The following is a 72,089-nucleotide window of genomic DNA, read 5'->3' on the forward strand; positions in this document are numbered from 1 at the left end:
AACAGCTTCCAAGAACACTGTTCTGGTGGCTCCGTCCCACTGAGGATGAAATCTAAACGGTTCGGCCTTTGCCCACTGCTCTGACTTTATCCTTTGTCACTGTTCTCCTGCCCTATTGCCTTCTTGCTGTTATTCCAATAACACGAGCACTTTCTGCCCTCAGGGCCTTTGCACCTGCTGTTCCTTCTGCTCTTTTATCAGATTTCTCCATGTCCAGCTTGGACACTTGACTTAGGTCTCTGGAAAGATGTCACCTCCACACAGATGCTTCCCTGGTCACTCAATCTGAAATGTACCCCACCCCATCACTCTCAATTTCTCCATTCACTAGTGTTTTTATCCATTGTATTTATAGTGAACTGAGGTCATATTATTTATTATAGGCTTGTTGTTTATTTTAAACTGTAATCTTCCAGAGAACAGCATTTTTTTAAGTTTGTTTATTTATTTTGAGTGAGAGCGAGAGATCAGGGGAAGGACAGAGAGAGAGGGAGAGAGAATCCTAAGCAGGCTCCATGCTATTGCCCAACACTGGGCTCTATCACAAACCACGAGATCATGACCTGAGCTGAAATCAGGATTGGAAACTTAACTGACTGAGCCACCCAGGTGCCCCAAGAACAGGAATTCTTGTGTTTTGTTCACTGCTGTATTCCCCGTGCCTGGAACAGTGCTCAAATATTTGTTGAGTGAGTAAGTTATGCATTCTATCTCCTTTTATCTTCATCTAAAGGGCCTAATTTATTCATTTATTTATTTAACAAAACCTACAATAAGCCAGGCACTGTGCCAACTGCTGGTTCTTATATGGATATGTTCATATATACATATGTGATACATATGAAATTCTAATCCACTATCAAAATTTAAGATGCAACTTAGCAACAGTGTCTGTACTGTTAATGGAGTGTGTGTGTGTGTGTGTGTGTGTGTGTGTGTGTGTGTGTGTGTTTCTCTTCTAGAGTAAACTGGGAGATTATTATGTTGTGACTGGTTTCTAGCCAGTGGGATGTGCACTTAAGTGATGCATACATTTTCCAAGAGTCTAGACCAGTGCTGTCTGGCAAAAATATAGTGGGAGCCACATCTAGGATTTTGAATTTTCTAGTAAGCATATTTTTTAAAAGTAAAAAGAAACAGTTTATGTTAACTTTAAGGATATATTTGATTTAACCTAACATATCCCAAATGTTATCACTTCAACATGTAATCATTATTTTTAAATTATCAATGAGATATTTTACATTCTTTCTTCCCCACTGAGTCTTCAAACTCTAATGGCTCTTTTGCACCCACAGCACATCTCAGTAAAGACACTAAATTTTCATCAGAAGCAGATGATCTGTATTTAGATTTCATAAATTCAGGTGAAAAAAGTATATTCAGATAGCCCAGTAGTTCCAAACTTACCTAAAAGTTTTCCAATAACTGAACAAAGTATCAATTTTTTTAAGTTTTTATTTATTTTGAGAGAGAGAGAGAGAGAGAGAGAGAGAGAGAGAGAGAGAGAGAGAGAGAGAGAGAGACATTAAGAAAGCAGGGGAGGGACAGAGAGAGAAACAGAATTCCTAGCAGGCTTCGCACTGTGGGTGCAGAGCCCCATGCAAGGCTTGAACTCACGAACCTCGAGATCATGACCCAAGCTGAAGTCAGATGCTTAACCAACTGAGTCACTCAGGCGCCCCATCAATTTTTAGTTTACATTTAGACGAATTAAAATTAAATATAAAATTCACTTCCTCAGTATCACTAGCCACCTTTCAGGTGCTCAATAGCCATGGTAGTGGCTACTGTGATGGATCCTAAAAAGGTTGGGCATACACTGCCCGTGCTTTCCCTCTTCCCACTGACTGGGAGGCCGTAACAACCAGAAGTTCGACTTGGACCCAGAGATGGAAGCCATGTGGTTGGTGTTGACAAAACCAACCTCCCCACCTGTAGACAGTTATGTGAAAAAGAAAGAAACTTCCATTCTATTGAAGGCTCCGTATTTTTAGGTCCCTTTGTTATGACAGCTGAGCCTATATCCTAACTGATAATACATCTACTGGAGGTTTCCCATACCTCCTGGTCCTAGCTTTACTTCTAAAAACATTAACTATTATTTTTTTTAATGTTTGTTTATTTTGAGAGAGAGAGAGAGAGAGAGAGATTGACAGAACATGAGCAGGGGAAGGACACAGAGAGAGGGAGACACAGAATCTGAAGCAGGCTCCAGGCTCAGAGCTGTCAGCATAGAGCCTGACACGGGGCTCGAACTCACAAACCCTGAGATCATGACCTGAGCCGAAGTCGGATGTTTAACCGAGTGAGCCACCCAGGGGCCCCAATAAACATTAATTATTATTAACAATACCATCAGTATTAGTATGTCTCAGTTATATTTTCCTTGGGGCATTACATCAAGCACTCCTCAATATCTCAGCCTGTTATGTCAGCAAATTTCCAACTTTGGGCTCCAGGGGGAGCTCAGGGTGGGCAGAGATTACCTAGCTCAGGCTCCACCACTGTGATGGTTAAGTTTAAGCATCAACTTGACCGGGCCTCAAGATGCCCCGACGTTTGATCAAGTGTTATTCTGAGTGTGATATTTTGCACAGGTGTTTCTGGATGAGATTAACATTTGAATCCGCAGAATGAGAAAAGTAGATTCTCCTCCCTAATGTTGGTGGGCCTCGTCCAATCAGTTGAAGGTCTGAATAGAACAAAAGGGCTGACCAGTTAAGAGGGAACTCCTCTTGCCTGCCTGACCACTGACCTGGGATCTTGGTTCTTTCCTGTCTTCAGACTGAAACATTGGCTCTTTCTGGATCTCAACCCTGCCAGCATTTGGATGATTGTTGCAGCCTGAGCTTTACTGGCTAAAGCCTCCAGCTGGCTGATTACAGAGACTCATCAGCCTCTGTAATCATGTGAGTCAATTATTCGTTATAATAAATCAATCTCTCTGACTCTCTCTGTCTCTCTGAGAGAGGGTTCTATTCCTTCCTGCTTCATCTGGAAGATGTGTCTCTTCATTATTTTCCACCTCTACTTCTTCCCTGAACTTTTCCCTTTGGGGGAGGGGTGGGGAGACAGACAGAGAAAGAGGAAGGGAAGGTGGGAGGGAGGGAGAGAGGGAGGGAGAGAGGGAAAGAGAAAGAGAAGGAGATAAGGAGAGCGGGGTAGACAAAGGGAAGGAGGGAGGGAGAGAAGAAGAGAGGGAGGGAAGGAGAAAGAGGGAGAGAGGAGGAGAAGGAAAGAGAGAAGTTTCAAGAAAAAGAGATCTTATTGGTTCTGTTTCTCAGGAGAACCCTGACCAATGTAACCACTAACTGGCTGTGCCTCAGTTTCCTCGTCTGAAAAATGGGAGATATGACCATCCTCTACTGTCAGTTATTCTTGTTATTTTATTATCACAACACAAGGACTGCCGGGAGGGGGGGGGGTGGGGAATAAGTTGCACAAGCATGTACGGGGGCATTTCAAATTTAAGGTCTCCGGCTGTGTTTGGCCCTCAGCACGCAGAGCAAGGCTTTTACACCTCCCTCTCCTGCTGCCCTCAGCAGCTGGGGTGCTTCACACTCACATTACCACCTCCTCTTGCCCCTTAAATTAGCCCAATCCTCTTGGATTGGACCCTGCCTTCCATTTCAGAGAGAAAATGATGGCTTCCAGGCATGAACTTGTTAATTAATTTTGTTTCATCTGTTCCTGCTTTTGATCTTGTGCTCTCTCTGTCTCTCTCTCTCTCTCCTCAGGGACATCCACTCCACATTAACTTTTCTCTCTTTCCTAGACTCCTAGCCTCAGAAGTCATGCCTGGGGCCATCTTAGTCTTAAAAGCTTCCCACCATCCAGCGTCCAGCATCTTCCTAGCACCCTGTTGTCCTCCCTCGGTCCCTGCCAGACTTCCTGCCCCTGCCTTTCACGTACTTACTAGCACTCCCTCAGGAGGAGCTAAGGAAAGGGAAGAAGCCAGGCAGATTGCTGGGGAAGATTCCAGACAGAGGATCAAAGTGCACGGGCTCCAAGGCAAGAGTATGCTTGGAATGGTCGAGGAACATCAAAGCCAGTGTGGAGAGTGAGCAAAGGGGCGAGTGATGGGGGTGGGGGGTGAAATCAGGGCACAAGGTGCGCCTACACAGGGTGGAGGGTTGGCTGTGGCTCTGAAAAAAGTGGAGAGCTGTTGACGGCTGTTGAGCAGAGAAGTCACGTACTCCCAGCTACATCTGAAAAGGCTCCTTTTGCAGAGAAGCAAGAGCAGAGACAGGAGACCCATCACAAGGCAAGTACAATAAGCCAAGCAAGACAAGAGGCAGCTCAACCAGAAAGGAAGCGTCAGAGGCAGTGGGAGACGCTGTCCCACTCTGGCTGTGTTGTGAAGGCAGGGCCCGGGGAATCTGCCGCATCTGCTGGTGTTTCTTCGGGTGAGGATTACAGGAGAGAGAGAGGCATGCAGGATGCCCCCAAGCTTTGTCCTTTCTCACCTGCCCCGGCCACCTGCCCTCCCTTCCAGGGCTGTCACAGGGCCTCACATTTACAAGGGCCTCACATTTAGAATTCTGGCCTAAACCCATTCCCCAAATTGCAAAGGTAAGTACGTAAAATAATGATGGCAGGAAGATGCGAGAGAGATGTAGTGAAAAGCAAGTCAAAGTCCTGTCCGTCACCGCTGGCAGTCGGTAGATCCTGGATAGCGTCCGCGTTAATAAACTAAGAAACGGCAGTTTTTGCATATTATTTAGAGATATGGAGGTGACCACCAGAAGAAATAGTTTAAAAGGGTTAAAACCGGTTGCTTCTGAGAAACAGGATTTCGGGCGGGAAGCAGGAGGACAAAGACTAGTGTTTTTCATTAAAATCTATTTTGTACTGTTTCTTGGTTTCTTTCTCTTTTTTTTAAACAATGAACATGCACTCTTCCATGCTAGTATTCTTTAGCACAAGACTTATTACATCCTCTTGTGTTCAACCGGTGGTTACATTTCTTTATTTGTTTGGGTTTAAAAAAATTCCCTGTATTGGCATTATAATGTTGATCTTGCTATAAATTTTTTAAAGAGCTTCAGCAAAACAGAAATGCTTTAGCTCCCCAATGACACTGCCTGTAAACACCGTTTATAAGCTTGTTTCCCACAACATTTTGAATGAAATAGCTTAGTATTTCAGATCAAATGAGCTGTTTGCATGTTTGGGGTTTTCTTTGACATAGATCATGGCACATCTGTGTGTGTTTTATTTACAGCTACAACTTGGAAGCTATCGCAGAGAGCTAACTGGCATTGTTTCCAATTATTAAGCTGCTGGTTAAATATCCATGCAAAACAAAGCCAATCTTGGCTGCTTCCATGTTGCCTAAGTCCGAGGTGAGGACTAGATGGCTTTTGCAGTCTGGACCGAAACTCTCTTTCCTACATCAACCGACAACCCCGATTCCCCCTTTGCACCCTCCTCCTCCCCACCTTCCTTCTAGATATTCGCCACCCCGGACAGCAAGCACCTGCCAGCCTATGTGCTAATGCCTGTGCGGGTTTGCTCTGCCAGGTGATCTCTTCTTTCAAGGACTAACTCGAACATGACCTAGTCAGGCACCTGTCTTTCTACTGCTAGGCCTATTGCCATGGCCCCCAGAGCAGACTGGTTTCCTAAGCTTGTCTTCTTATCAGGCTTTAGACCCTTGGAAATTTTGGTGACCGTCACCTACCTACGCCCTCTCTGCAGGCTGCCTGCTGAGCGGGAAGCTCTGAGCTCCGCTGTCTGCGCCGCCCCTGCAGGTGAACATTCATGCTTTCACGCATTCACACATTCTACAAACCTTCATGGGACACCTCTGGTTCTGTAGGCACTGTGCTAAGCATTAGGAGCACCATAGCGGGCATGGGGCCCAAGACACCATCTAATGGGAAAAAGGGGGCAGTGAAACAAGAAATGACAAGTGTCATGGGTGCTTGAAAAGAAGATGTTCAGCATGCTGGGAGAATATATATAAATAAGGATGACTAAATGGGGGAGCAGAGAGAGTTGAAAGGGAAGTGACGTTTGAGCTGGTACCTCAACTCTGTGCAGCAGTTTGTCAGGCAAGGTGGGCAGGGGGGATGGAGGAAGAAGTGTGTCCCAGCAAAGAGGACAGCAAGTGCAGGAGTCCTGGAGGGCTGGGGACAGAGTGAGTGGACTTGAGTGGCACAAGCACAAGGGGGCGGAGGCAGCAGAAGACAGAGAGGTACACAAAGCCAGCTCATCAGAGGCCTTGCAAGTCAGTTCCCTTGCAAGGAGGTTGGACTTTCTTTCTTTCTTTCTTTCTTTCTTTCTTTCTTTCTTTCTTTCTTTCTTTCTTTCTTTCTTTCTTTCTTTCTTTCTTTCTTTCTTTCTTTCTTCTTTCTTTCTTTCTTTCTTTCTTTCTTTCTTTCTTTCTTTCTTTCTTTCTTTCTTTCTTTCTTTCTTTCTTTCTTTCTTTCTTTAAATTCAAGTTAGTTAACGTACAGTGTAGTCTTGGCTTCAGGAGTAGAGCCTAATGATTCATCTCTTACATACAACACCCAGTGCTTATCCCAAAAAGTGCCCTCCTTAATGTGCATCACCCATTTAACCCATCCCCCAACCCACCTCCCCTCCAGCAACCCTCAGCTTGTTCTCTGTATTTGTCTCTTACGGTTTGCCTGTTTTTCTTATTTTTCCTTCCCTACCCCTATCTGTTGTGTTTCTCAAATTCCACATATGAGTGAATTCATATGATACGTGTTTTTCTCTGACTTATTTCCCTTAGCAGAATACACTCTAGTTACATCCACATAAGTTGCAAATGGCAAGATATCATTGTTTTTTTCATTGCCAAGTAGTATTCCATTGTGTGTGTGTGTGTGTGTGTGTGTGTGTGTGTGTGTGTGTGTGTATACCACATCTTTATCCATTCATCAGTCAATGGATATTTGTGCTGTTTCCATAGTTTGGTTATTATTGATAGTGCTGTGATAAACATTGGGGTGCATGTGCCCCTTCGAATCAGCATTTTTGTATCCTCTGGATAAATTCCTAGTAGTGCAATTGCTGGGTTGTAGGATAGTTCTATTTTTAATTTTTTGAGGAAACTCCAGAGTGGCTGCACAAATTTGCATTCCCACCAGCAGTGCAAAAGTGTTCGTTCCCCTTTCTCTGCATCCTCGCCAACATCTGTTGTTGTCTGAGTTAATGTTAGCCACTCTGACAGGTGTGAGGTGGTGTCTCATTGTGGTTTTGATTTGTATTTCCCTGATGATGAGTGATGTTGAGCATCTTTTCATGTGCCTGTTAGCCATCTGGATGTCTTCTTTGGAAAAGTGTCTCTTCATGTCTTCTGCCTGTTTCTTCACTGGATTATTTGTTTTTTGGACACTGAGTTTGGTAAGTTCCTTATTCTAAAGCAACAGGGAGTCGTGGAAGGGTTGCAAGCAATTGCAGGGAGAGGGGGCCTACATGATCCAAGCAATGTTTTCTTATTACTTTTTGATTTTCAAGTTGTCAAATCTTACCGAATGTTTACAGAACTGTTTCCTGACATGGATGCTTTTTCTGATGTCCTTGTGGATATTCGTGTTTATTAATAATTTTAATTACAAAGTAACCTGTAAATATTATAACGGAAATTGTTATAAATTTTAATTTAGTTTATTTTAAGTAGGCTCCACACCCATTGTGGGGCTTAAACTCATGACCCTGAGATCAAGAGTCATATGCTCTATCGACTAAGCCAGCCAGGTACCCCTCTTATAAATTTTTTAAATTGTCTTATGACATTAATTATAGGTATTATAACAGAAAATACTGAAAGGAGGAATATAAACATCACCCTGAGGTTCGCTGACAGGAGACAACCAGTATCTCTTCCTGGGCACAGATGCACAGACCAACATGAACCCGTGTTATCAACGTAGCATCATTCCATGTGTAATTCATTTTGCAATCTACTTTTGTCACTTAACAAATATCATCATCATCATTTTGTCATTGAGCATGTTATTCAAAAACTTCATACTGGGAATGTTCATATGGAATTCTATTTATTGTGCGTTTTCCTCCCTCACATAGTAATTCTTAATTCAGAAAAAAAGAAAAGTCCCAAGCACAAAAGTCAGTTATAAACAGGTAAATATTTTAGTGAATGTCCTTTCTTTTATTTCCTATACATCTGTTAATTTCTTTCTTTCTTTCTTTCTTTCTTTCTTTCTTTCTTTCTTTCTTTCTTTCTTTTTTTTTTTTTCCACTGTTTATTTATTTTGAAAGAGAGAGTGCAACTGGGGGATGGGCAGAGAGAGAGAATCCCAAGCAGGCTATGCGCTGTCAGGGCAGAGCCCCATGCGGGGCTCAGTTTCACAAATCCACGAGATCACAAACTGTGTCAAGGTCAAGAATTGGGTACTCAACCTACTAAGCTACCCAGGCACCCCTACATCTAAGAAGAACTCGGGTTTTTTTTGTTTTTGTTTTTGTTTTTCTTTTTTAGAATGCGGGAGAAAAACACATTTGTCCTAGAAATAAACTTTGTAGTTATCATTTTGTAGCTGCTTTTCTTTTAGCAGTATGTTGTACACGTGTTTACATGTTTGATAAATATCTCTACACGGAGCTGGAAGATGCTGGATGTCTACCTTCCACTTTGATCAAGAGTCAGGCTTATCAAACCTCTCTCATTGCTCTCACCTCGAGAGCTCTCACTGCTAACAGTCACTCTTCCCAGTTCTCAGGCCTGAAATCAGTAGGAAAAAATGCCCCTTTGTCTTAAGTGGCATCTCAAGAACTCCACCGTGGATACCTGGTTCCTACAGCCCTGCCGAATGCTAGTGATCACTGCATGAATCCCCAGTGACACTTGAGTGACCCCCCTCCCAGGGATAATTTGCTTCTCCCTCTACTAGGTGTCCATTTGAGTTTGTGCGTTTCTCAATTCCACTCTTATCATATTGTACAAAAGTTAGTTTTCCCTATTTCCTTAGTTATTCCTGTTTAAGGAAAAAGGTTTTATTAACACCCTACTATACACTGCTACTGAGGGTACCGTGCAGGCTGATGTCAAAATAATCAGGTTATGGTCTCAAGGAGTCTGCAAGCCATGTGCGCACGGAGAATACAGAGAAAAGCAAACAAATGTAATACTGGGTAACAGGCATTTGCTCAGGTGTTGAAGTTGGAGCATTAGATATTATGGCAGGAAATAAGAGGAGCGTCAGCAGGGGGCAGTTACAGGGTAGTCAGGGAAAGCTTCCTGGAAGAAAGGACAGCTCTGTTGAGACTGCTCTTCCCAAAGTAATTAACAACTGTCTAATTGCCTCTTTTCAACCCAATGGCCTCTCTTCAGTCTTCATTCTGCATGATTTCTCTGCAGGACTTGACAATGTCCACTGCCCACCACCTCATTCGTTCATTTATTTGCCAAATATTTTTTTTTTTAATTTTTTTTTCAATGTTTTTTATTTTTGGGACAGAGAGAAACAGAGCATGAACAGGGAAGGGGCAGAGAGAGAGGGAGACACAGCATCGGAAACAGGCTCCAGGCTCCGAGCCATCAGCCCAGAGCCTGACGCGGGGCTCGAACTCACGGACCGCAAGATCGTGACCTGGCTGAAGTCGGACGCTTAACCGACTGCGCCACCCAGGCGCCCCCCAAATATTTTTTTAAATTTCGTTTAAATGTTTGGGGCACCTGGGTGGCTCAGTCGGTTAAGTGGCCGACTTCAGCTCAGGTCATGATCTCATGGCCCGTGAGTTCGAGCCCCGCGTCGGGCCCTGTGCGGACAGCTCAGAGCCTGGAGCCTGTTTCGGATTCTGTGTCTCCCTCTCTCTGATCCTCCCCCGTTCATGCTCTCTCTCTCAAAAATAAATAAATGTTTAAAAAAAATTTCATTTAAATGTTTGAGAGACAGACACAGTGTAAGCAGGGGAGGGGCAGAGAGAGGGGGAGACACAGAATCTGAAGCAGGTTCCAGGCTCTGAGCTGTCCACATAGAGCCCAAAGCAGGGCTTGAACCCACGAACCGTGAGATCGTGACCTGAGCCAAAGCTGGACGCTGAACTGACTGAGCCACCCAGGTGCCCCTATTTGCCAAATATTTATCGACAACATTCATTATGTGCTGATCATGAGACACAATGGTGGGTGCCTGATTTTTGTGATGACATCTCTCCTGATTCCATACCTTTGACCATTCATCCTCAATCTTCTTCATGAATTTGTTTTCCCTTCTTCTGTCAGCCCAGGTCTCTGCCACTCTCCCCCAGCAACCTCAGTTACTCTAGTGACTTCAAGAAGTCACTAATGCCCCCAAATCTCTATCTCTAAATGCAACCTTTCTCTCAGTCTCCATAAGGATACTTCCAGTGGCTTCCGGGACATTTGATCCAGGCTGGGTGGGGAGAGGGCGGGGTGGTAAGGAGTTGTGTCTACCATGTGCCAGGCGCTGTGCTAGTTACTGGAACTAGAAGGCAAATTTCCTCAAGAAGGTCATGGTCAAGTGGAAAGTTAAGTCTGCATAATTTCAGATACACTAAGCACACATCCAAACACGTACAGCACTGTCCACTCTGGAATATGTGACATCTGATCTCTGACAGGGCTCGTGTGATAACATTGCACAACCACAGGGGTTGTCTACACTGTGAATAAGATCCTCTTGGGACACCTCGGACAAGTGTCTGACTTCGGCTCACGTCATGATCTCACAGTTGGTGAGTTCGAGCCCCACACATCAGGATCTCTGTTGTCAGTACAGAGTCTGCTTCAGATCCTCTGTCCCTCCCCTGCTTATGCCTAATTCTCTCTCTCTCTCTCAAAAATAAACAAACAAACAAACAAAAAAGACCCTCTATGGTTCAACAGTACACAACCTATACAGCCTTACATGGCAGCTTCCATGGGACTCCATGTGGGGCTGAGAAAGCAATAGGCTGGAACATTAGCCCTGATGGCTCACTTGGTGGTTTCCCTGATGATCAATGGGTTGGACATGGATTATGTTTCCCCACTTTGAAAATAGAGTCCTTTAGGAGCAAAGTTCTGAAATAACAGCCTCCTCCAAATAAGAAAAGAGAAGCAAAGCCCTAAGGTCGTGGACCCTCTTTTCATGAGGCCCCCAAGTAAATGTAAATCACTGAAATAAAAGAATTTCTCCTTTACCATCTAGACACAAGGTTGCAAACAGGTGCATGCCGTGTGTGACCTGCAGAGGTATTTTGAATTTATCTGCAACTAATTCCATGTAAAAATCCAGATGTTTAGCTTCTTTGGAAAAAACTGGAAGCCCACATTCCCACATGGCAACTGTCAGCTGGAGGGGAGTGGTAGCATCCCCGTGAGGTGGGGGAGGGCTTCCAGTTCTCCTCAGCCCCACCTCTGCCCGTCACCTCCCTGACCTGCCCGACCCCTGTAGTCAGTCATATTAACTTCAACGTAAAAAAATTCTTTTTACCTAGAAATGGCCTCCTAATTATTTTATTGATTTGCAGAGTCCATTAATTTATTGAATTTTCTAGTGATAACAAGTCTTGGCTACAGAATAAAGAAGAAAAACCGTGTAACAGAACAGATTCCAAGAGCTGTTCTGCTCACGGCACACAAACAACCAGTTAGTCCCGAGGAAGCACCACTCTCCTCCCCTCACCTCTCTGGCAAAAGTCATCCAGCAATGAGTTTATTTTCAAAATCATCCCAGATCTACCTGGAAATGAGCTCAGAGATCTCCCAGAGCTGGTGCAATTGGTTGTATCTCTAAGGCAAGGGCTCCCCTGCAGGGGGAATCAGGCCATTTTACATTAACCCTTTGTGACCCGAGCAGACACTGATGAAAGAAGAAATCCGATTCATAAGCCAGCTCACAAAAGAACTGCATGCAAGGCCACACAAGACACGGCATTTTCCTCCAAAAAATCACCAGATGTTTAAAAAGGTCTCTACTGAAGGACTAGAGCAGGCTTTTTTGTTTCTTGTTTTGAGCAGCAAGGAGCTGGTTTACCTTTTAGGAAAGGCTATTTAGAGGTGTGATTTGAGAGAAATATTTTTATATTCATATTTCTCAATGTTGTGAGCATGGCTTTCTACCACCTCCATTCACCAGTGGCTAATAGAGGATACAGATGGGGTGCACTGACACATCAGGAGCTCTGAGAAATTTCTGCAGCATGGATAGGACAGGGTGAAAGGAGTTCTCTGAGTTCTGACACCTTCTTGGAAAGGTGGTGTGTTCGGGAAGTCATGGGGAGAAGGTGGTAGGAACCCCACACCCACCCTTGTCCCTAAGCCAGAGGGTCATGGGCTCCAGGCATCAGCAGGTTGAAACCAGGCTCCTGGTCCCTTTCTGGACGCCTCCGCAGGCCCCAGAACAGCTTGCAAGACAGGCTCCCTTGGGTTAAGACCAACCTGGAGGGACCACCCCCTGCAGCCCACCAGGGGAGGTCATCCTCAAACTCCCTATGAAGGGACAGATCAACAAGCCCAAATAAGTAACTGATATTCCCCCATCTGTCCCCCCACACACTTGGACAAACCACCTGATGTAAGTAGCTGGTTTTCACACGCGGAAAACAGCAGCAGAAGGAAAAACACACGGCTCCTTCAATAGCAAGCACACCCTCAGGTGTTCACAAGAGCTGGGATTGATCATTTCTCAGGTCCTGGTGGATGTTCTTTTATCTACTCCTCCTCCCATCATGCCTGCCACTCCTTTCCACCACCCCCCGCCCCCACCTGGAGAGTCTCTGCTTCCAAAGTTACTTCTCCAAAAGGCCAGACTGATGGCGTCATCACCCTTGCCAGTTCCACCCCTCATATACATCCCTCCAGGGCTCCCCTTGCTCTAAGGATGAAGCCTGGGCCCATAACTGTGACCAGGACAACCCTTCTGACCTCATCTGGTACTGCTCCACACCTCTACCCCTCAACTGCCCTGCCCTCCTCACCCCCACCCCCATATTTTTATTTTTATTCAGATGCCTCAGATAGCTCAGGCTTCCAAAGCCTTTGCATGCCCTCTGCCTGGCAAGCTCTTCCGCCACCCACTTTGGCTTGCTTGATGCCTCTTCATCCTTCGGATCACAGCTCAAATGCCACCTCCTCCAGGAAGCATCCCTGGCCTTCCTCCCCACTCCATTACACTTTTAGTTTGTAATTAGACTCTGCTTGTGTTTATTAACGTGATCATTAGATTAACACCTGATGACTACCCAATTGACTGTTGATCCCATGAGAGCAAAGACTATGTCTGCAGCACCGGCACCTAGAACAGTGTAACTGAACCTATTTTGAAAGGATAATTTGAGTGAAGATCAAGCTTAGAACCCAGCATCCCTAGCTGAGGCAGGGATGGGAGGCTGGATTTAAAAGCCCAAACTCAGAACTCCCTAGCCAAGCCAACTCTCAACAGGCGATGGACAGAGTAAAACCGTCCACTTACAGATCTGTGTTTAGTGAGATCTTTTCATACTGGTGGAAAAGTCTCTACCTTCTCTTATACCCTGTATTAGACACATTATACGCTTGGATCCTAGGTGTGCCACAGACTCGGGTTTTGTTTCTGGTGTCTGTGACAAAGCCCCGTGCAGGGGCGCCCAGGGACTCCATTCCTTCCATTATCCCCAAGCTTAACCCCACCCCCACACACAAGCTTCTGGGTCCCTAAAATTGGCCACTGACTGACAGTCTTTGGGGTTTCCCTCCCTTTTCTCAGTATGGACCTGGAGGTCCCTCTTATAAAAATCTTGGCAAATATGAGAAGCAGCATGAGGCATACAAAAATATTTTTATAATAATTGTATATTAATATTTATAATCATTTTTTATTTATGGGGAAATTAAGTTACTGCCAAATAAAAAAGAAGAGGAGGAGGAAGGAAAGGCAGAAGGGAAGTGGAAGGGAAGGTGAAAATAGTAAGATATCTGATCTGTGATTTCCACAAGATCCAGGAAGTCTTTCTGATCTATGAAATGGGGACAAGTGGTCCCAATGAGAAATTAATTTTGGATTAGGAAGTGTTATCTAAAGATAAAAAACACAATCAAAATAATCAAGTTAGAAGCCACTTTGGAGGCAGCTTAGGAGACAAAGCCACACCAAGGACAGAGTCGTAGAAGTAGAAGAAAAACTTGAGAAAATGCACTCCCTCTCCCACTAAACTCAGAGGAAATGGGAATGTGATAAAAATCATGAGAGAAAGCAAACCAACCAACCAAACAAACAAAAAAAAGTAGTAGAAATCTCGAAAGGAGCAGACATACTACAGAATAGAAGAAGAAACAGGGATCAAATAAAGGTAAAATTTAAAAGCAGAGGCTGATTTGCAACAACATGGATGGAACTAGAGTGTATTATGCTAAGCGAAATAAGCCAGTCAGAGAAAGACAAATAGCATATGACTTCACTCATATGTGGAATTTAAGATACAAAACAGATGAACATAAGGGAAGGGAAGGAAAAATAATATAAAAACAGAGAGGGAGGCAACCCATAAGAGACTCTTAAATAAGAAAACAAACTGAGGGTTGTTGGGGGGGTGGGCTAAATGGGCGAGGACATTAAGGAGGGCATTTGTTGGGATGAGCACTGGCTGTTATATCTAAGTGATGAATCACTAAATTCTATTCCTGCAATCATTATTACACTATATGTTAACTAACTTGGATGTAAATTAAAAAAAAATAAAAATTAAGATAAAAGAACGCAAACGCAAAAGGCTGCATATTGTATGATTCCATTTATAGGAAGTATTTGGAATAGGAAAACCTGTAGAGATAGAAAGCAGATTAATGGTTGCCAGGGACTGGTGGAGTGGGGAAAAGGGAGGAGGGAAGGGAATCGGGAGTGACTGCTAAAGAGTGTGGATTTCTTTACGGAGTGATGAAAATGTTCTGGAATTAGATAGTGGTGACAGGTGCATAACCTTGTGAATATACTAAAATCCACTGGATTACATGCTATAATATAAAATGGTGAATTTTATGGTATGTGAACTGTGTCCCAACTTGAAAACATTGGCTCAGAAAACCTATTAAAAATTGATTAACAAATTAAAAATCATCTTGAGATTAAAAAAATGAAACAAAATTAAAGTAGGGGCTGGACTTTAGGCAAATATGATCCACACAGAGAAATACTGGAGCAAATTTTTTTTTAAGTAGGCTTCATGTCGGGGCGCCTGGGTGGCTCAGTCGGTTAAGCGGCCGACTTCGGCTCAGGTCATGATCTCGTGGTCCGTGTGTTGGAGCCCCGCGTCGGGCTCTGTGCTGACAGCTCAGAGCCTGGAGCCTGTTTCGGATTCTGTGTCTCCCTCTCTCTGACCCTCCCCTGTTCATGCTCTGTCTCTCCCTGTCTCAAAAATAAATAAAAACGTTAAAAATTAAAAAAAAAAAAAAGTTGGCTTCATGTCCAGTTAGGAGCCCAACATGGGGATTGAACTCATGACCTTGAGATCAAGACCTGAACTGAGATCAAGAGTTAGATGCCTAACCGACTGAGCCACCCTGATGCCTCAACTGGAGCAAATTTTTTAAATTCCTGTAAATATCTAGGGGAAACGTTGTGTTGGCTTTGGACTTGCTCTCTAGGGCACTAAATGGTGGGAAACACTGGAGCATCAGTTATATAGCACTGCAGTTGTGACCAAAGGATCCCATATCCAGCCAAGATGTAATTTGGGGGAAGTCACCAGAAAGATTTTCTCAAACACGCAAAGACCCATCCTGAGTAAAATACTTGGAGACCCATGCTGGAAAAATGAAATAGCAATCAGAGGTAAACAGTCAAGAATGAGGAAACAGTGGCTGGCAAAGACGTGTGGTACCTTTGGCAACCAGTGAAACAGAATAGAAATGATAACTCTGAAATACTGTTTTAGTATGGATACAAGCTTGATAGTCCCCCTCCCACAAGTTTTCTTTTTATAATTAAAAAAGTGATGGGGTTGGGGTGCCTGGATGGCTCAGACGGTTAAGTGACCAACTCTTGATGTCAGCATAGGTCTTGATATCAGGGTTGTGAGTTCAAGCCCAGCTTTGGGTTCCATGCTGGGTGTTAAGCCTACTTAAAAAAAAAAAAAAAAAGTGATGGTGTTAAATTCACAAAGTCTGGGGCAGGAAAAAGATCACAAATAAAATATTTCATCTTCCACAAAAAAAGGAGCATTCTTTCCAAAATTGCAGTTCTGGAATTGACTCTGATGGTTTAATCAAAGAATACCTTTGCAGATCTTGAAGGTAGCTACTAACAGAATTAAAGTCAAGGTATATGCCTTCCAAGTTTTCATAAAACATAACAGAAATCAAAACAATTTATGGAGGAAAAGAGAAAATAAAAAAAATAATACGGGAAACATTAAACACAAGATGATGAAAGCGAGGCAGGGTCAGCAGGTAGAAAACGACTACTGAGATAGTCACAAAATAGTCTGTGTGGCCCACACCAGTAGTGCCAGTGGGGATGAAGCCAGGGCCGTGTTTGGGGACCATTTAAGAAACTGCACCTGATGACTTGATGACTGACCGGACAGGAGGTTTGGGACTGAAAGAGAGGGAAGAAATCAAGGATCCCAGGTTCATGGCCAGAAGGATGAAAAAAGAGACTCAGACACAAAGCATCAGTCCAGCTTCAGACACATTAATCTGCTGTGCCTGGGACATCTCTGCCGACCCATAGGCTGTTTAGATGTGTGGCCTGGACAACAGAATTCCCACTGCAGTAGGAGGGCAGGGTCCACCCTGCCAGCGTCTTCACCATTTACGATACGTGCAGGAAGTTTTCAGCTCAAGACTTTATGAAGGCCACAAAAAGATTTATTTAGAATTATACAGCCCCACCAAGGAATGGGAACCATATACATTTCACTCCAAATGGAGGAATGACTAGAAACAACACAGTCTGGATGATTTATACCCGCAGTTCTGATTTTCGTCTCCGGAAAGGAAACGGTGAGGACTCCGATGTCATGCTCAGTGCCCAGGCTTATTTTCAATTCTGACTCTACCACTTATCAGCTTTTGTGCCTCAGTTTCCTCGATGACACCCTGAGGATGACATCATACCCACGTCACTGGGTTGTTATGAGGACTGGCACGCATTAAAGGCTCGGACAGTGCTCGGCACGCTGCATGACCTGACCCACCACTGTTATGATCAAGATCCAACCTAGATTCTCCTCCGCGGCTTCTTCATCCCCAACTTCACTGTTTAAGGCAGCTGCCATGTCTGCTTTTAATCCAGGCTTTATTGTTTTCCACAACTATTCTTGCTTATTGCCCCTGCACTTGCATAAAGGTCTGATGAAGTACCAAGATTATTAATGGTATTGTAAGGAGGCATTCCCTCCCTCCAAAAGGATCCCAGAAAGTTTCAACAAAACACTGAACGTAGCTGATTAAAAAATACATTGATCAAAACATCTAATTGTATATGTATATGTGTAGGGATGCGTATGTGTGTGTGTGTTTACTGGAATGTTGGGTTCAACACCTGACACCAGCAAAGCTACCCTCCAAGATGCTCTACAGAAGGCCACTAGTCTGCAAATGGCTTTATCCTGTAGTCTGCAAATGGCTCCATCAGGTTACGGCTTCAAGACATCACTCCCTGGTCTATAGGTTAAGTGTTCTGGTCAGCTCTTGCCATACAGAAGCAGTGTTCACAGATTTGGGTTGGATGAGACACTTCTCAATGTGATCTGGGCTGACAGTGAACTTCCCCCGCTGGACATGACTGCTGACACCACCGGGCTTCCTTCACTGTTTCCCAAACTTACAATAATGACAACCAGCAGGACACAGATAGAGCCTTGGTCTCCACAGGCCAGTCGCAATCATCCCCACAACAGAAAGGATGGCCTGGTGCAATGCCCAAGACATTCTCCCAAACACGAACTCAGAATATCCCTGTTATTCATGGCACTAGCTCTTCTGGAACGATCCCCCTCTTCATTCCCTACGTAAGCCTCTCTCCAACCACACTCCGGGTGAGGCAGCCAGGTCCACATTCTGTCCCACCCACAGTTTACCTTTCCTTCCCTGCTTATTGCCTTGTGGTCCAGGCCACGGGGAGCGGTGTCCACACAAAGGACATGACCTGTGCCTCTGTTCCTTGTGCTGAGCCCCAGCTGTGTTCTTGGTTCACTCCTTTCTATATCATTAAAACACTCCAGAATTCCTTCTTTTTATCTCATGTGACTCCCCAGCTATCTTTCCAGTCAAGACCTGTCCTCTCAAACCCACTGACTTTGTATATATTCCATTTCTACTTATATTACAGACCATTCCCAAGCCACCAGACCTTTATGAACCCTGTCAAAAGTCAGGGTGCCTGGGTGGCTCAGTCGGTTAAGCGTCCGACTTCGACTCAGGTCATGATCTCGCCATTCCCAAGTTCAAACCCTAAGTCAGGCTCTGTGTTGACAGCTCAGAGCCTGGAGCCTGCTTCAGTTTGTGTGTCTCCCTCTCTCTCTGCCCCTCTCCACTCATGCACGCGTGCTCTCTCTCTCAAAAATAAATAAGCATTAAAAAAAAAAAAAACCTTTCAAAAGAAAAATGGTTCCCCACTCAATACTTCTGACACACAATGGGTAGGTTTTCCACTCCAACCAATTCTCCGGTTCTCTGTGGACACCAACGGGGTATCCTCCAATTTAATTCAACTCTGACACTAACTCCTCACAACACAGACAGCACAGGTGAAGGGTCAGTCCCACGAGACTGCCCCGGACATGTGCCAGTCACTTCTGTCCAAGTTGGCCACAAATCAGGGGTTTCCATGATTCCCTCTTCAGGTTTGATAATTTGCCATAATGGCTTACAGAACCCAGGGAAACACTTTACTATTACCCATGCATTGTAAAGGATATTATAAAGGATACAAATGAACAGCCAGATGAAGAAGTACATCGGATAAGGTCCAGAATGGTCTCAAATACAGGAGTTTCTGTCCCCATGAACTCAGGGCTCACCAACCTCAAAATTATGCAAATCTTGTTATTCAAGAGTTTTACAGAGCTTATGCTCCAGACCCCCACCCCCACACACATACACTGACTCTTCTTCTGAGGGGCCAGTGGGTGGGACGGGAAGTTCCAACCTTTTCATCACTTGGCCTCTCTGGTGAGCTGCCCCATCCTGAGGTTATCTAGAGGCCCGACCCTAAGTCACCACATCAGCATTAACTCCGTGATCTATCAAGGGCTCTTTTTTTTTTTTTTTTTTTTTTTTTTAAGTAAAAAAGGCACTGCTATCACTCAGGGAATTCCAAAGGTTTGAGAAGCTCTGTGCCAGGACCAGGGACAAAGATGAAATAGATTGGGGCACCTGGGTGGCTCAGTTTGTTGAGCATCTGACTCTCGATTTCGGCTCTGATCATGATCTCAGGGTCGTGGGATCGACCCTCATGCTAGGCTCTGCGCTGAGTATAGAACCTGCTTAAGATTCTCTCTCCCTCTGCCCCTCTCCCCTGCTCTCTCTTTGTCTGTCTGTCTGTCTGTCTCTCTCTCTCTTTCTCAAATTAAAAAGAAAAAAGATTCCCTCTGCCCCTCTCTCACCAAGGGAGCAAATGCTCTCTCTCTCTCTAAAGTAAAAAAAAAAAAAAAAAAAAAAAAAAGATGAAATATGCTTATAATACCACACCTATATAAACTAAATACTTCTTATGTACACATCATTTACCCTAATACATTTTCCTCTTCCAGTATTACAGACTCTCCTCCTTATCAGTACTACTCGTGGGGGAAGTCATGATACTTCTGTAAGATGCAGTTACCATTTCCCAGCCTGCAGGCTTTTCTATTTAATCATTATCCTGCTGGACGATGACCCACTGCTTGTTCCAATTCTCTTTCTCTTCCCAAGTCAAGAAACAGATCCTGGACCCTTTTTATCGGCTTTGTGTTTCAGCTAAAACTCACTGAGCACTAACACAGTGCCAGACACTTGTGCTCTTCACGACCTAATCTCGGTGACACCCAACAGATGCTGTTATTAATCTTCATTTTCAAGCTGGCAAAACAAAAGCACACAGGGGTTAAGTAGTTTGCCCAAGGTAACACAGCTGGTTAGTGAAGCCAGGATTCTAAGCCAGTCGGTCCGCTCCGTCAGCAGTATCAGTATCTCTACCCTCCGGCCTTCCCTGCCATTATGTCTGTGCACCCACCCTACCTTTCAAAAGCCCCTCGTCCACCTTGCTAGACAAGATGCACGTCGCTCCCCTTTCACAATAACCCTTAAGGTATTTCTCTGACCTTCCAGTGACATCCTGATTGGTTGCAGTCAGGCCTTCCTTAGTTTACGTGGGTTCATCGTATGCATGTTTGAAACGATGGGGACCCTCTACTTATGGTTCCACTGATTCTAAACCCCACGCTCTGAATAATTTCCGTAAGAGTGGAGGTGAGGATGAGTTTCAGATAAGGCTTGGTGTGCAGTTCGGGCGGGATGGGTGGGGCTGTGGGTGCAGGTGCACACGGGGAACACACAGGGGAGCACCCGGTGTGTGGCATGCCAGGGGCACACAGGGTCACTGAAGCAGAGTCGACAGGGACATTGCAGGCAATAGGGGACCTATCTCCTTACCCTTGCCAGGAGTTGTACTGGGAACCTCACTGTTTACTAATCGCTGAACCAGAGGCCCTTCCTGTAATAACTCAGCTGCACCGTTCCGTGACAAGTGACCACCAGAAATGAGATGTGTGCCAAGCCGTGGTGTCCATCCTGCAGTCTTCTGATACAGGACAGGACCATTAGGCGTGAAACTGAAGCAAAGTTGTGGGTTTTTTTTTTTAATGTGTTCCTGGCTCTAACCGGGCATTGCATGACACGGGCCCAGAGTGGCATCTTTAACAGATGACTCAAGCACTCTATTTCAATCTGTTCCAAGCTCTGCAGTGACAGGCGATTTTTTAAGCCTTGTCATCCTTCAGAGCCATTAAGTCAGCAGGCGCAGTTGTCTGGCACTGAGACGCGGCTACAGCTTCACAAGGTTTAGCAGACGATCCATAAAAGGCATTTCTCTCCACTCTGCAACCGCCCACCTCCCACCCACACTGCTTCACATGCAAAAAAAAAAAAAAAAAAAAAAGAGAGAGAGAGAGAGAGAGAGAGAGAAAGAAAGAAAAAGAAAAAAACTGTACTGTCATCCCAAAAATAAATAAATAAATAAATGGTATGCCTTCGGTGCCCCGAATCTGGTACTGCACAAAGAATCTGCAAAGACATCCAAGTGATTCTCAGGGCTTTAATTCAAACGAGGCAGTACATGGTACTTCTTCTGTGTGTGCACTATGGTGTCAAATTGCCGGGGTCCGAGTCCTAGCCCTGCCGCTTAGAAGCACCGGGATCTCAGGAAGTTACTTGCCTCCCGTGAGCTTCAGTTTCCTCATACGTGACATTTGCTAGATCAACAGTACCTACCTCCATAAATTTGCAGTTAAATGAGATGATGCATGCAGGTGCCTGGCTTGGAGCAAGGGCACGATTGGCATTAGCTATCATTAGGAAAAAGCAGAGGGAGAGATTAACTGGTTGAAAATTATCAGTGAAAATCCTCAAATTCTCAAAAGGAAGCAAACAGAGCCAAGGATAAGGACCTGGGATAGAGCGAAAGGTACAGCTTTTGACAGCTGGATCCCCCAAGGTTGCTGGGGAAACTGTGGTGTAATTTCTTGCATGTTTAAAAAATAAAAATGAAAATGCAGTGGATTTCCTGCCTACTTCACAGCAAAGCAACATGATCAAACTCCTTGCTGTCGAGTGGCATGAACTCTCTAGAGGAAGGTATTACCTAAACAAAAGTTATTTTTTAATCTTTTGATAGGCAGAGAAGGTAAAAGACTTTCTTTGAAATTAATTACAGGGTCAGAACTGGCCCTGTTTCCAAGTCCCTCTTTGGCCTTATAAAAATGGAAGTCAGATTTCCCAGCAGGGCAGGAAAAAGAAATGTTTCTTTAGCAGGGGGCTGCGGGCCCTTCTCTTTCAGCCTCCTTTGGGCAAGAATCCCAGGTACTCAGACCTCCATTTAGAAAGCCTCAATGGGGAAATAATAATAATAATGTGTTCCCGTTCCTACAAGATTTTCAAGTGTCACTCAGGTATTAACTAATTAATTCTCTCAAGTCAGCAGAGAAAATCGTTTCCAAAGGTTTCTGAGCACTCTTGAAATGTAAATGAAGTCTCAACCCAGACCATCCCTTCCATGCTTAGAGAATTCCAATAGCTATCTGCAGACCTGGAATAGAAGCGAGATCTACCTAGGTCTCATCTTAGATGCGCCCTTCCCAGAGAGGGCTCCTTGATCGGTCTCTCCAGCACACTTCTGTGTCTCTTATTTCCCACATAACATTTATCACCAAGTTAAATTGCCTTAGTCATCGGTTTACTAGTTTATTGGTTGACCTGCTTCTTTAACCCAGCTAGAACGTAAGCATCAAGAGGATGTTCCGTTTGTTGCTGTGTTTCCAGCACCTTTCACTGTGCGTTGGCACATAGTAGGTACTCAGTAATTTTTTGGTGAAAAACTAAATGAAGGTAAGAGCAATTTGATTTTTTTCCCTATGTCCAGATGTAGAGTAATAAATGCCATTTTATGAATAGAATGCCCATCTCTAAGATGCCTGAAACTCTTAGAGACACTATGCCAGTGTGGATCCTGTCCCCAGGCCTTCTTCCTTTGCCTTGAGTAAAGACTCAGAATGTCCTCATGATGTCAAATCCATGCCCTCTGAGGATGAACTGGTGTGCCCAAAGACGACACATTCTCAGCGTGGCCCCCAGTACGTAGTCTGCTTTGGAGGTTGTGGTTATGAGCCCATTTGACAGCATAGAAAGCTGAGGACATGAGATCGTGGGCTGCCTGGCTTTCGGAGCTAGGGCCTTGGAGGTCTGTTCCGACACCTTGACGAGGAGGACCCAAGGGTGAGAGGAGAAGGCGCTCACAAAAAGACAAACCCCTAGTGAGCCAGGATTCGGACCAAGGACCAAGGATTAGAGGGCTGGACCAAGAGAGGTCCCAGGAAAGGAGACCTAACAGCTACTGAGCACCTAACTATGTGCTGTGCACCGAGCTAAACACTGCACAGCCTTAGCCTTGCTTAATCCTCCCAACATGCAGGCGAGGCATTGTTGTGCCCGTTTCACAAACGAATAAGCCAATGCTCAGACAGTTTGTGTGCCTTTGTTCCGGGCCACCGAGGTGTCAAGGTAAAGAGACCACATTTGAATTCAAGTCTATCAAACCTCAAATATTGTGATTTCAACTCCCACATCTCCTCCCTCTCTGGGGGAGATCACTCATTCTTCTAAAGGTAGTGTGGGCCAAAGTTTCTCATAAAAGCAAACATATTTCCGACAATAATATTGAATGTGGGGGTGCCTGGGTGGTTCAGTTGGTTAAGCGTGGGACTTTGGTTCGGGTCACGATCTCACAGTTCGTGAGTTCGAGCCCCGCGTCGGGCTCTGTGCCGACAGCTCAGAGCCTGGAGCCCGCTTCGGATTCGGTGTCTCCCTCTCTCTCTGCCCCTCCCCCGCTCATGCTCTATCTCTTTCTCTCTCAAAAATAAACAAACATTTTAAAAAATTGTTTAAAAAAAATATTGAATGCGATTGCTTTCTTACCTCAATTCCCGCAACGGCGCTGGGAAGTTGAGGTGGGCTGGAGCAAGGATGCCTGGATTTACGTTACAGCCCTTACAAGCTAGGTGAGTTTAGTCAGGCATTACCTTTCTGTGCCTCGGTTTCCTCATCAGCAAAATGAGGGCAGCAACATCTACCTCGTAAGTGCACTGTAAGGATTAAGTTAGTTATCACACATAAAGTGCTTAGAGCCAAGCCTGGCATGTAGGAAGCACCAATAAATGCTATCTGCTTTTACTCATTATCACCACACAGAGAAAGGAACCGAGGCTCTGAGGGGTGAGCACAAGGTCTGCTTGTGGGTGACCCGCAGGAACCCCAAATGGAGTTCCGCACAGTCACTCCTCCCGCTCCCCGCCTGGATTCTGCATAGCTGCTCAAATGAGACACATCAAACACCCCCTCTTCCGCCTCCTCACCCCCTACATTCAAGTGGTAGTGTCCTTTGAATCCACAACCCCCATCCCCACTCCCTCTGCCCAGTTCACATTCTCAACTCGGACGGACCCGTAGAGTCTTATGGTAATTTCCTAATCGGCTCCCTAATGCCAGCCAGCCCTTCCCCAACACAGCTGCTACTGCACTCTCCCTAGAAAAGAGAGCTGGTCCAGGGGGCAGCCGTGTCCTGTTGGCCAAAGATCTGTTCATGCCCTTCTCCACCAAGCTGTGTTTCTCACACTCCCTTGCCAGCTGATTTCTGGTCAGTTCTGGTCAATGGGAAGCATTGGTGGGATATCTGGGTTGAGAAAGAAAGAAGTCAGCCTCAGGCAGGGACTGGTGGCTTCTGCACCTCTCCCATGGCCTGAGCTTAGCTGGACAGCCTCCAACATGGACCTACATCCCACAGCACAGCCCCAACTTCTGGATTCTGGTAACAGCACCCCCTCCTTGTGCCCCACCCCCAGTCCAAAGGGAAGTGCTGGCTAGCTGCTGTTGGTAACTGGTGAGCTGCTATCCCATCCCTCAGTTGCTTTCTCAGCTCTTAAACAACTTTTGTTTGAAGTATCTAGAAAAGTTTATGCCGTTCTGGTTGGACCTTGACCAATTGATACTTTCTATCAACCCCCTTCTTAAATAACCTTCCAGAATCTTTTCTCCATGATAAAGTTCAAAAACTTTGGAATGTCCTTCAGAACTTGAAAGTCTGGAAGCAAGTCACATTTGCAAACGCATCTTCCTCCAAGCACATTAGGTTCCTTCCACCTGAAATTTCTCTGTTCCCCTAGACAATGTTCATTCTCAAGTCCGATCCTTGGGCTGTGGCCTTTCCTCCCACTGACATGCCCTTCTTTGCCCGGCATATGCTGTTCACATATCCCTACAGCTCATTCTCCATCCAGTGGTCAGGGTGACCCATTCATTCAACTGATACGTAACTGACATATAACATTATATTTGTTTTATGTGTACAGTGTAATGATCTGATATATGGATATAATGCAAATGATCACCACAGTAAGTTTAGTTCAGATGTAGCAGACTCTTGGTTTTTGGCTCAGGTCATGATCTCAGAGTTCTTCGGATCGAGCCCTGCTGTCAGCATGGAGCCTGCCTGGGATTCTCCCTCTCCATCTCTACCCCTCCTCCACTTGTGCTCTCCCTCTTTTTCTCTCAAAATAAATAAATAAACTTAAAATAAAACATCTATCACAAGTAACATGTAGTTACATTTTTTTCTTGTGATAAGACCTTTTATTGTCTACTCTCTTAGCAACTTTCAAATAAACAACACAGTATTGTTAACTATAGTCATCATGCTGTACGGTATATCCATAGGACTTATTCATCTTATAACTCCAAGTTTGTACCTTTTAACCACCTTCCTCCATTTTATCCACTCCTACCCCTACCCCTGTATCTATGAGTCTGTTTTTCTGTTTTCTTTTTCCTCTTTGCTTTGTTTTTTTAGATTACACATATAAGTGAGGTTATAATTTGTCTTTCTCTGTCTGACTTATTTCACTTTGCATAAGGCACTCAAGGTCCATCCATGTTGTTGCAAATGACAGGATTTCCTTCTTTTTTATACCTGAATAATATTCTTCTGTGCACACACGTGCGCACACGCACACACACACACACACACACACACACACACACACACACATCACCTTATCCGTTCAACTGCTGATGGACACTTAGGTTGTTTCCATGTCTTGGCTCTTGTAAATTATGCCGCAATGAACACGGGGGTGCAGATACCTTTTCAAGATAATGATTCTGTTTTCTTCAGACAAATAAATACCTATCCCATATGCTGGATCATATGACACTTCTGTTTTTAGGTTTTTGAGGACCCTCCATACTGTTTTCCACAGAGTGACACTTTTAAACTCAGATCATGTTACGCCCCTTCTTCAAACTCTCCACCACTTCCAAATAAGATCCAAAATCTGTGCCAAGATTTAAAGGACCCTGCATGATCTGACCTCCTCTCCTACCACCCACCCCCTGGCCCGCTCTGCCCCAGCCACACTGGCCTCCTTGCTGTTCTGTGAGCAAACTGAGCTGATTCCTCCTAAGGCCACCGCACCTTTTGCTCTCTCTGCTTGGGAGATCCGTCCCTGGCTCCCTCCTTCTTGCCACTCAGGTCTCAGCGCAAACATCCCCTCTTCAGAGCAGCCTTCCGCTGACCACCCAGTCCAGTGTTGCTGCTCCAGCATCTGTTAGTGAATCCCTCCAGGCCTAGTTCAACACCAACCAACAGTGTCCACACAACACCTTGCATCTGTCATCACTGTCACCGTCACCACTAAGACTTACTGAGCATTGCACTTACTATGCATGAGACACTTTCTAAGAGCTTTACATGTATTATCTCATTAAATTCTCACAACCCTATGACTGGTACTATTGTCATCTCCACTTCACAGAAGGGGAAACTGAGGCACAGAGCGGCCAGCAAAGTATCCATGGCCACTCAGCTGGTGATTACCAAACCCCTAGGATTGTAAACACCACAAGGAAGAGAACATGACTTCATTCCTTCCCTCCCAAGTATTTACTGAGCTAAGTAAGCTAAGCACAGGGAACACAGTGGCAAAAAAGACAGAATGGCCTTTGTTCACATGGAACTGAGGTTCCAGGCAGGGGACACACAGTAAGCCAGAGTTACATTACTTAAATTACACTTGAGCTAGGTGCTGGGAGGAAGAAGTACAGGCCACCAAGGGAAGGAAGTGCAAGGTCCTGGAGTCTTGGGAATGCTTTCCTGAGGAGGAGGCCCGGATGGCACAGGAGAAAGGACAGAGCTTCCCAAGCAAAGAGAAACTCTCCACGCAAAAGTCCTGGGAGAAAGGAACTAGGTGCTTGGAGGAACTCGGAGTTGGTGAATGGGTAGGAGAGAGAAGGCTGGAGGGAAAGTCATGGGTGACCACAGGTGAGTCAGGAGCTCAGTCATCTTGTACCCACACCCCTCCCAACTCTGCCACAGGCAGGACACAGTGAACACCCACAGTGGTCTGTATTGTTGCCGCTGTTTTAAGTGAATGAATGAACAATGGAAAGAATGAAGAAAAGGTTCTGTGTGTTCTGGCTGCCAGCAGCTGCGTTACCTACTAGCTTTCCAAGTCGGAAATATTTAAAAGAGAAAAAGACAGTTACTTTAGACTTGGTGAAGAAAAATCCCACCAGGGAGAAATTAGATTTTAAAACAAAAGAAACTGGTCTCTTTGCACTGCGAAGGGCTTATACTTTCATTTATTGGTGTTTGGACAGTTGTTATTAAAACCATAGGAAAGGCTAACATGAATCTATCACCATGGATTTTTTTTTTTTTTTTTTTTACTTTTTATAGTGAACCTGAGCTCAAGAGATTGATGTTCATTGCAAGCAGGAGTCTATGGTTTGGGGGAATCTTTTATTTATAGTTATATGGTATTCGAAATAGGTTATGTGATTGACAGGATAGTCATTTAAGGAAGTAACTGCACAGGCCCTGGAGAACAGACCAAATCTGTATGGTTTGGGACCCAGAGACCTATGGGGCTTAAGTGGGACAGCACGGCTCCCTGTGTATTTCTGGGCTGGAGATGCAGGAAGAAGCCCATGTAGCCAGTAACCACCCCCCCCCCCCCCCCCACCAAAAACCAGGACGGACACAGAGAATCCACACCAGCTACTGGCCAATTCCTCTCATCACACATCCCTACCGTCCTCAGGGCTATTCTGTGACCTGTACTCCCATGTATGGAAAGGAGAAGGACCATAAATGCAAATGTAATGCTAAGACAAATAATAATAGCTGACATTTAGCGACCACTTTCCAGGGAGCTGAACCTGGCTACGTGTTAGAGTGTTCACAGCCACCCCATAGGCAACTGCTCATTCTTACCCCCGTTTCGTGCACGTGAGCAAGCCGAGGTACCATGAGGTGAACTGATACACACAACTGCTAAGTGGAAGGTCTGGGATTCTGGAATCCATCTAGTTTCAGCAGAGAGAACAGAGAGAAATGAATGGGGGCAATAATCAAACATTGCAGAAGAAAATTTCCCAAACGTGAATTCAGACCTGTGCCTTGGGCTTGAAAGGGCGCGCTGACCCATAAGTAACATAAATTGTAAGAGTGGGTTTTCAGAAGATGCTGTGAGGTTTAATGACTGTATACATATAAAAAGCCTAGAACCGTGGCTAGAACATAACAGGCCCATATGTGTACGTGTTTGATAGTATTACTTTTGTGAGATCAGAATCGCCTCATTATGTAAGTCTGATAAAGAAAACATTAAAAAATGAAAGCAATGCACAAATTCACTTATAAATGCAGACACACAATTTTAAATAAGTGGTGAGAAAATTAAATCCATAAGTTCATCCAAAGAATAATACAACCCATTTAATAGGAACACAACCATGGCTTAAGAAGATCACGGTATCTCTCACTGTAATCCACTATATCAGTCAGTTAGAGGGGAAATTTCCTATGTTGTATGGTTGTAAGATAAATCTACAAAATCAGGAGTTTTTGCTCTTACACACTCTCTCTCAAAAATAAATCAACATTCTTTAAAAATCAAGAGTTATTTACAACACTAATAACTGCCCAATATTGCTTTTAATAATAATTAAACTTAGAAAAGTGGGTTTGGGCAACATGAGAGGACCCCGGAATGCTAGTCTGATAAATCCACTATTTACTAAGTACACAGTGGAAAAAAGTTAAACCAGAAAATAGCATAAATGGGTCTATTTTTGTGGAGATGGGTAGCCGTAGGGTTACTGAAGGCAGAAGACTTTCAAGAAATTACTGAATCAGTCCAGTCAACAGGCCATGAGGAACTGAGCTGGGGCAGGGGTCTTTCCAGAGGAATCATTATTAGTAACACTTAAATAAATCAATAGAATTTGGTAACTAAAGAGCAGACTGGGGAGAAGGTTATACTGCCAGGGCCATGTAGTTAAGGGCAAAGGAGATAATTCGGGAAAGCTGACACTGAGTTTAGTCAAACTGATTTTGAAATACCTCCAGAACAACCAAGAGGTAAGAAATACAGTAGATCGGAAGCTTCAAATAAAAAGTAAGGACTAAAACATGAATAGAGAAATCATTCATGGAGGGCTGACAGTTGGAGCCACAGGGGTAAACGAGGTCATGGAGGGTTGCTGGTTGGAGCCACAGGAGTAAACGAGGTCAGCTCAGGGAGATGGTGCAGCCTCCGAGGAGAGTCAGTGCTTTAGGAAATGCTGACATTTAAGGGATGGAATGAGGACACAGAGTCAGTATGAAGCCTGGGTAGTTGTGGGAGAGCCAGGAGTGTGCAGAGCCACATAAGCCAGGGAAGCGCTCCAGAAAGGACTGCGGTAGCTGGCAGTCTGGAATGCCAAAGAAGGGTCACGTTGGAAGGACATTTAGCAATGTGGCCTCCGAGCCTCTGGGGAAAACAAGGTCAGTGAAGCGTGGGGGTTGAAAGGAAGCTTCGCGCAAATCTGCTTGCTAAGCAGAGATAAGGAGTGGGCAGACCAAAAAGTCTAAACTACTTTTTCAATAAAAGTGAGTCAGAGGGGCACCTGGATGGCTCAGTTAAGCGTCCGACTCTTGATTTCGACTCAGGTCACGATCTCACAGTTCATGGGTTCAAGCCCCACATCGGGCTCTGAGCTGACAGCATGGAGCCTGCTTGAGATTCTTTCTTCCTCTCTCTGCCCCTTCCCCACTTGCTCTTTCTCTCTCAAAATAAATAAATAAGCAACAAAAAAAAATTTTTTAAGTGAGTCTGTGCTTTGCTGGGTGCTTAGTCTAACAATGGATTCAGATCCCAACTCTCTGAGCTTGATTTTCCTTTTTTGTAAAATAGAGGTAACACCAGTACCAATTCGTAGGAGTCATGATCATCGAGATCATTCATTTCAGGGGTTTCCATGGCAACCAACCCATAGTAAGTGATCAGGAAGTACTGGGTATTATTACTAGTTCAGTAAAATCAATGACAAGACCATCAGCTGAGAAAAGGCAGGAAGCAAGGGGAGAAATCAGAAAGAGGTATCATGTCCATTCAGGTAGACGTCTCATAGCTTCAAAAACAAAACAAACAATAACAACAAAATGAGCAGGAGGCCACAAGGGGTTGGTTGAAGCCAGCTGAGATGAACTTGTGATGAATCACCCACACTGTCAGCACCCACACTCAGCAACAGGATGGGAGAGGAACAAATGGACGGTTGGGAACATTCTGGTCTGGGGATAGCAAGGGTGAAAACAGTCTGGTGTGGGAAAGGGGCAGGATCTGAGCAAAGTAGAGAGATCCCGCTAGACTTAGAGGAGAGGCCAGGGTTGTGGGAGCGAGAGTCAGATGAGGGCAAAGATCAAGCTAATGGTCATGAGGAAGGGAAAAAAAGTCTAAAAATGAGTACCTTGAGAGGGCGAGATTCAGCGACCTGGGCATCTCACGAGCCGTTTCCTAATTCTTTTTTTTTTTTTTTACTTTTATTTATTTATTTTGTGAGAGAGAGAAAGATAGAGGGTGAGAGTGGGAGAGGGGCTGAGAGAGAGGGAGTGAGAGAATCCCAAACAGGCTCCATGCTCAGCACAGAGCCCGACATGGGGCTCAATCCCACAACGGTGAGATCATGACCTGAGCTGAAACCAGGAGTCGGTAGCTTAACCAACTGAGCCACCCAGGTGCTCCTCTTTTTTTTTTTTTTTAAGTAGGCTCTATGCCCAACTTAGGACTTGAACTCACCACCCTGAGATCAAAAGTCACATTCTCTACTGAGCCAGCCAGGCATCCCTGTTTTCCTTCTATTTCTGTCGTTCATTCTATTTCTCCTCTGTTCAATCTCTTACCTATGTTGCTCTGGTATATTCAATAACATTTCCAAGTAAGAACACTAATTGCAGCAAACCTTTTCAGAGCTAGGGTGGTACTGTTCAACCACAGTTGCCATAATAATTCTGTGGATCAGAAAGCCTTTGATGCCCATTCCTATTACTAATTTGTTCAAGGTAAGTGGTGGGACTGGATTTAAACCTGGGTGCAACTGGGCAAGTAACTGTGGCACAAGTAGCAACTTGCGCATTAGGTAGATAGCCTCTAAGAAGGCTCCAGTGGTCCCTGCCTCCTGGTCCCTCCCTTGGGCAAGTCCCTCCCCTTGGGTGTGGGCTGTGTTTTGTGGCTGGCTGCTAGCAGCAGAGGTGAGGAGAGGTCCCTTCTGGGATTAGGTTACAAAGAGGCAGGGTCTTCCCTCTGGAGTGCTCTCTCACACTCTTTTTTTTTTTTTTTTTTTATGAAATTTATTGACAAATTGGTTTCCATACAACACCCAGTGCTCATCCCAAAAGGTGCCCTCCTCAATACCCATCTCTCACACTCTTGAGGTAAGCCAGCTGCCATGTTGTGAGCTGTTCAATGAGAGACCCATGTCACAAAGAACTGAGGAAGTTCTTCGGCCAACAGTCAGCAAGAAAGAGAGACCCTCTGTTCCAACAGCCCCCAAATAACAGAATCCTGCCAAAAACCATATGAGTGAGCTTAGAAACAGACACTTCCCAGGTGGGCGTTCACACACACAAGACTACAGCCCCAGCCTGCTCTGACTGCAACCATGTGAGAGATCTTGAGCCAGAGGCACTCAGCTAAGCCATGTCCGGATTCCTGATCCACTGGAAATGGAGGTAATGAGTGGACATAATATTGTTTGGAGCTGCTACGTTTTGGGGTAAGTTATTGTGCTGTAATAGATAACTAGCACAAGCATCTACTTCATGCTTGACACTCCCTAAATGTTGGGAATATGGGACTACATAAAACTCAGTCTCTGGCATCTGAGAACTGAGGCAGGAAAGAAAGATATGAATAAGTGATTCCAGGAGAACATGGCCCAGGCATGGGGGTGGGAGGACTAACGGTCAATTCTAAAGGGGGAAACCAGAAAATGTTCACAGGGGAGGTGAAGCTTGATTTGGATCTTGAAGGATGAATCAAAGTTAGCCGGATGTGCAAGGTAGGGAATGGCTGGTTTTATTTTTTTGTTTTATTTTTATTTTTTGCTATAATCATTTATTTATTTATTTTTCTTTTTTTTTTATTTTTAAAATTTTTTTTTCAACGTTTATTTATTTTTGGGGGGACAGAGAGAGACAGAGCATGAATGGGGGAGGGGCATAGAGAGAGGGAGACACAGAATCGCAAACAGGCTCCAGGCTCTGAGCCATCAGCCCAGAGCCTGACGCGGGGCTTGAACTCACGGACCGCGAGATCGTGACCTGGCTGAAGTCGGACGTTTAACCGACTGCGCCACCCAGGCGCCCCTATTTATTTATTTTTCAATATATGAAGTTTACTGTCAAATTGGTTTCCATACAACACCCAGTGCTCATCCCAAAAGGTGCCCTCCTCAATACCCATCACCCACCCCCACCCCCACCCCCCATCAACCCTCAGTTTGTTCTCAGTTTTTAAGAGTCTCTCATGCTTTGGCTCTCTTCCACTCTAACCTCTTTTTTTTTTCCTTCCCCTCCCCCATGGGTTTCTGTTAAGTTTCTCAGGATCCACATAAGAGTGAAACCATATGGTATCTGTCTTTCTCTGTATGGCTTATTTCACTTAGCATCACACTCTCCAGTTCCATCCACGTTGCTACAAAGGGCCATATTTCATTCTTTCTCATTGCCACATAGTACTCCATTGTGTATATAAACCACAATTTCGTTATCCACTCATCAGTTGATGGACATTTAGGATCTTTCCATAATTTGGCTATTGTTGAAAGTGCTGCCATGAACATTGGGGTACAAGTGCCCCTATGCATCAGTACTTCTGTATCCCTTGGGTAAATTCCTAGCAGTGCTATTACTGGGTCATAGGGTAGGTCTATTTTTAATTTTTTGAGGAGCCTCCACACTGTTTTCCATAGTGGCTGCACCAATTTGCAGGGAATGGCTGGTTTTATGCAGAGGGAACAGATATGTGCCAAAGTAAAGAAGATGGAACAGCAATCGATTGCTTGTGGCTGTGTGTGGCTGGCATTAGAAACAACCATATAATGGAACATCTTGTGTGTGAAAACTTCCAAGCATTCCAAAGATGGTCATGCACAATACCTACTTAATTTGTTCAAGAACGTGGGCTACTCTGAAGTCATTTTTAGGTCAGAGGTCACAAATTTACATCCCATGGGGAATATGGCCTGCACACACACCTGTCTGACCCTCCAAGTTATGTTATTACTTCCAATTAGTTGTTAATGTTTGACAGATAAGAGGTTTCAGAAAAACATCCAGATGTCCAGCTTTGATTAAAATAGCAGAAGATATAAATCAATGGAAGGAGGAAGGAAGGAAGGAAGGAAGGAAGGAAGGAAGGAAGGAAGGAAGGAAGGAAGGAAGGAAGGAAGGAAGGAAGGGAGGGAGGGAGGGAGGGAGGGAGGGAGGGAGGGAGGGAGGGAGGGGCACCTGGGTGGCTCGGTTGGTTTGCATCTCTTGATTTCAGCTCAGGTGGTGAGGCCAGGGCCATGGGATGGAGCCCTGTGTTGGGTTCTGCACTGAGTGTGGAGCCTGCCTGAGAGTTTCTCTCTCCCTCTGCCCCTCTCCCCCACTTGCATTCCCTCTCTCTCTAAAATTAAAAAAAAAAAAAAAACAGGGAAGATCTACAAACTGGGCTTGCATTCCCATTTAACAACAATTGTCTGGAGTGAGGCGGCAGCTTTAAACAGTACATGCGCTCCAGCTGGCCACAGTTCCCACCTCGCCTGCTGAAGACGTTTGACTTTGCATCTCTGTCTCTACGAAATAAATGTGTACTCACTACAAACATCACAGCTGTCGGGAGGATGTGTCGGTGGACCCCCATCATCTCATCAACTGAGTGACCACTTGAAAGGATCAAGCAGAAAAAGTATTGATTTAAAGCAGTGATTCTTACCCTTTAATGTGCATGCGAATCACCTGGGGTCTTGTTAAAATACAAACTCTAACTCGGTAGACCTGTCGAGGAGCCTGAGACTGCGCGTGTCTAACGAGCCCCCGGTGATACGGATGCTGCTGAACCAAGGACCACACTTGGAGTGGCAAGGGGCCAGGGGGCCATGGCTGGCCCGTTAGCCTCAGGAGTCAGAGTTGTTCTAGGATTGGAGCCCGTCCTCTCTGCTGAAACAGAGCCCCATCTAATTGGGAGTCCGCCCTGGGTTTGGGCTGAGCCGGGGGCAGCAGCTGAGCAAAAACTGGCGTGTTGAAAACGGATTCCCTCCAGAGTTTTGTAGAACTTGGGGAAAGTAGAGTAGCACTTATCGATGCCTAGCATGAGGCCCAGGTCATCCCAGCTAATCCTCAACCCCCGCCCCACACCACCTCCCCCAGAAACCACCACCCCCTCAACAGCAGACTAAAAGGTAGAAGCGTAGGGGATAAGAAGGTAGGCCGTGGAGCCAGACAGCCTAGGTTCACATCCCAGTCTGCCACTGGTTAGCAGTGCTGCTCTGGGCAAGTTACTAGCCTCTCTCTGCTTCATTCCATTTTCCATCAGGAAAATTGAGGATTGTAATAGTAGCCACCTCATGAGATGTAACAGGGTGACAACATGGATCGTGCTCAGGACAGTGACTGGCACATGGTAAGTGGCCAACCAATACTTGCTATTATTAATACCCCTTTTTTACAAATGAGGAAAACAAGGCTAGGAGAAGTTAATTTGGTCACACATTAAAGGGTGGGCCCAGTTTTCTTTTCAGTGACCATAGGGAGTAAGGACAAAGAGGCCTGTGTGATGAGGCCGTGTCCAGAAACACAAAGAGCCCACTCTCTCCTTCCAGGTCCTTTTCTATCCTACTCTGCAGCTCACTCTTGTCCAGGAGGCAATGGCACATGGTAATGATAATAATGATGAATAGAATTTATTGACTATGCACATCATCTCATTTACTCCTCACAACAATCTTATAATGTAGGTACCATTGCACTGTTTTTCCTCTGCTTTGCAGATGGGTGTCTGGAGACGTGCCCAAGGTCACCTACCACAAAGTATTAGATCTAGGACCCAAACTAAGGCAGTGTAACTCCACGACCCAGGGGGCTATACTACCTGGATAAAAACTAGATGTACAGATGGCTTTGCTGATGACCTTTATCGATCACCTAAGGAAGACCTAAGACCAATTCTATATAAACCCTTCTAGAAAATAGAAAAGGGAGGGGCATCTGGGTGGCTCAGTCAGCTAAGTGTCTGACTCTTGGTTTTGGCGCAGGTCATGATCTTGCGGTTTGTGGGTTCAAGCCCCACATCAGGCTCTGTGCTGACAGTGTGGAACCTGCTTGGGATTCTCTTTCTCTGCTCCTCCCCCACGCACTCATTCTCTCTCTCTCTCTCTCTCTCTCTCTCTCAAAATAAATAAATAAACTTAAAAAAATAAGTTAGATGTCTATATAACAGCAACAGATCATCAGAAATTGAAATTAATAAAATTACATTTACAGTAACATAAAAAATATGAAATACTTAGAAATAAATATGACAAAAGGTGTGAAATACTCATACAGTGAACATTACAAAACATCACTAAGAGAAGTTTTAGAAAACCTAAATAAATTAAGAGATACACTATGTTCATAAAGATTCAGTATTGTTAAGATGATGTAAATTCTCCCAACTAGATCTATAGAAACCATGCAATCCAAATAGAAATCCCCAGTAGGCTTGTGTGTGTGTGTGCATGTGTGTGTGTGTGTGTGTGTGTGCGTGTGTGTGTGTGAGTGTGTGTGTGTAGAAATTGATAAGCTCTAAAATATATATGAAGGGGTGCCTGGCTCGGTTGGGCATCCGACTTCGGCTCAGGTCATGATTTGAGATTCTTGGGTTTGAGCCCCACATGGGGCTCTGTGCTGACAGCTCGGAGCATTGAGCCTGTTTCAGATTCTGTGTCTCCTTCTCCCTCTCTGCCCCTCCCCTGCTCACTCTCTGTCTCTGTCTCTCTCAAAAATAAATAAACATTAAAAAATTGAAAATAAATAGAATGTATATGTAAATGCAAAGGGCCTACAAGAGCTAAAATAGCCTTGGGGGAGGAAAAATGAGGTAGAGTACTAACACAATCTGATTTCAAGACTTATTATAAAGCTGTAGTAATTAAGACAGTGTGGCATTGGCCTAAAGATAGAAAAATAAATAAGTAGATGATTGAAACAGAATAAAAGGTCCATAGATAGACCCACATATATATGGACAATTTGCAGCAAAAGCACAGGGACAATTTAGTGGAGAATGGATAGAGCCTTGAACACACAGTTTTAGAACAATTAGGTGCTTATATGCAAAAAGAAAAATGAACTTCTATCCATACCTCACATCAGATATAAAATTAACTCAAAATGCATCATAACTCTAAATAGAAAACTTAAAACTTTACAACATTTGGAACATAGGAGAATACCTTTGTAGCCCTGATCTGGGAAAGGTTTTTCAGATTCATCATCAAAAGCATGATCCATAAAAGGACAAACTGGACTTGATGAAATTTTAAAACCTGTGCTCTTCAAAAGACCTTGTACAAGAATGAAAAGCAAGCTGCAGGCTGAGAGGATCAGAGAGCTGCTAAATCCCACAGCTGATAAAACACCTGTATCCTGAGTATATTTAGAACTCTGGGGGCACCTGGGGGCTCAGTTAAGTATCCAAATCTTGATTTTGGGTCAGGTCACAAATTTACAGTTGTGAGATCAAGCCCTGTGTGGAGTTCTGTGCTGAGCATGGAGCCTACTTAAGATTCTCCCTGTCTCTCTCTAGCGTGCTCTCTCTCTCTCTCTCTCTCTCTCTCTCTCTCTCTCTCTCTCTCTCTCCCTCAGATCCTCCCCTGCTCACATGCACTCTCTAATAAAAAAATTGTTTTTTAAAAAAGAAATCTTAAAACTTAACAAGTCAACAATAAGCCAATAAAAAATAGTGAAAATATCTGGACACATCACCAAATAAGACATATCGATGGAAAATAAGTACATGAAAAATAACTCAATCTTTACTGTCTAGAGAAACGTAAATTAAAGTCAACATCCCACTACTATTCTTACTAGAATGGTTAAAACTTAGACTGACCATACCAAGGGTTGGCAAAGATGTGGAGAAAACAGAAGCCTCACACACTGCGAATGGGAACATAAAATAGTACAGTTACTTTGGAAAACAGTTTGTCAGTTTCTCAAAAAGTAACAATGTACCTATCATATGAAACAGCCATTCCACTCTTAGATATTTTCCCAAGAATAAAAGGATATGTCCATAAAAAATATGTACCTATGTTCATAGCAGCTTTATTTTTAATAGTCCAAAACTTAAAAAAAAAAAAATATCCATCAACAGGTGAATTATAAACTATGTGTACTATCACATGTGTAAAATGGAATACTATTCAGCAATAAGAAAGAGTGCAACATTGATACATGCTACAACACAGAAAAACCTCAAAGTCATTATGCTACGTGAAAGAAACCAGACAAAAAAAAAAGTGCAGAGTACATTATTTTATTTTTATAAAATTGTAGGAAATGCAAACTCATGCACGCCGACAGAAGGCAGATCAGGAGTTGTCTGGGAAGGTGGGTAGAAAGGCTTACAGAGCAGCACAGGAAACTTCTCAGGGTGATGCACATGTTCATTACCTTGACTGTGGTGATGGTTTCACTGGTGTGTATGTAGGTCAAAACATCAAACTGCATACTTCATTTAAAAAATATTTTTTAGGGGAGCCTGAGTGGCTCAGTCAGTTAAGTGTCCGACTTCGGCTCAGGTCATGATCTCACAGTTCATGGGTTTCAGCACCGCGTCGGGCTCTGTGCTGGCAGCTCAGAGCCTGGAGTCTGCTTCAGATTCTGTGTGTCCCTCTCTCTCTGCCCTTCTCTCTCTCTCTCTCTCTCTCTCTCTCTCTCTCTCTCTCTCTCTCTCAAAAAAAATAAAAATAAAATAAAATAAACATTAAAACAAATTTTTAATAAATAAATAAAAATTTTAAAAAATTTAAGGGTTTATTTTTGAGAGAGAGCACACAAGCAGGGGAGGGGGATAGAGAAAGAAAGTTCATGCAGGGCTTGAACTCACAAACTGTAAGATCATAAACTGAGCTGAAGTCGGACACTTAACCAACTGAGCCCCCAAACTGTACACTTCATGCAATTTATTATATATCCAGTACTCCTCAGAAAGACTGGTAAGTATAATAAAAAAATTTTCATTGGATGGGTAGATGGGTGGATGGATGGGTGGGTAGATGGATGGATGGACAGATAGATGGACGGATGGATAGATAGGTGGTAATGGGTGGAGGGAGGGAGAGAGAGGGGGAAGGATTCCCTCTCCCTTTACTTTTGGCCTAAGAAACAGGACATTTCCTCACTGGATTTTTCAACAAGCTTTCCTATCACCTTGGGGCTCATTTGTCTCTGTTCATACTGCATTTATTGTCTGTCCTAACCCCTGCCACCCTTAGGACCAAACTCTGATCACTAATTGCACTGTTATTAGATTGGATTCCCTCTGGGACTGTACAACCTTTATTAGTTCAGAGCTTTTCATTCTCTTATCTCACCAAGCTCCCAGCACCAACCTTAGCACACACAAAAAAGGCACTCAATAAAGATTTTTCTGGTTAATTGATTTACTGATTAGTTAATTGGAAAGGCTATAAATTCTATAAGGTGTTGTTTTAAAAATCCAATGGGATTTAGGGAATTGGGATTTTACTAAACTGCTTACCTTTAAGAAAAAAAAAAGTATTGGAACTCTGACTTCCAAATTTTTCCACAATTGCCCCATAATGCTTTTATAATCAGAAAACTGGCTCTAAAAATACCTAAATAAGTACACATACCACTCAAATTTTAAAAACAACAGCCCCATCAGGTTCATTGGCAACTCTAGCAAATCAGACTGAGTATTTTCACTGTCTGTGTTATGCCAGAGGTTGGCATCCCACCCTCCTCTCCTCTTTAAGCTTAAAGTGCTTCTGGAAGATTCCAGTAGAAACCACAGAGTGAACTGAAACAATGGATTCATGGAACAAGGCAATCAGGAAAGGGAGCCAAGGCCAACCAAAGTTGTCTGCTTAGACAAAAGCTCTGATCCAGCAAATTTCTCAGAAAGTTCCATCTATATTTATAGCTTTGGAAAGCTTTGGGGAGCATGGAACACTCAGGTTGGTGGAATCCTGGCTCTGAGAGGTACTGGGAACAAAGTGTTCCCTCCTGGAATAGATGGCAAGACAGTCAAGTTGGGCTTCTGAATCCTTCCTGACCTCAGAGGAGACTTTTGGCTTCTCTGGGCCTCCGTTTCTTCCTTTATTTAATGGAATTTATTTTTTCCTACTTGACTTATAAAGCATACAGTAACAACAACCACCACTTATTTAGTTAGTACTTGTTATGTTTAAGGGTCATTTCATTCTTAAAAACAGTACTCTATTTAATGCCCATTGAATAGATAGTGTAACTGAGGTGTGTGCAGATTAAGTGATTCACTCAGGTTCCCACTGCCAAGTAAGTGGTTGGTGAAGGATTTGCAGTTGGGTCTATTTGGCTTTAAAGCTTAGGTCTCAACCTCTAAACAGCTGTGGGGTTGAGATTAAATGTGATAAAGACAAACAAAAAAACAGAGGAAACAACTGTTTCTTGAGCCTCTTTTACAAGCCACGCACTTCACACCTGTCACAACTATGAATTGCTCTCAAATATTAAGGTCTAAACCAAATACAATCCAGCTGAAACCCCACTACAGTGTACATTGTACTACAAAAGAAGGTTCTCAAGAAGTTAACCGTCACTGATCCTACACTCCATCATTTTTCAGGCCCCCCTTCTTTCTGGAGTCCTGAAAAGCCCTAGGTCAGTGGTTGGCTTCTCACTGAGCATCCAGGGGTTCCATCTGCTCTGCTTCATGGGGGTAGGAGGATCACCAGGGAACCACTGCCCCCCCTCCCCAGAGCCAGCCTCGGGAGTATCTTCCCTCCATGGCTTCCCAGGCTCCTACCCATAGTGCCTGCTCTCCAGAGACAACCTCCCAGGCACTGCTTTTGAGTAAAGACCTCTGAGGACCAGGTAGTAGCTATGGTCACCATTAATATTTATTATGTACCTATTATATCCAGGTAGGGTGTTAAACTCCTTAAGTACATTATTCCACTTAATCTCACAACAACTGAGAAGTGTTACTGGCCCAGTACTGCACATAAGAAAACTAAATCTTGGGGTGCCTGGGTGACTCAGTCAGTTGAGCACCCAACTCTTGACTTCAGCTCATGACCTCAGGGTCGTGGGATGGAGACCCGAGTTGGGCTCTGCACTGGGCGTGGAGTCGGCTTAAGATTCTCTCTCTCTCTCTCTCTCTCTCTCTCTCTCTCTCTCTCTCTCTCTCTCTCTCTCTCCCCCCCCCCCACCCCTTTCCCCTGCCTGCACTCTCTCTCTATCTCTATCTCTACCCCTCTCTCAATCTCTAAAATTAAAAAAAAAAATTAATTTAAAAAAACTCAGCTCTAAAAAAAAAAAAAAGTTTAACAAACAGCTCTAGGGGAAATGCTTGCCCATGTCCCTGGTGTAAATACTCCTACTAGGGCCAATTTCAGGATACCATTGTGATGTCACAGGCCTCAGATATGGGAGGAGAGACACAGGGACATACCGCCATATCACTGCCACCATGCAGATATAAGAGACATAAGTAGCCTCAGGAGCACAGATAACAGTAAAAGGGAGTAAAATAGCAAGGAATCGATAAGTTTTGAGTACTCACTACCTTTGGTTTCAATATAAATTGTAAGTACAAGTTTATAGAGTTTAATTTTTGGTAATGGCTGTTTTGAACAACCAGCTCACACAATTCCTGATAATTAAACAGTTGGCTTTCAAGAGCTTGTTCTGGCTTTAGCATGTAACTGGTAGGGACTATTAGTACCATTTGGGGGCAGGAGGAAACAAAGGCACAGAAAGGCTGGGTAACTTGCAGAAAGTCACACAGCTCAGAAGGGGCAAAGTCAGTATTCAAACTGGGACAGTCCGGCTCCAGAATCTGTGCTCTCAACCATGTCCCCTAAGGCTTCTCCTGCAAAAGCGCCGGGTCTTTCTGTCTAGACTGTCAGCCCACAGGTTTTCTTTTGTGCTCCTCTCGGGAAATACAGCCGGTGCATTTGATGGAAGACTCACAGAAGTGCTCTGGGCTTTCGTGCAGCATCTTCCCAAGACCTTGGGCAGGAGTGGAGGCCTCCACCTGCCTCGGCAGCACAGCTCTCGGGTTCTGGGGCCCTGCGATTGGCTGCGGACGCCCCACCTGGCCGAAATCCACGTCTGGCGGGCAGGGCCTTGCCCTCGAGGCCCGACTGCGCCTGCGTTCAAACCGCACATCCATTATGGAAAGGAGGGTCCCTTAATGTAGCGCAAATTATAGCTGGAACACAAGCAAATTGCCGGCTTTTACTAGCACATAAACTGAGCGGAACCTTTGAGATAGATCCGCATTACCCTAAACGGCATCCATAATTCATACCTGCAGCAGAAATGCTTCCCCCTCCTAGGGCTGGAGCAGATCTATTATTGATGGGCCCCTTAGAAGGCCACGACAGAGTGTTTCTCATGCTCTAGCCATCTGCCAGCATGGTCAATTCCTCAGGCGGCGGCAGCACATTTATTCATCAGAATCAACTCCCAATTAGTTTCCTAGCAGGACCCGGGGGGGATTTATTTGAGGAATCAAAGTGAGTGTTTCTAGAACAGTACCCCCATCCCCACCCCTGCGATGCTAATCAATACATACAGAACCAGCGAGCAGCAGGCCAGCATTGGTTTCCGCTCAGAAATGCTGCTGCCTTTGGAAATCACGGGGAGCAAACCGAAAAAGCTATAGAGCTCCTCCCTCGGCGCAGAGGGGTGGGATGGCCAGGGGCTTCTTGCAGTCCGGGGAGAAGTCACTGGATTGTCAGAGCACAGACCTCACCGGATGGAAAACACTTCTGAGATGCCAACTATATCCTAGGCTCTTCGTGAAAATCCTTAGAGAAACTCTGTAAGATGGGTATTGATTATATTCCCCTTTTATGGGTGGGGAAACTGAGACTAAGTAACTCAGCCAAGGTCACACAGCTGGTAACTGGCAGTACCAAGATTCTGAGCCCAGAAAAACTGGATTCCAAAATGCAAGGGCTTCACCACTACTCCATGCTGCCACCTGGAGGTGGAGGGAAGGGAACCCACAACAAATCCCTAAAGAAATCTGGACATTTAGCTACCATAACACAACAGGTTGACAAAAACCCCACCTGACTGGTTAAGTAAATGCCTTTTTTTTTTTAATGCTTATTTATCTTGAGAAAGAGAGTGAGAGAGCAGGGAAGGGTCAAACAGAGAGGAAGAGAGAGAATCCCAAGCATGCTCTGTGCTGTCAGCGCAGAGCCAGACAAAGGGCTCAGTCCCACGAACTGTGAGCTGAAACCAAGAGTCAGCCGCTTAACCCACTGAGCCACCCAGGTGCCCCAATGGTGTTTTTTTAATGTTACTGCTTTTTTATATTGCGATTTATTATTTTACAAAATGCCTAATTTTTAAATGGCTACATGAATTAATGGCTATTAATAAACACTGATGGTTTAAAAAGACTAAATCTTTTTAAGGGAGGATTTGGGGGATGGTGGAGGATAAATCATGAAAGGGGTACCCAGAATTTAAAAGGCTGAGAAACACCGGACAAAGACATAGCTATAGCTATAGCTGGAAAGAAGCACTCATGAAGCACTCATGTCTGTTACACATCTTCCTAGAACCAAGCTCTGCCTGGCACAGGGGACACAGGAACCAATAAGGCATGGATTCGAACGTCCCCAACAGACTAGACAGACAAATGATTAACTGGCGGAATAACGCTGGGCTGGATGTAAACAAGCCTCCCCACAACCATGCCCTTTCTTTCCTGCGCAGGGGCTGCCGGCACAGCACTTTTCCACATGAAAGTCGCGATCCCATGGCACTTTGTCTGCTTGCCAGTGTGCTTCTGCCACAAGACGCTAAGCTCTATGGGGGCAGGAACTGGGTTGTGTTCAGTTTGGTACCCACCGGGGCTCAGTACAGTATCTGAACACAGTAGGTGCTCAATGAGTGCTTGTGGAATGGATAAATTAATGAATACATAAGTGAATAAAGTGTTAGAAGCTAAGACCAGGAAATGAGAGCAGACTGACGACTCCCGTAGGCAAGCCTGGCTGTGGTCTCATCAACACTGAGCCCAGGACTGTTACCCTACGCTGGCTCTCACAAAATCTAAGCGGCGTGTTGCATTGAGGACCGAGCCCCATAAAGAGTGGATCACTTGTTGGTTAAGTAAATGGGAAGGGCACTTACCTCCGTTCCTCCTGACTTGAAGGAAGACAGGCCTCCTGCACAAGGCTGGTTTCTGCATCTCTTTCTAGATCTTACCCCTTTCGTTAATTTTCTGCCCCCTGTTTTCTCTACCTTTAGCGGGAGCCTCTTCTCCACGTTTTCCTCCTCAGTGCCAAAACAATAGCTCAAATCTCCTCAAAGTTAAAATAATGCAAGTGAGACTCCTCTAGAGCAACTGCCCCTTCCCGCCTCCCAAAGCCAAGCATCTCATCTACACTAAGAAGCTGCGCTTCCATCCAGGCCTATAGGGGGCACCATTCACATTGTGCTAGGCAAGGACCACATGTCTGGGAGCACAGCTCTACAGAACAGTGTGAAAGAAGCCCCAGGGGTTGAGGTCCACTCACTCCTCAATCCGCTGCTCTCTGGTTCCCAGCGTGGCACTGAGACTGTTCTGAGTATGGTCAGAAATGACACTATATTGCCAAGCCAGATGGGCATTCTGAGTTGTGATCTTACTTGCCTTCTCTGCAGACGGTTAGCACAGTTGTCTCTTCCCTCGTTCTCCACCCTTGGCTTCCACGGTTCCACTCCCTCTGGTTTTCCTTCTCTCTCTCTTTCTCTGCCTGCTCCTCTGTCCCCTCTACCTGTCCCTCCACCTGTCCCTTGCTGCTTGGTTCTGTTTATCTTCTCCTTCCTTCCACTCTTTTCTCGGTGATCCCATCCAGGCCTTGGCCTTTCACTCCCTCTTCATCACCAAGAACTCACAGCCCTGCATTGTCTGCCGAGCTCCGGCCCACCTGCTTCATCTGCCAGCTCTTGTCCTCATCTCCCAAATCCAAACTGTCAGCCAACTCCTATTGATCTGACTTCTTAACTACTTTCTGAATCTACTTTCTTACTATCCCTACTGTGACTGCTGAGTTCAGACCCTCTCCTGGACTCCTTGCCTGCATTCTGCCCTCCCCATACCTATCCCATCCAGCTGCCAGTGTGACTTTTCAGTAGAACGAGGTTCCTGCACCCTTCATCTCTTTAATACTTCCTCATCCTCACCCCCAGAGAGGACATCTTTCGTCTGCACTAAATCAAAATACCATATTTCATCCAATATAAAACACTCTGATGCTGGCACTTTTTTGATTTTACAAGAAAATGTCAAAGGAAACTCCTCATATGACGCGGCTAACATCACTTGTAAATGCACAGAGCAGGGAGAAGGGAGGGAGAAGGAAGAAAAGAAAGGAAGAAAGAAGGGAAGGAAGAGGGCAAGAGACAAGAATGTGTACTTCCAAAGAGCCCATCTAAGGTAATTCTCTGTGGACAAATGGGACCCACAGTTGGGACACCATCCTCTGGATTCTGAATATACCCATGATTGGCTCCAAGAAAGACTGGTTCTTTCTGGTGATGAGCCGGGTCCTTCTAGATACAGTGGGTCATAAAGGCAGTTCTACAAACGTAAATTCAATCTCATTGTTAAACTCTTCAGAACACTTCAATGCCCCTATCTCACATGATCTATAGGAGAAAATCCAAAATGTGAAAGAGCATTATGAGGTCAAGACTTGGAGAATGTTGAAAATATCCCAAGACCCTGGCATACTTCCCCACTTCTCCCCTCCAGACAGCTTATAAATAGCAGCTACTATTGCGGTGGGTGCAAGGCGGTGAGTGAGATGCTGCCATGTTGATTGTGTCTGGCCCAGCCTGCCCAAGAGGCCAGCACCCCATCATTCCCCAATAAATCAGGAGGTCATTTTTCACTGAACTGAAACTCAATACTCCCATCGTTTTCTCCCCTAACCAGCCCCGAGATTGCTCTGTGCTCTTTATTACCTTTCAATGACTTAAGCCCCTGAACTGAATAACTTCATCAAGGTGTCAACCTAAACAGATTTTCCCCATAATGGCCCAACTCTCACAGGTTCTTAATGAAAAATATTGATTCCCAAGGATTAGTTGCAGATTTATGTGTTGGGATGCTGATCTCTCTGTCACCTAGCACCTTATCAGTGGATGAAAGGACCTAGTTCCCCTTCATGGTTTTAAAAAAGCAATCACTGGCTATGTCAAGGGGCAGCTTAGGTCCAGAAAAACAAATAAAATTCTGTGTCTGGATCCCATAGAATACTTAACAGATGGGGGGCAGGGGCACTGAGACACCTGTCTTTCCTCATTAGTATCTTCACTGGTTGGGCTCTTGGGAGACTGGGCACAGGGAAGCGACAAGCAGCCCTCCTGGTATGACTGATCCTGGGGACACAGTCTGGAGAAAAGCACACTGTGTACACCCTGTCTGGGGCTGGAGACACCAACTGGAAGGAATTCAGCAGCTGCTGTCTCCAAGTGGCATTCAATCAACACCAGCCTAAGGTTGCCTCTGCCAACTCGCTGTGTTAAATGTGGCTCTCGGGGGACGAAATTGAGGCTCTGGCACCTGAAACCTCAACAAGCTGCACAGCAGGATTTCTCCTGTCACCCAGAGGTGGCTGGAATGGAACATGATTCATTCTCTACTTGGTAAATACCTAGTGAGGGTCTATTATGTGCAAAGGACTGTGCCGGGCACCAAGGACCCCATAGTCAGCAACAGCAGATAAGGGGTCCCACTCTCACGGAAAAGGCAGACCAAAAAGAAACGATCACAAATAAACACAGAACTGCAGCTGTGACAAGATGATGGGGATGTGGACAGAAGCCTCTAAGAAGTGAGAAGGTCAAGAGAGATCTCTTTGAGAAAGTACTGGTCAAGGTAACACCAGAGGATAAGGAGTCCGTTGAAAAAGCAAGGAGGGTAGGGAACATTCAGGTATATTCAGGTAGAGGAAGTATCAAGTGCAAAAGCCCTGTTTTGGAGGGAGCCCAGCACCAGCTGTGTGGCCAGAGTGCAGAGAGTGGGGAGCATGGCCTGAGAGGGCTCTGGACAGGCCGGCAGGGGCCAGACTGTGGATCTGAGCCCCAATTCTAAGAACAATAGGAAGCCACTAAAGGGTTTTAAGCAGGAGGGTGAGCCAACCTGACCAGATCTACACTTAGCAAAGACCCTCTTTGGCTTCTCTGTGAAGAATGGATGGAAGCAGGAGAGAGACTCGGGGGTTGGGGGGGGACAGTGGTGGTCTGGGTGGAAGATGAAGCCAGGATGCTGCCAGAGAGCGAGAGACATGGACAGAATCCAGGAATACTTTGGAGCAAAAACCAACAGGCACTGGTACTGAACTAATGTGAGGTGGGGGTAGGCTGAGGCAAAGGAGGGGACTCTCAGACTTCTTGTCCGAACTGCTCCTTCTCTGAAGTCATAGCCTCCTCACTTGGGGCCATCAAGGCTTCTCTAATCCTGGGAAGCTCCTACAGCAGGCGTCGCAAAGGTCTTCCGCAAAGGGACAGATAGAAAGCGTGTCAGGCTCTGAAAGTCTCTGTTACCCAGCTCTGCTGTTTCGAAGAAAAAGCAGCCACAGACCACAGGTAAACAAATGGGTGTGGCTGTGTTCCAGTTAAAACTTTATTTACAAAACAAGTGGCCAACAGGATTGGCCCTTCTGGCTAGAACCTGGAGGAATGTGAAAACTGGCCTCAACTCCTAAGTTCCCCAGTCCCAAAGAGCTAGAGGATTCCACTGAGCCTCCTGGGGTGGAGAAGGGAGGAGTCCAACACCTTCCAGAAAGGAAACCCAGGACAAGTCCTTCCTATACATCTTCACCTGTACTTGTAACAGAATCTTACAGAAACACCAGAAGGGCACCCAAGAAACTAATAAGTGCTTATCTGTAGGCCTGAGAGAGGGAGGAGACTTTCAGGTGTACACCTTTTGTATCATTTTGATTTTTCAACCAGCGGAAGATACCACTCAGGCATTATCTACTCAAAAAACTAGTAAATAAATTTCTTCATAAAACACACTCTGTTTCTATATGGGCAGAAATGTCTCCAGTTGTCCACCATTAGATTTTAACTATTGAAAAAGACCTACATTTATCCCTAGAGTCACAAGCTAAAATTAGGCAGGGGGCAGGTTTTCAAGTGGTACTGCACTTGAACTGCTGAGTTGGCTGTGAAAAATGAGCAAGAGCCCCCTTTTCTGCTTTGGTTCTCAGGTCTGCTCTCTCAGTTAGGAGAAGTCTGCTTGCATCCTCTCTTATGTTTTTAACAACTCTCCATCTTCAGGTAACAGCACCCACTTTTACTTGAGGAACCCTCTCCCGCATCGGAGACCGGTTGGTGGCACTGTCAGTCAAGAGGGTCTGCCCGCCCAGATGCTGGTCATGTGACCCAGGCTAGGCCAATCAGATTCCCTCTCCCCGGAACGAGCCCAAAGGGGATCCTGCAGAGAAGAAAAAATTGTAAAAGTGCCTTGAAGAGTTTTGTCAGTTCCTGTTGCCTAGATCTTTGGAGCAGCTCTTTCTAAAGGTATGAGTATTGACATTTGTTTCAATTTTAATTGTTTCGTTTTGTTTTTCATTTGCCTAAATTGGCCAGTATCCATTTTTGTGAATTCATACTGATGAAGTGATCCTGCTTAAACAATTTCCAATGTCTCCCTGTGGCTTACAACCCAAAGAGCAGACAGGAGGTACAAATCTCAACAAACTCCGGCTCAGGACACCACCAGCCACCAAGCACCCTGTGCTTCAGCCCACCAGAATTTCTGCTCTTTCTCCAAATCTATTCCCAACTTGTCACCTAAAAAATTCCCTGATGCTGGTCATCTGAGGCAGCAGATTGGGCAGATCAGAGTGCCAGTCCGGTGCCAGTCTAGTGGCCAGTGAATGCTTTTTGAAAAGCCCTGTGCTCCAAATAGGAGTTTGGCCAGGCTCTTTTCCTTGAGAAACAGCAGAATCCACCACAAGTCTAGGACCCCCTGAGCCCATCTCAGAGATCTGAGATGATAGGGTTGTGGTTATGACAGCTCTGAATTCAAGCGTTTCTGCCATCTGACTGTGGGCAAGGTGCTTACTCCTTCTGGGTCTCAGGCTTCTGGTCTGTAAAAGGAGGAGATGAATTCTGCCCTCATCCTAGAAAGGGCTTATTTATATATTTAACAAACACCCAGCTTTACATATATTAATTCAGGTGATACTTATAACAACACCATAAGGCAGAGACTATTATTATCTTCATTTTGCAGATGAGGACACTGAGGCACAGAGAGGTTAACTTAATTGTCCAAGGTTACAAAGCTGGTATGGGGATGAAATGAAAGACTGCATGGAAGTTACTTAGCACAGGGCTCAGGAGATAATACATATTTCATAAAATGCTAGTTATATGGGCTGAATTGTGTCATCCCCCACCCCGCCCAAGTTCATGTGTTGAAGCCTAAACCCTCAGTGTGACTGTATTTGGAGATAAGGCCTTTAAAGGGGTAACTAAGATTAAATGAAGTCACAAGGGTGGGGCCTTAATCCAGCATGACTGGTGTTCTTCGAAGAAGAAAAGGAGACACCAGCAATGCGCTCACACAGAGATAAAGTCCATGTGAGGACACAGCAACAAGACAACCATCTCTAAGTCAAGGAGAGAGACCTCAGGAGAAACCAAACCTGCCAATACTTGATCTTGGGCTTCCAGACCCCAGAAGTGTGAGAGGTAAATTTCTGTTGTGTGGCCACCCAGCCTGTGGTGTTTTGTGACACGGCCCTGGTGCACTAATACACCGCTGGAGAAGACCCCATCTTGTGCTGGAAATCTCAACTGGTTTTTAAATGCTCATCTGACAAGTATTACACCAGGACACATTCTCCTTCAGGGACTCCATGCCTCATTCAGGATAAAGTCAGAAATCCTTGGCAAGATCTACAGGGCCCTCCAAAATACCTCTCCAAGTTCATCTTCTGTCACCCATCCAGTTCCACCTTCAATTCAACCATAACAAATTTCACACTTCTCAAAACATGCCAGGGCTTTTTACGGACCATTTCCACCTCTCATCGACTCCTCCTCCTCATGCTTCCTAGATGCATCCTGCAAGACCCAGCCTTAGTATTTCTTCTGTAGCTTTCATGGAACTTCCCAGGCAGAGTTGGATACTTCCTTCTCTGTGCCACTACCATACCTAGCACATAGAGCTGTTGTATTATACTGCTATCACCTGACCTCATGTCTCTCCACCACCACCGCCATCATCATCACCATCTCTAACATCTATTGATGTGCTATGCACTAGGTACTGTGCTTAGTGGTTGACATGCATGATCTTCCTTTATTCCTCACAATAACTTTGTGAATTGGGCTTGTCGGCATACTTTAGTTGCAAGAAACAAAGTGACTGTAGGTGATTTAAGCCACTGGGAAATTACTGTATGGAAATGGGAGACCGTGTCATCTATAGTAGCCTCTAGACTATAGCCAAGCCTGGGAGCAGACAAGAACCAAGGCACTTCCAGAAGCAAAAAAAAAAAAAAAAAAAGAAGAAGAAGAAGAAGAAGCACCAGGCGCCTGGCTGGCTCAGTCGGAAGAGTATGCAACACTTGATCTGGGAGTGGATCTCAAGCCCCATACTGGGTGTAGAGATTACTAAAACGGAAGGAAGGAAGGAAAGAAGGAAGGAAGGAAGGAAGGAAGGAAGGAAGGAAGGAAGGAAGGAAGGGAGGCAGGCAAGAAAGCACAACAAAGATAGAATAGTCCGATATTTAAAAGCATGGATTCTGGGGCACCTGGGTGGCTCAGTTGGTTAAGCATCCAATCTCACAGTTCATGAGTTCGAGCCCCACGTGGGCTCTGTGCTGACAGCTCAGAGCCTGGAGCCTGCTTCAGATTCTGTGTCTTCATCTCTCTCTCTCTCTGTCTCTCTCAAAAATAAACATTTTTTTAAAAATTAAATAAAAGGATGGGTTCTAGAACCAGGTTCCCTGGGTTCAAATCCTGTTCTTGATACTTACTAGCTTTAAGATGCACAAATTACTTGGGCTATGCATGCCTTGGCTTTCCCATCTGTAAAATGGGGATAATAAGAGCATGTCTGATGGTTTTACTGTATTAAATAAGTGTATATAATTAAAGTATTTACTACAGTGCTGAGCACTTAGTAAGTGGTCTGTGGGTGTTAGCTGTTGTAATTGAGACTAGAATGAGTTTGATTAGGAAACCACCTTTGTCATTAAATCAAATTTCTTCCATTATCTGTCCCTGATCTGCCCAGGATTCAAATCCTAGGTAGAAAGCATCAGAATACACCAGCTTCGTTCCTGTGCCCACTCCACATCTAGGAGAGGATGGGGTCTCCAATTACTATCCCATGAGCATGCATCAAGGGGGAGAAAAGTGATTCTTCAAAAGTAAAGTAAGAGAATCTAGAATTTAACTCACACATAAATAGTCAAATGATTTTCAACAGGAGGCCAAGGCAGTTCAATGAGAAAAGGGTAATCTCCCAACAAATGGTGTGAAAACAATCGGCTATCCTTATGTTAAAAAATGAATTTAGACCCTTAACTCACACCACGTGCAAAAAAATTAACTGGAAGTGGATCATAATCCAAATGTAAGAACTAAAACTTCTAGAAGAAAACATAACAGAAAACTTTTGTGACCTTGGTCTAAACAAACATTTCTTAGTATTGACATTACAAGAACAATCCATAAAAGAAAAGGTTAACAAATTGGACTTCACCAAAATTTAAAACTTTCGGGTTTTTTTTTTTTAATGTTTTAGAGAGAGAGAGGGTGTGCGAGTGGGGGAGGGAAGGCAGAGACAAAGAGAGAGAGAATCCCAAGCAGACTCCATGCTCAGCATGGAACCTGATACGGGGCTCGATCCCACAATCCTGGGACCATGACCTGAGTCAAAATCAAGAGTCAGACACTCAAGCGACTGAGCCAACCAGGCACCCCTAAAACTTCTGCTCTTTATAAGATAGCACTAAGTTGGGGTGCCTGGTGGCTCAATCAGTTGAGCATCTGACTCTTGATTTCAGCTCAGGCCATGATCTCACAGTTTGTTAGATGGAGCCTGGCATCAGGCTCTGCACTCACAGCGTGGAGCCTGCCTGGGGTCCTCTTGCTCGCTCGCTCTCTGCTCCCACCCCACTTGTTCTCTCTCTCTGAAGATAAATAAATAAACTTAAAATATACATATATAGCACGAAGTAAAATGAAAAAGACAAGCCACAGACTGAAAGAAAACATTTGCCAAACACATACCTGATAAAGGACCTGTATCCAAAATAACGAATGGTTACAACTGCATAATATGCAGACAAACAACCCAATTTTTTTAATGGGCAAAAGATGTGAATGAACACTTCTCCAAAGAAGATATATGAATGGGTATTAAGTGTATGACAAGGTGCACACACCGTTGGCCATCACAGAAATGCAAACGGAGACCTCAGTGAGATGCCACAACATATTTAGAGGGGCTAAATAAAAACGATGGACAAATCAAATGTTTGTGAGGATGGAGAGTAAATGCATATTGATGGTAACTCATACTGATGGTGAGAATATAAAATGGTATGGCCATTTTGGAAAATGATTTGGCGGTTTCTTAAAAAATTACTTTAGCATACAACCCAGCAATTTCTCTCCTAGGTACCTAGTTAAGAGAAATAAAAGTATGTGTCCACACAAAGACGTCTATGCAAGTGTAACAGCCCAAAACTGGACAACCCGAGTATCCGTCAACTGGTAAATGCGTAAAATAGGCATTAAAAGGGAACAAACTGGATGCGTGCAACAACAGGGACAGATCTCAGGATCACTATGCTAAGTGAAAGAAGCCGGACATAGAAGACTACGTGTTATGTGATTCGGGTGACAGGAGATTTCAAGAAAAGAGTGTAGAGATGGAAACGCATTGGTGGTCGCCTACAGCTGGAGGTGGGGGAAGGCATCAACCACAAATGGGAATGAGGAAACTCTGGGGAGTGATGGAAGTATTCTAAAACTGGATTGAGGAGGTAATTGCACAATTATATAAATTAAAACTAAAAACTCATCGAACTGTACATTTAAAATGGGTGGATTTCAATGCATATAAATTGTGCCTCAATAAAGCTTTTAAAAATAAACAATAAACTATGAAAGAAAAGAAAGAAGGAACAGAAAACCAATGCTGTTAGCTGGGTTTAGAGAGAAAAACACAAACACGTATTATCCCATTTTATGCATTAGGACAGTGAGAAATAATGATGTGCCTGATGTCACACAGCTAGTAAGTGACAAAACCCAGATGCGAACCTCAACTCTTTGACCCCAAACCCATGCTGCTGACCCCTCCGCTAAGCGAACTTTCTTCCCTGTTGTGCGAACTGCCTCCAGCCCACGCCACTGTGTACGGGGCTAGCATGAGGGACTCTGCTCACATCACTACGTGACCAGAATGCTCATCTGGATGACATGTAAGCAAGAGATACTCGGAGGCCTGCTGTCCTCGGACGGTTCAGTTAAGTTGTGGTTGTTACTCTTCTTTGAGCTCGGTGTGCTCAGCTTCATTTGGTGCTTTTTGTATATTGCTCATCTGGCAGAGAATTACTACTCTACTCTACAAGTTCCCACAGATGGCTTTATTTGCCATTGCTATTAAATTGGTTTTGAACAAGACATAATTCTTCAAGTGCCTAGTGAGCTCTCTGGGTTTGCTCAGGCAAGATTCCATAAAAATGTAAATAATCGGAACACTTCTGGGATTATTTATCACAACTGACTTGCGGCTGTAAATTTATGTATTAATTTCAGCTATAAGTTTCAGTGGGGAAAATATGAACAGTTGAAAATAGACTCTCCCACCTAACATCTTCTCTATGTCCCCATTTCCCTTTGGCTTCCAGAGAACATACTATAGAATGGCCAACAGATCTGGGTGTGAAAGACACTGGACAAGATCAGAAAGAAATGAGGTGGCAAGCAGGAAAAAAATCGTTCCTCAACAAGCCATAGGCTGGTCTCTTACCACTCCCCCTACTCTTGGAACTCCAGACACACCAGCCTTCTTTCAGTTCCTCCTGGTGATTCCTGCCTCAGGACCTTGCACATGCTCCCTTGGCTTACAACGTTCTTTCCTCCCTTTTTAGCCAGGTTCAGCTATACTCATCCTTCAGCTCTTGGCTCGGCATCACTTGTTATGAAAAGCTTTCCATGCCCACCTGTCCACCACGTCAGGTCTGCTCTGGTGGTAGCTGGTCCTTCTCATCCACAACACTGAACACAATTGTAATTTCTCATTTTTGTAGGCATTTTGTAGGCATTTTTAAACATTAAGTCTGTCTTTCCTACTCAGCTTTGAACTTCATGAGGGCTAGGCCCATGTCCTTTGTCACCTGCATCCCCAGAGCCTGGCATAGATTTGAAGATGAATGAGTATGTGTTTAGTGAATTGATGAGTCCAGTTAAGAGTAGGAGAACATAGCTGGGCTTCCGGGGCTCTGCACATACACTCAGATCTGTCGCTGCTGTTAGCACACAAGCACAGGTGTGCACAGGTGTGCAGCTCAGCCAGCACCCATATGTCCTGTCAGAGGACTGCTCTCACTTTGCCTGGGTATGCCAACAGCACGAAGTATCTAGGAATTCCCATTCCCTTTAAAGAATTCCCTTTAGCCCTTAACCAATTAGTGACAGGTACAGGTGTATAAACTCACCAGCCCTTGTCTTTGTGAGGCGTGACCTGTATAGCTGCTGGAGCTCCCCTGTGGGACTGAGCCATGCGGACCTTCCATGGGACCTTGCTTGATGATATCACACTCTTCTTGCCTCTTCCAGTCCCCACCCCATGTCTCTACTTCTCTACCCGTGTCCCCTGAGAAGTCCTAATAAATGACTCTACACAATCTGCATCACAGGGGCTGCTTCTGGGGAGCACAACCTAAAACAGAGAGCCTGCTGCTGGAAAAGTTTCCCGCTGAGCTGTGATTAATACCATAAATTTTGGTGCATGAAAGCACTCCAGCCAGACCATTTGCTGGTTCAGACGAGGTTAGGTCCTGCCAGTAACTCTCTAAACTGGCAAGAGCACCCTGTCTATAAAGAGAGAGCACTAAACCCCCCCACTTTCCAATCTTCGCCCCATGACCCAGTGCCCTGCAAAAGGAGTCAAGAGGCTGTGCCTCTGGCATCCCAACCAAACTGGACATGGAAGTCTGCTGGCAAGACTGTCTTGAGGGTAAGCCAAGATCATCTCTACCTGCTCCTTCTCCTGGATTTCAGCTCAGGCCAGGCCAGGGCAGGACCAAGCCTGGGGGTGGGAAGAAGGGGGCCCATCTGGATAGAGATCTTGCAGGGAGGAGACGCAGGCTGTTAAGGTCTATAGAGTAAGGACACCTTCAGCTTCAGGGAAGAGAGTGTACAACCCAAAGAGGTTTAATAATGGGGCCTATTCAGTGAGGAATTTCCAATAAGGGAAAGTCACGTGGTGTTACGAGAGGAAGGATCAGGGGAAACCTATGTAGATGGGATTGGTAGAAAGGCCTCTCTGAGGAGGTCCATCAGATTCAGGACTAGAGAGCTAGCTACATGGGGAAGAACACTGCGGTTGGCAGAATACCACTGCCCACCAAAGATGTCCATGTTCTGATCCCTGGAGTCTATGACTGTTACCTTACGTTGGCAGAAGGCGCCTTACAGACAAGACCGAGTTCAGAATTGTAAGGTGGGGAGATTATCCTGGATTATTCCACGGGGTCCACCCTGACCAGAAGGGTCCTCATGAGGGAAAAGTAGAGGCAAGAGAATCAAAGGTGTGCCAAGGAAATCAGAGGTCTGACGTGGCCAGGAGCCAAGGAATCCAGACAGCCTCTACTTCTGGCAGAAGCAAAGAAATGGATTCTCTCCTTAGAGCCTCCGAAGTAATACACCTTGATTTTAATCCCCTGAGACCTGTCTGGGACTTGTGAGCTCCAAAACTTTTAGATAAGAAATGTGTGTTATTTTAGGTCACTAAGTCTGGTCATTTGTTACAGAAGGCAATGGAAATGAACACAAGCATTGTCACAGAGGAAACAGTTGTGTACAGTTCCAAGGTGGGGGCCTTGTAGCATTAGTGAGAAGTATGAGGCCATCAGTGTGGCTGGTACCTAGTGGGCCAACCCCTATGCCAAGGTGACAGGCAAACAGGGGCCAGATCATGTGAGGCCTTAGAAACCGTGGTAAGAAGTTTGGATTTTCTTCTAAAATTGGTGGGAAGCCATTAAAAATTTTTATTGTAATCTAATTTGCATTTTCCCAAGCTCGCTGTGGCTGCTGCATGGAGAAATGGATGCAGGGCTGCACAAGGACCAATGAGAGGAGAGGCACAGAGACAGTCAGGAACCCAGTCCGGCCACCACAAGTGACACAATGATGGTCCCCATCAGGGCAGTGGGGATGCAGATAGGAGAAGGCTGCAAGACAGAGCTCAGACACTGATGTATTGGCTCTGAAACAAATCAGATAAAATAATTTGGACATCTTAATGCCAGAGGCCCTTCCATCAAATAACAGCCAGCTTTTCAGAGACCACACGTTGGCTCCTGACAGTGACAAAATTGGTGTCGCCACAGAAGTCCCAGAGCAGAGACTTGGGTATGTTCCAGTAGAGCAGAGAGGAGAAGGAAAATGTATGTTCCTTCCCAAATATCCAGCAACAAATGACTGCCGAGTGAGAAAGAAATTTAGCCAAAGTGCAGAAGGATGGTCTGGCCACACTGCGGACCCTTGAGAAGTGAGATGTTATTTATGGAGACAGTGACTTATTCTCCTAAACAACCATAATGTCCTGACCTGTCTGATTTCCGTGAAAACCTCTAGTTCAACTTCCAATTTGAAGTTACAAAAATGAGCATGGGTCCTTCAGGAATTCAGATTTGATGTGAAGTATATCCAAAGACCTGCCAACAGATGTTACAGCATCTTGGAAACGTTCAAGACTCGTGCCTGCTGACAGAAGCGTTAAGTAGAATCACTGTTCTGATTTTTTTTAAGCTAGGATGGGGGATTGTGCTTGTCCTGGGGTGACCTTCAGGAGTCTCCTCTGTTCCTCACAAGAAACAACAATCACAGTGATGATGCTAAAAACAGAACACAACAAAGCTCCCACTTCACTTACATGTACAATAATCCTATAGACTTATGACCCCCATTGTTAGATATGAAGAAAGTGAATCTCAAGAAGTAACATAATTTACCAGTGTCATACAAGGAAGCAGCAGAGATGGGTCTAATACAAAATCAAAATCTGAACTGTGGATCTGCAAACAATGGCCTGAGGGCAAAACCCCAGCTACCACTTGTTTTTGTCAATAAAGTTTTATTGGAACATACTCACGCCCATTTGTTCACCTACTGCCTATGACTGCTTTCACAACCAAGGACAGAGCTGAGTGGTTGCAACGGAAACCATATGGCCCACAGAGCCTAAAATATTTACTATCCGGCCCTTTACAGAAAAAGTCTGCCAATTCCTGTTCTAGATCATACATCACACCGGAGTGTTACTTCCTAATGCATTCTCCTACTCCTTCATGCCACGTCCACAAGTCAGAGCCTATTCCAGAGCACTGAATAAGACACCCAGATGCCTCCTACTCTCATACTTAACCTGGCAAGACCCTGGGCAACCTTCCTCTTTGCCTGCTCTGTACTGAGAGGAGGGTGGGGTGAAGGCTAAATTACCACAAGCAGGATCCTGGTGCCTTGTGCCTCCAAGACCGGTTCTACACCTGAGAGAGTGAGCCGGAGTACTCACTGGGGGATGACCTGCTCCAGGAATGGTTTTTTGAAAGGCATGAATGTTATTTATGAGACAGTTTACTTTTCTAGCCAACCATAAAGCCCTGACCTGTAGGAGTTCTTTGAAACACCCCAAGCATTATCTCTGTTACATGAAGCCTTTCCATTGGGGGTTGGGAGGGCCGTCGTAGATCATCTAAGCAGCCACGGGGAGGGGGAATGAGGATGGAACGGCGAGGGTGCTTCCGACCATCCTGTAGCCCTGCCCCGAAGCCAGCAGGAATAGATGCAAAGGGAAGATGGGTCAGGGCCTGGCCCTGTTGTTTCTCTCACTGGCCGACAGCTAGACCCACAGCCCAGCCCAGCCTTACCTGCCCTACCTGGTTCCTTTACTCCAGCTTCCAATCCTCTTTGATTTTTAAAAGATTATCTTGGCTTCATTTGTCTTCCACTTACCACCTGTGCTGTTAAGTAGCTCTTCCACTTAAGCGGTTCTGAAGTGTTGAGTCATACCATTCTGTTCTGGTCATTAGAGCTTTGTAATATGTTATTATATCTGGTGTTTCAAGTCCCTTCCCATGCTGTCCTCACTGGACCACAGAATTACTTTTTTAAGGTAGTAAACAGTGTAAATTCCATGTGTTAATCTGTAAGCTAATTTTGGAAGAATTTAAATCCCTAAACTCTTTAGGCTCCTATTCAGGTGACTGATACATTTCTTTATCTAAGCCATCTGCATTGCTCTGTAAATTTTTATAGTCTTCTTCATGCACATTTCCTCTTACAGCCTGGTTATTTTATTTTTTGTTGATACTGTGAATAAGACTTTAATAATAGTCTTCTTATTGGCTATTGATTTTTAAATGTTTACCTAAGATCCAACCATGTTCTTTAATTTTTTTTTATGTTTATTTTTGAGAGAGAGAGAGAGAGAGAGAGAGAGAGAGAGAGAGAGAGAGAGAGACAGAGTGCAAGCAGGGGAGGGGCAGAGAAAGAGGGAGACACAGAGCCTGAAGCAGGTTCCAGGCTCTGAGCTTTCAGCACAGAGCCTGACACAAGGCTCGAATTCATGGACCATGAGATCATGATCTGAGCCAAAGTTGGAAGCTTAACTGACTGAGCCACCCAGGTGCCCCTTATATGGTGCATTTTTTTAACCTCAAGCTGCGCTGTAATATACTAATGGATTCCTTGTTATCAAATAGTCCTGGATCAACATTCAGAATATAAAAAGAAATCCTACAAATCAATAAGAAGAGGATTTTTTAAATCTAGTGTAAATTAGAAAGGATATAAACAGACAATTCAGAGAAAAAGGAACACTCTTGATCAATGAACACTGGAAACATCTCCACCCTGCCAGTAATCAGGGAGACACAAATTAAAAAGTAATAAATGGGTGGCTCAATCAGTTGAGCATCCATCCCACTCTTAGCTTCAGCTCAGGTCATGACCTCACGGTTTGTGAGACCGAGCCCTGAATCAGGCTCTGCGATGATAATGTGGAGCCTGCTTGGGATTCTCAGTGTCTCTCTCTCTCTCTCTCTCTCTCTCTCTCTCTCTCTGCCCCTTCCCCCCTTGCTTGCACGCATGCTCGCACATGCACTCTCCCTCTCTCTCAAAACAAACAAACAAACATGAAAGAAAGAAAAAGCAAGCAAGCAAGCAAGAAGCCTATCCCACATAAGACTTAGCAAGGCTGTAGAAGACAGAACTCTCACACCCTGCTGTCAGGAGAGGAAACTGCTATAACCTGGGGAAACATGTGCCATGTTTGTGGTAGCACTTTTATCAGCCACCAAAATAAGGGAAACAAACTAAATGTCCATGTGTAAAAAAAAAAAAAGAAATAAAATATAGTGCATTTGTATAATGAATCAACTAGATCTACTTGTATCAACATGGATAAATCTTGAGAACATAATGCCAAGGGGTGGGGGTGGGGGAGAGCAAGTTCCAGAGAGACACATTTAGAATAAAGCCAGTTATGAAATTTTAAGGACATACAAAATAATATGTAGCTAAATATTTATGGACACATAAAAATTGTAGAAATACAAAACATAGATTAGAAGAATAAATACCAACTTCAAAATAGTTGTTTTTGCAAAGGATGAGGGATGGAAGAAGGGAAGGAGAGAGACGAGGAGAGAATGAAATCCAGGAGGGGTGCAAAAAAGTTGCCTCAACTAACCTATGAGATTTTCTTTTATTTCTTTTTTAATGAAATTGATCTGAAAAACAAAAGTCTTTGCATTCTGGGGCTAAATCCTACTTGGTCATGGTGAATGATTCTATTAATGTATTATTGAATTCTGTTTGCTATTATTTTATTTATAGTCTTTCATCTAGTGCCTTGGTCTTCTGTTCTCCCCCCCTCCCCCTGCCCCTCCACTATATTCTTCAAGATTGGATTTCAGGGTTGTTCCATCCTCATAAAATGAATTAGGGAGTTTTCCATGCTTTTCTATAATCTGGAACCGTTAGTCAAGTATAGGAAAAAATCTGCTACTGGAAGATGGGGGGGGGGGGGAACACATTAGAAAAATCTCTGTTCAAGGAGGCTACTTTAGAGCTACCATTTAGTAACACTTTAACTTTTTAATTTTTGTATGATTATTCTGCTCTTCACACATTACTTTTGCACGAGCCAATTTATATAGTTGAAAGTGCACAAAAATCAGCATCGTTGGGCTTTTTTTCATTTCTTTACAAAGACTTGTGCATAGGAATATCTTGGGTTTTAATCTCCCATGTACCTTTTTGACTTCCTCATTTATAATTTTGTTTTGCTTTCCCTCCCTTTAGTCAATATGCCAGAGGTTTATCTGTACTATTGGTTTTCTTCCAAAGGCCACTTCTGGGATGTATTTGTTATAACTTGAACTTTTCTGTTTTCGAATCCATGGGTTTCTGCTTTGTTCTTGAAAAGATTTATTTTTCTTTACTTCCTGAAAATTTTTTTTGCTAATTTTCATACTTCTTGATTTTAAAGCTAACTTCATTCATTTTTATTTTCAACAATAAAAAGCAATTTAAGGGCTTTGGCTATATCCTGTAAGTTTTCATATGTATGAGTCACATTCTCATTATTCTCTAAGTAGTCTTTGATTATATATTTTATTTTTCTTTTGACTCAATAATTACTTGGGAAATTGTTCTTTTTTCTTTATTTCCATATAGTAATAGCTGTTCAGTACAAATGTGAAAAACACAAAGTACAAGAGCAAGGCCATTGAAATGCCTACCACAGTGCCCAACACTCCATATATGAACGTTCACCAGACAGATGCACTGATCGTGATGCAACATAAAGCCTGGTAACTCTGAAAAATAATATCAACTCCCTAGTTATGTCCCAAAAGTCGAAATAATGGTAACAATGCAATGAAAAGGAAAATAAGCAGAGTCCAAAGTCGTCTGCCCTTTAGCCCATCACGCAGTTTCAATATTAGGCTCCACATACTGTCTATAGATAACACTAACCCACAATAGGAGCCTCACACAGCCAAATGAAACCATCAGACCTAATGAAGGCAAAGACCTCCTGACAACCAAGGCCTGACCTCATCCTCTCGCCATCTGCAAGATATCCTAGTTGCTGAAATGGGTGATGCCCACCCCCACATGCATCTAATGTGTCATTCTTCAGATGGAAGGTCCAGCATAACCGAGGTCAATGGATGATACCACCTCCTTGCGGCACAGCATGGCAGCACCAATATCACAGTTAAGACTAGCCAACAGGCGCTTTTACCAGCTATCCCTGAAAGAGATCCTTGACAGGACGTGCAGATTCCCACCCCCCACACCTCAGTCACACCTACCCTGAGATTTAAGATGCCTCTTAAATCTCTTAAATGCCAAAGCCCATTTACTGTTAGAATTTGTTTCAGGGACATAGATAACACCTTGTCCTTTTTAAACCATACGTTAGACAATCTTTCTCTCAAACTACAATAGCAACATATACTCACATAAACCCCTCCCTTCAGAGTAACTAATGTCAGCTATTTGGTATGTATCTTTAGGGGTTCTTCCTGAGCTAACACAAACATGCATCCATAAAAAAATCACACGGGGCGCCTGGGTGGCTCAGTCGGTTAAGCGTCCGACTTTGGCTCAGGTCATGATCTCGCGGTCCGTGAGTTCGAGCCCCGCGTCAGGCTCTGTGCTGACAGCACGGAGCCTGGAGCCTGCTTCAGATTCTGTGTCTCCCTTTCTGTCTGCCCCTCCCCTGCTCATGCTCTGTCTCTCTCTGTCCCAAAAATAAAATAAAAACATTAAAAAAAAATTTTTTAAATCACGTGAATAGATTTTTTTTCAAAAATGAGATCATCCTATACAAATTTGTTTTCTTTACATAACAAGACCTTATAGATAGGGGCACCTGGGTGGCTTAGTTGGTTAAGCATCTGAATACTGATTTCGGCTCGGGTCATGATGTGAGATCATGTGAACTGTGAGAGTTCGTGAGTCCAGCCCTGTGTCAGGCTCTGCGCTGAGAGCCCAGAACCTGCTTGGGATTTTCTCTCTCTCTCTCTCTCTCTCTCTCTCTCTCTCTCTCTCTCTGGTTCTTCCCACTGTGCTCTCTCTCTGAAAATAAATAAATATTTTAAAATAAATAAATAAATAGGGGCACCTGGGTAGTTCAGTCAGTTAAGTGTCCGACTTCAGTTCAGGTCATGATCTCACAATTCTTGAGTTCAAACCCCATATCAGACTCTATGCTGACAGCTCAGAGCCTGGAGCCTGCTGCGGGTTCTGTGTCTCCCTCTCTCTCTTCCCCTCCCCTGCTCACACCCTGTCTCTGTCTCTCAAAACTAAATAATAATAAAAAAACATTAAAAAATAAATAAACAAAACTTGTTAAAAAAAAAAAAAAACACCCAAGACCTTATAGGTATATCTCCATGTTTTTTTCCTGACAGCTACATAAAACTCCAGAGTATGAAATAATATAATTCACTCAATAATTTCCTATTTTTGTACATTTGGATGGTTTCCAGATTTTTGCAAATATCCAATATGTTGCAATAAACACTTTTCTATTGATCTGGTGTTTTTATTTCTGTCTGCCCAAAGTGAAATGGCTGCAAAGAATATGTATATTTTTAATTTTAGTAGCTACTTCCAGATTTTTGTTTAACCAGTAGCCTAAGTTGAACAAATCACAAGTTACTCTGAATGGTTAAAATAATTGTTGCTCAGGGGCACCTGGTGGCTCAGTTGGTTGAGTGTCCGACTGTGGCTCAGGTCATGATCTCAGGGTTCATGAGTTCGAGCCCCGCATGGGGCTCTGTGCTGACAGCTCAGAGTCTGGAGCCTGCTTTAGATTCTGTGTCTCCCTCTCTGTTTCTCCCCTGCTCACACTCTCTCTTGCTTTCTAAAATAAATAAAGATTAATATGGTCAAAGGCCATCTCTAAATAATAATAATTATTATTATTCATACTAGCAAAGTATGAGAGTCCTTATTTCCTCCACATAAGCCTCCACAGAAGCCATGGATTATAAATCACCTCATTGTGGCCAAACTAATGAATTTCTAACATGATCTTATTGTCTTTTTATTTACATTTTCCCTTCCCCCATAAGAATGAGCATAATTTAATTTGCTTATTGGCCATTTGCATTTCCTCTTCTGAAATTACCTCCTCCTATCTTTTGCCTATTTCTTTATTAGATTTTTTACAAATCTTTTCAGTTTGCAGAAGTTCTTTGTAGAGCAGAAAAATTAACTCTGGGGCTCTCCCCAGTACTTCTGCTGCAACTATCAAGAAAGTGACACCATCTTTTTTGTTGAAATCATTGGTACAAGAGCAATGGAAGCCCAGAGGCACTGGTGCTGTCATTACCACCATGTGAACAGTGAAGGAAAGGAAAATCAATATACAGAGAAAATAAGTCAGAGTGGGGGAGAGAAAGAGCTAATGACAGCATCTGAGTACGCAGGTAAGCCATACATGAAGCTGGAAGGGTTTAGTCATTGCGGTTTCCCAATTAAGACAGCCAGTACATTTTCTTTGGGTTTTGCGCTGGGCTTCTGTCATTTGCAACCAAAGCATTCCTGGAAATAGTGAGTTTTCACACCCTGGGATCACACTCTAATTCTGGAACAAGACTCTACCATCCCACAGAACTAGACAGTCTAAATTCTGGGTCCAGGTAATATCTGAACCAGCCTCACCATCGTTCCTGAATGTTCCTGAGGTTTCCTACTATGTGTGACAGCCTCTAGCGGTTGTGAGGCACAACAGCACCCCAAGCCCATGAGAAGAGTTCACAGTGCATACCTACTTATTGGTCACCAAAAGAATTCGTCTCTACAAATCACTTGGTTTACACCTGTACATAAGCTGGACACACTCAAATGAGAGACCCAAGCCAGAAAATGTGTGGGGGCCCAAGTTAAACAAATCACAAGTTACTCCTACAACTGCTGGATATTTGTGGAAAAGGAGCGTTTGAGTCCACAGATGAGTCTGAAGGCCTGTGCAAGCCACCTGTCCAAGTGCTCATTGAAAACACAGTGGCTCCCGGAATGGGCTTTTATCACATGTTATACTTTCTTAAACTATATATTATGAGTTTATTTGATAGTGTTGTCATGGAAAGGAGAAAGTAATTAGAACTACATGCTAGAAGGTTTTGTCTACACAGACAGGAATCAAGGGCTTTGGGACTCCTGATTAGGATGGAGGGCCAGATACTGAAATGCTAACAGTTTACATAAACTTGGAACATACTATCACAACATGACAGGTACAGTCATTTATGCACGACACATAAGGCATCCTCAACAACAGCAACAGCAAGCACTTTCATTTATTAAGTACCTGATGTGTGCCAGATACTAAGGGAAGCACTTTTTGTCAATTCATTTTCTTTTCTTCATGTAACAACCCAAGAAGATAGGTACCAAAGCTTAGAAGAAATCAAAGCTTAGAGAAGTTCTGTGAGGCAAAACAGGCTACTTCATGCTGCAGTAAAAAAACACTCAACATCTCAATGCCTTAACATAACAAAAGTTTACTTTTGCTCATGCTACATGACCAGTGCAGGCTGGGAGGGAGGGTCTTGCCCACGTTGGACTAGTGGGCGCTGTAGCTGAACCATCTCTCCACAATTGCTGCATAGGGAAAACAGAGTGAACCGTTCTTCAAGCTTTTTCCACAAGCAACTGACACCCCTCACTTCTCGCATTTCACTGACCAAACGAACCTCATGCTCACATCCAAATTCAAGGCTGGGGAAGGAGAAGAGTTCAAGCCTACCCGTGCCCAGAAGGAAAAGAGCTGGAAATATTTGAACTGGTCGAAACTGGTCTCACTGAACACAGCAAAGCAGGAGACAGTCCGGCCTCTTCTAGAAACAGAAATGCGCCAGAAACCAGAACTCTCAGTTTCTCTCTCTGCAGTTGCTCCAGGTTAACACTGTCAAGTTCAAAGTCTCTGCCTCAGCTACACACAGATAACCACATCTTCATTGTTATTGCTGCTCTCACAGCTATGAGACTTAGATCTCAGATTTTGTAGAACTCGGTGGATAGAGGTGGGAAAACAGATTTATCTTTCAGGTTGCATGCTATGTGAAAAACTCCTGGAGCTACAGCCAAATGTCTATTTGTAACAAACGGTTGCAATACCTGTGGCTATGTGTCCATATGCAGACAGTTCCTGAATTATAATGGTTCCACTTGACAATGGTGCAAAAGCAAGACTCATTCAATAAAAATCTTTCTTGGAATTCTGAATTTGGATCTTTTCCCAAGCTAGCAACATGCAGTTAAGATCCTCTCTCATGATGCTGGGCAGCAGCCATAGCTCCCGTTCAACAAGCATTCTGTCCCTGCGACCATTCTGTTTTCCACTTGCAGTACAGTATTCAATTAATACAGGAGATATTCAACACTTTACTATAAAATAGGCTTTGTGTTGGCTTTTTTTTTAATGTTTCAAGGGTTTTTTTTTAAGTTTTTAATATTTATTTATTTGAGAGGGAGACAGAGCCCAAGCCGGGAAGGGGTGGAGAGAGAGGGGGACAGAGGACGGGAAGCAGGCTCCATGCTGACAGCAGCAAGTCCAATGAGCTCACAACCATGAGCTAATGATCTGAACCAAAGTTGGATGCTCAACCAACTGAGCCACCCAGGCGCCCCTCAATTCTAGGTAATTAACATGTAGTGTAGTATTAGTTTCAGGAGTAGGATTTAGTGATGCATCACTTACATATAACACCCAGTGCTCATCACAAGTGCCCTCCTTAATGCCCGTCACCCACTTAGGCCACCCCCCCACCCACCTCTTGTCCTCTATAGTTAAGAGTCTCTCTTATGGTTTGCTTCCCTCTCCTTTTTTTTCTTTCCCACATGTTCATCTGTTTTGTTTCTTAAATTTCACACGAGTGAAATCGTATTGTATTTCTCTGATTTATTTCACTTAGCATAATACACATAATTCCCATCATTGCAAATGGCAAGATTTCATTCTTTTTGATGGCTGAGTAATATTCAATTGTGTATATATATATATATATATCTTCTTTTTTTAATGTTTACTTATTTTTGAGAGAGAGAGAGACTGAGTGCAAGCAGGACAGGGTCAGAGGGAGGGGGAGACACAGAATTTGAAGCAAGCTCCAGGCTCTGAGCTGTCAGCACAGAGCCCAATGCGGGGCTCGAAGTCACGAACCATGAGATCTTGACCTGAGCCAAAGTCGGATGCTTAACCACCCAGGCGGCCCAGTAACTTCTTTACCCATTCATCAGTCGATGGACTGATCGACTGAGTCGATGGCTCTTTCCATAATTTGACTATTGTTGCTAATGCTGCTATAAACATCAGGATGCATGTGCCCCTTCAAGGCAGTAATTGTGTGTACTTTGGGTAAATACCTAGAAGCGTAATTGCTAGGTCATAGGGTAGATCTATTTTTAATTTGTTGAGGAACCTCCATACTGTTTTCCAGAGTGGCTGCACCAGTTTGCATTCCCACCAACAGTACAAGAGGGTTCCCCTTTCTCCACATCCTTGCCAACATCTGTTGTTTCCTGTGTTGTTAATATTAGCCATTCTGACAGATATGAGGTGGTATCTCATCGTGGTTTTGATTTGTATTTCCCTGATGATGAGTGATACTCAGCATCTTTTCATGTGTTTGTTAGTCATCTGGGTGTCTTCTTTAGAAAAGTGTCTATCCATGTCTTCTGCACATTTCTTCACTGGATTATTTGGTTTTGGGGGGTTGGGTTTGATGTTATTTACAGGTTTTTGGATACTAACCCTTTATCAGATAAGTCATTTGCCGATATCCTCTCCCATTGCAAAGATTGCAACCTTTTAATTTTGTTGATTATTTCCTTCACTGTACAGAACCTTCTTATCTTGATGATTCTGCCCAACTGTCAGCTAACGTAAGTGTTCTGAGCACATCTGCAGGCAGCTAGGTTAAGCTACGGTGTCCACCGGGTTAGGTGTATTAAATGCACTCTCGAGTAACGATATTTTCAACTTGCGACAGGTTTGTAGAGACATAACCCCATCTTAAGTCAAGGAAGATCTATACTTTGTAAATGTGTAAAAACAGAAAATGCAAGTTTCTTAGAACTCCTCCCAGATGTCTGCTTTGTTCACAATTTGGGCTACCTCTCCTTTCCCTCACTACTCCCCATTTTCTGTGTAACACCTGCCTACAAGAATTTTCCTCTTTTTACTTTATTTTAATATAACTTTCTGCCTCCTGGGCATAAAACTCTTTGAAGTGCACATTTGGTTCAGAGGGGTTGTGTTGTGGGTTTTTTTTTTCCAAGAGAAGTTTAAAAACCTTCATTTTGCATTCAGGAATAAATGAGAAGTGGTGTTATTTATAATTGGTTCCTTCTAATTCAGACTAAATGTAGATTAATCCTAATTGATAACACATAAAATTTAATTAAACCTTAATAAAGAACCTGGGAAAGAGTTCTCAAAAGATAATATCATTGGTAATGTTGGACGCTGCACACTGTAGTACTTGAGATAAAACACAATCCGTGGGAGTGTTTTCAGGGCTTTGTGAAAGTCCAGATATGCGTCATTATCTCAAATAGGACAGTCATTAAAACTGTGGATAAATCTGAGAGATGGTGTTCTCCGCGCAGCTCACTGATAAGAAGTTTGGACCATAAGAGCCCCTCAGTGACCTCATCAGCCCTCCTTCCTCTCCCTAGCCTGTTGGTCAGATGGCCACCCAGCTCCCTGACCACGGAGCCACCCTGAGTTATTGCCAAGAGCTACTGTCCCAGCCCACGATGCATCAGACAAACCCCAAATGACTGAATATCTCCTTGTAGAAATCCAATTAACAATGCTACATAAACATCACCCCTCTGATCAATGTTCCCAGCAGAGTAACATTTTCATCTCATGCGTTCACGAATATTTTTATGTGTTCCGGAGTGATTGAGGACTGATCTTCCATGGTCAATCACCCCAGTATCTAATTACTTAAAACATGAATAGAGAGCCCAGGCAGGGAGGGGATACCAGACCCACAGGAATGCCTGCCTTAGAGATGGGAGCATTCACTCCAACTGCTGGCAAACTTAATCAAAGGAAGCAAATTCAGATGCCTCTGGGGGCCAAACAGTAACCTAAGTGAGGACAGTGGGTTGGGTTAGGACCATAGCAAGCTGGAGAAGGTCTGCCTGGTCCAAAGGGGGCGACTGTTTCTCCATTCTACCCACACTTTCCACTGCGGACTGTGGATCCAATGTTACCAAATCATTTTAGTCTTCATTAAAATTTTTAAATTTGGATTGTAATCTGAGAAATAAAACCCTATTTTTGAGCTGGTAGCAAATATTTTTAAGTGTTTAAATACTTTTCAGGCCTTGTGATTTCTCATGTATAAGCTGACTCTCTAGATCTTTAAAGTTTCTTCCCCTTAGTTCATTCTTTAGCAAACAATGTGGTTTTTTTTTTTAGTTGGTAGCAAATATTTTTAAATGTTTAAATACTGTGCAGGCATTGTGAGTTCTCATTTATAAATTGTCTCTAGATATTTAAAGTTGTTTCTTCTCTTTGATTCATTTTTCCTTTTAACAAACATTCAACGAATGCCCACTGTATGCCCGGCAATGTTCCAGGCACTGGAGGTAGAACACTGAACAACATGAAGATCTCTGTCCTTATGGGGGAGATTGACAAAAAGCAATATACATGATACATAGGTAAAGTATACGGTATGTTAGACTAGTGCTAAAAAAGGACAGAAAAAGCACAGTAGGAGTAAAGGGAATTAGAAATTGCGAAAGGGCTACCTATTGATATTTAGACAGGGTGGTTGAGGAAGGCCTCCAGAGAAGGGGACATTTGAGCAGAGACTTGAAGGAGAGAATAAGCCATGCCAATACCTGGGAGAAGAGATTCTAGGAAGAAGGAACAGCCCATGCAAAGTGCCCCAAATAGGAGTGAGCCTGGTGTGTTCAAGAAACAGCAAATAGGGGCACCTGGCCGGCTCGGTCAGTAGAGCATGCGAGTTTTGATCTTGGGGTCATGAGTTTGAGCACCACATTGGGTGTAGAGTTTACTTAAAATAAAAATTAAAGTATAAAGTTTTTTTAAAAAGGAAAGATCAAATAAACTCATGTGGCTGGAACAGAATGAGTGAGGAAGTGGTAGGAGGTGAGGAGACAGAACAGCGGAGGGAGAAGATCACATAGGGAGAGAGCTATGGGGCCACATCAGTCACTGGAATGACTTTGGGTTTTAGTCTAGGAGAGATGGGGACCCACTGGAAGGTTTTGAGCAGAGAAGAGATGTGGGCAGACTTGTGTTTTACTTCTCTGTGCTGAGAAGACTTGGAAACAAAGAAGCTACAGCTAGGAGGCCATAGTAGTGCCCAGGAGTGAAAGGACAGCGGCCCAGACAGAGTAGCAGCAGGGGAGGGGGTAGAAAGGTAGCCAGCTTCTATTTTAAAGGTAAAACCAACAGGAATACCTGATGCACGGGTTGAAGGGAGTGAGAAAAACAGAAGATTCAAGGGCAATTCCAAGCTTTCAGCTTGAATAACTGGAAGGATGACAGGTATCTACATATACCCCCAAACCCAAATTTTCCCAGACGATTTCAAACAGCCAAGGCACCCCATTTATCATCCCCTGTCCAAGAATAATGATGATGTTAAGGAGTATTATCTTTTGATTGAGCACTTACTGTACAGCCAGGCACTTTCTACGCATTACTGTATTTAATCCTACCTACACTCTGGGAGTTAGACTCTGTTATTTAGTGCCATTTCCTCCATGAGGACGCCGAGGTTTGGGAAAGTTAAACAAGTTGTCAAGTTCACAAAGCTGGTAAGTGACAAAGCCAGGATTTAAACCCATGGCTCTATGACTGCAAGCCCTATGACTATAACCACCATGACATCTTCAAATTTATCTTTTTATGGCTATCTCCCGTAGGTCAGGCATGGGCCAGGGCCTTCCACAGATGTGGTCTCACTTAACCTCTACAACAGTCTTAGGAAGTAGATATTCATGTTCCCATTTTCAAATGGAAGCCAATGGAAATACCTATCCACAACCTATTTCCCTTATTCAGAAATCTTTGTGTTCCAGGAAAATACGATAGAGCAGGCGACATCTACCCACCTGCCTCCGTACTGGCTTGGGTAGAACAACTGAGTAAATTGGGGGCGGATAAAAAGAGGCAAAAGACACAGTCTCCTCTGGTAGGGGGTGTGACTCTCCCTGAGAAGATAATCAGCTACCCGAGGCCAAACGCCACTAGGTCTAAGTCTGTGCCTGCCTTCGGCAGGCAGCCCACCCAGTGCACGGAGGGCTTGCTCCATGACACACTCTGTGCTAGCCTTTGAGAACAGAAAGATGGACAAGAGGAAACTCCTACATAATCTAAGGGCAATTAAGAATTTTGGAGGCATATGCATTTCTGTAAATGATGTGCAAAGCTTATTTAAATGCATCATAACTGCCACTGAGCCGAGTGTCTATTCCCAGTTCTTTCCCTTAAATGTTAAAGACTAAAGACAGCACTTACCATCTGCTGTAGCTTGAGATCTGCTCCTTCCCCCAAGGTCTCCTGACATGGCAAGGCCTAGCTGGCAGCCCCATCTGACACAGCCCACCAGCAACGTCTAGAAGCAGTCAGAACATCTGCTGGCCTTTCCTCAGCAACATGCAGTTGCTGGACACTTGTAACCCTTGCCCCTCAGATCACTTCAGCCTGTGGACAGTCAAGAACCCAGATTCAAGAGCATTTAGTTCAGTTCTCATCCAGTCTGGGCCCCTGGACTCCTGGTTATTTATTCAGCAAGTGTTTACTGAGCACCTGCTAAGTGCCAGGCATGGGTATAAATGATACCATGGTAAACAATAGAGATGTAGAACCTTGCCTGATGGGAAAAAAAAAAATCTAGAAGGGAAACAAACTTGGCATAAGTTCACTGGATACTGGCAAGACGTATAGAGTATTTCAGGAGCATGTAACTGGTAGATCCAAACCAATGTGGGGTATCCTGGAATGAGTGATCTTTGAGCTAAGAAATGACGCAGCATTAGCTCAGTAAAGGCGGGGACTGGTGATCATTCCAGGCAGAGGGAACAGCATGTGGAAAGGTCTTAAGCCTGGACAGAGAAAGTCACTTTTGAAGACGAACTGTACAACAGTGGAGAGGGTGATGTAAAATAAAGCAAAGACACCAGATCATATAAGGCCTGGTCACTGTAAGGAGTTCTTTTCATCTCCTGAAGGCAGTGGGGAGCCATTAAGGGGTTTAAGCAAATGAGGGGCTTGATTAGATTGACAGTGTTGAAAGATCATTCTGTTGGCTGTGAGGAGAATGATGGGAGGATCACAAGAGAACAAGGAGCTGAGTCCAGGCTGTTGCAGTGGTCCAGGTCAGAGAGGATGGTGCCTGAGGCCAAAAAGGTGGAAATGAAGAGGATGGGGTCTAAGTATGTTTTTGGAAGATGCAACCAAATATGGTGAGACTATAGGAGGTGGGTGAGAGGAAAGAAAGAATTGAGGCTGCTTCTGCCTTTTGGGAATGATGATGTCATTTATGGGATGGGGAAAGGCAGAAGACGGGTAAGTTTGCTGAGTAAGGGTGATGAATTCATTTCAAGACATTCTGAATCTGAGATGACTACAAGATATTCAAGAGAATACATACGTCCAGAAAGAAAACCCAGTCAGCACCCTATACTGGGTGGTTATTTGTTGTGACTCTTACAAAGATGGCATAGCCAGAAAAGAAAAACTTCCAGCCTATGAGTCCTGCCTGCTACATGCTGCTGCTGCTGCTGCAAATAAAAACATACAAATAGATGGGGTGCCCGGGTGACTCAGTCAGTTAAGCATCCGACTTCAGCTCAAGTCATGATCTCATGGTTCATGGGTTCAAGCCCTGCATCGGGCTCTGTGCTGACAGCTCAGAGCCTGAAGCCTGCTTCAGATCCTGTCTCCGTCTCTCTCTGCTCCTCCCCCACTCATGCTGTCTCTCTCTGCCTCTCAAAAATGAATAAACATTAAACATTTAAAAAAAAACATACAGGGGCGCCTGGGTGGCTCAGTCGGTTGAGCCTCCGACTTCGGCTCAGGTGATGATCTCATGGTTCGTGAGTTCGAGCCCCGCGTCGGGCTCTGTGCTGGCAGCTCAGAGCCTGGAGCCTGCTTCCGATTCTGTGTCTCCCTCTCTCTCTCTGACCCTCCCCTGTTAATGCTCTGTCTGTCTCTGTCTCAAAGATAAACATTAAAAAAAAAATTAAAAAAAAAACAACAACATACAAATATGGGGTTCTTGTGTGGCTCAGTTGGTTAAGCGCCTGACTTAGGCTCAGGTTATGATCTCGCAGTCCATGAGTTCAAGCCCCACATTGGGCTCTGTGCTGACAGCTCAGAGCCTGGAGCCTGCTTCAAATTCTGTGTCTGTCTCTCTGTTTCTCTGTCTCTCTCTGCCCCTCTTCTGCTCTTGTTTTGTCTGTCTCTCTCTCTGTCTCCCTCTATCTCTCTCTCATACACACAAATAAATAAACATTAAAATTTTTTTAAGAATACAAATAGATACCTTCAATATCCAG

General features: G+C 44.2%; 2 long non-coding RNA genes across 3 annotated transcripts; one reads left to right on the forward strand and one right to left on the reverse strand.

Annotated features, from left to right (window-relative positions):
- Window positions 1–40,675: 40,675 nt before the first annotated feature.
- On the forward strand, window positions 40,676–56,596 carry LOC109495247. 2 transcript variants are annotated; one of them, XR_006590885.1, is made up of 4 exons: window positions 44,584–45,034; window positions 47,529–47,771; window positions 51,894–54,462; window positions 55,526–56,596. It is a non-coding gene; the product is annotated as an uncharacterized LOC109495247 (long non-coding RNA). The 2 variants fall into 2 exon arrangements; XR_006590884.1 differs by lacking the exons at window positions 44,584–45,034; window positions 51,894–54,462 and adding an exon at window positions 40,676–40,814.
- On the reverse strand, window positions 40,809–43,547 carry LOC123382474. Its single transcript, XR_006590886.1, has 2 exons — window positions 43,386–43,547; window positions 40,809–41,442 (listed from the first exon to the last, which is right to left on the reverse strand). It is a non-coding gene; the product is annotated as an uncharacterized LOC123382474 (long non-coding RNA).
- Window positions 56,597–72,089: the final 15,493 nt, after the last annotated feature.

This window comes from Felis catus, chromosome E3 (assembly GCF_018350175.1).
Source record: "Felis catus isolate Fca126 chromosome E3, F.catus_Fca126_mat1.0, whole genome shotgun sequence".
Lineage (NCBI taxonomy): Eukaryota > Metazoa > Chordata > Mammalia > Carnivora > Felidae > Felis > Felis catus.